The sequence below is a fragment of the Tamandua tetradactyla genome, chromosome 23, assembly GCF_023851605.1.
Source record: "Tamandua tetradactyla isolate mTamTet1 chromosome 23, mTamTet1.pri, whole genome shotgun sequence".
In the NCBI taxonomy this organism is placed as follows: Eukaryota; Metazoa; Chordata; class Mammalia; order Pilosa; family Myrmecophagidae; genus Tamandua; species Tamandua tetradactyla.
The window spans coordinates 19,339,731-19,411,819 of record NC_135349.1 but is presented as its reverse complement, the minus strand read 5'-3'; the positions used below and the strand labels follow the sequence as shown (position 1 = coordinate 19,411,819).

General features: G+C 36.3%; 1 protein-coding gene, 1 non-coding gene and 1 pseudogene across 2 annotated transcripts; all 3 read left to right on the top strand.

Moving 5' to 3' along the window:
- The first annotated feature begins 17,958 nt into the window (after window positions 1-17,958).
- Window positions 17,959-18,058, top strand: LOC143667840 (U6 spliceosomal RNA; annotated as a pseudogene).
- An 18,232-nt stretch (window positions 18,059-36,290) lies between these two features.
- Window positions 36,291-45,580, top strand: LOC143666688 (vomeronasal type-2 receptor 116-like). Its single transcript, XM_077140293.1, has 6 exons — window positions 36,291-36,364; window positions 36,450-36,741; window positions 37,241-38,047; window positions 38,855-39,082; window positions 39,429-39,552; window positions 44,667-45,580. The coding sequence occupies exons 1-6, from the start codon at window positions 36,291-36,293 to the stop codon at window positions 45,578-45,580; spliced, it is 2,439 nt and encodes an 812-aa protein (XP_076996408.1).
- A 17,923-nt stretch (window positions 45,581-63,503) lies between these two features.
- LOC143667888 (U6 spliceosomal RNA) lies at window positions 63,504-63,610 on the top strand. The gene has a single exon (XR_013168194.1). It is a non-coding gene; the product is annotated as a U6 spliceosomal RNA (small nuclear RNA).
- The last annotated feature ends 8,479 nt before the right edge of the window (window positions 63,611-72,089 follow it).

The window sequence follows — 72,089 nt, the reverse complement described above, 5'->3', positions numbered from 1 at the left end:
CTCTTACACCCTAGGACTCATTTATATTTCCTCTGTCTCAAGTAATTTTCATCCAATTTTTTTAAAAGCACATGTCAAAAGTTTATCTTAAGTGATCCTTTCTGCAGCCTTTTAAATGATATTCATGTCTATATATCATGTTGTTCTTTATTTTCTTTATATTTAACCATATTAAATCAAGAAAGTAGAAAGACAGCCTACACAATGGGAGATAATATTTGGAAATGACATATCAGATAAAGGTCTAGTATCCAGAATTTATAAAGAGATTGTTCAACTCAACAACAAAAAGACAGCCAACCCAATTACAAAATGGGAAAAAGACTTGAACAGACACCTACCAGAAGAGGAAATACGGATGGCCAAGAGGCACATGAAGAGATGCTCAATGTCCCTGGCCATTAGAGAAATACAAATCAAAACCACAATGAGATATCATCTCACACCCACCAGAATGGCCATTATCAACAAAACAGAAAATGACAAGTGCTGGAGAGGATGCGGAGAAAGAGGCACACTTATCCACTGTTGGTGGGAATGTCAAATGGTGCAACCACTGTGGAAAGCAGTTTGGCGGTTCCTCAAAAAGCTGAATATAGAATTGCCATATGACCCAGCAATACCATTGCTGGGTATCTACTCAAAGGACTTAAGGGCAAAGACACAAACAGACATTTGCACACCAATGTTTATAGCAGCATTATTTACAATTGCAAAGAGATGGAAGCAGCCAAAATGTCCATCAACATAAGAATGGCTAAACAAACTGTGGTATAAACATACGATGGAATATTATGCAGCTTTAAGACAAGATAAACTTATGAAGCATGTAATAACATGGATGGACCTAGAGAATATTATGCTGAGTGAGTCCAGCCAAAAACTAAAGGACAAATACTGTATGGTCCCACTGATGTGAACGGATATTCGAGAATAAACTTGAAATATGTCATTGGTAGCAGAGTCCAGCAGGAGTTAGAAACAGGGTAAGACAATGGGTAATTGAAGCTGAAGGGATACAGACTGTGCAACAGGACTATATACAAAAACTCAAAAATGGACAGCACAATAATACCTAATTGTAAAGTAATCATGTTAAAACACTGATTGAAGCTGCATCTGAGCTATAGGGTTTTTTTTGTTTTTTTTGTTTGTTCATTTGTTTGTTTTTTTTTCTTTTTTTTTACTACTTTTATTTCTTTTCTCTATATTAACATTTTATATCTTTTTCTGTTGTGCTGCTAGTTCCTCTAAACCGATGCAAATGTACTAAGAAACGATGATCATGCATCTATGTGATGATGTTAAGAATTACTGATTGCATATGTAGAATGGTATGATTTCTAAATGTTGTGTTAATTTCTTTTTTTTCTTTCTGTTAATAAAAAAAGAAAAAAAAATAAGAAAGTCAATATGCTGTCATTGCTTTCACCTTCCTTTCCAATATCCCCTAATTTTTTTTCAGAACTGTTTGGAATTATTTTCAGATATTTCCTAAAATGTATATCTTAGGAAAATATTGTATTTAATAACAGAGAAATCTTTTGTATAATCATAGTATTATTGCAAAAATCAGGATATTTATGTTGATAGCTCTTAGCTACATCTGACCATTTTCTCAATTATGTCACTTATTACGACCACTTCAAAACATAGATTTGTATATTTACAACAAAACTTATTAGAAGAAATATTCCAAGCCATCGCTTATTTTGTCAAATACTCAGGAGTAATTTTTGCCAAAGGGTAGAGATTGATAGTTTTTCTAGCATAGAGAACACATGTGAAGAAAAATAATAGTAAATACATTCGAGACTTCCATTTTTGACTGCAAGACATATGGGAATTTCTAAAGGTTTTAATAAAATGTAATTAGATCATGAATAAATTCCTATTATTGCATTTTTTGTGTCATACAAAATAAAAACAATCCCACAGACAAAAATAAAAAGAACAAAGAATAACACCCAAGTATCAGCACTGAACTGTTATTACTTTTTACAAAGGGAGTGTTTAACAGCACAGCAGAAGGATATCTGTGCTTCATGAGCTTAGTGAGTGTGAGCCAGGGGCATGGTCATAGTCTGGCAACAACCTTGGCTGATATTGCCTCTGTCTTAAAGCAGAATGCAACTTAAATCCTTTCTAGAGAAACATATTGAGCACAGATTAAAATCAAACTAGTATGAGCTCTCAATCTGCAAGTGATTTTGCCAAATCTATAAGGTAATACACAACAATAAATAAAACTCAGGTAAAAGTAAATATTTAGCTCCCCACATACTCACTATTATAATTACCAGACCCCCAAAATAAGCTATTTAATATTGTGTAAAACAAAATGGAATCAAAGTAATAAGCATGCAGGGGCCATAAAAATACTAAGATTTGATAAAAAAGTAAGTCCATTCGAAACAAAAATGTAAATGTTGCAATATAGATATGCATTTTATTAGAGATTACACAGAGTTGAAGAGAAAATTAATGAGAGTATAAATAAAATAGGATTTAGCACAGATAAGAAACTGTGCAATATACCTTTATAAAGAAATTTAAAAATGATCAATGAAAGCTTTAAATTAGAAGAAGATGATGCCAAATTAAAAAAAAATCTAAGCCAGATGCAAACCTGGTAATGAGAGGACATATTGGAGGGCAATATTCAAATAGATAATATCTGATTATTGTCTAAACCAGACAAGAGACTAGATATAAAAATGAAAATCATACCCAAGAAGATAAAGCAAAGTACATTGATTTCTTTAAGGTTTTCACGGAAACTATAGAACATGACAGACAAAAACATCCAGAAAATACTTGAGAAAAAAAGGAATATAGTCAGAGAAAAATGATATAAGGAAAAATGTCCAAATAAAATATATAAGCAAATGAGTAGGTACACCTAAATAAATATGCACAAAAGTGAAAAAGAACTATACACAAATGGGGCAGAACAACTTAGATAAGAGACTTGAAGTGATCAAAAGTTATTGCTCTGTTTTGCCATTGCGTTGCTTATACTAGGCAAGAGTTAGCTTTTATTTAGCCAGAGAGCATGTGATTATTTTTTTATTTCTAATGTAATTTATTTAGATATTTTCACACACCATACAATCCATCCAAAGTATAAAATCAATGGCTCACAGTGTCATCACATAGTAATGCATTTATCACTCCAATCCATTTAGGAACATTTTAATTACATGCACAAAAAAAGAAGAAACAGAACCCGAGAAAATCTCATTAATGTAATTCTATTACAGAATCTTCTGAAGAGACTGAGGTCCAGAAAATCTTTCCACAGATCAGTCCATGACAGGTTTATCTGGTAAAGTCTCAGCAGATTCCAGGGATCCCATCTCCCCAGTGCCATCATTATCAAGATATATATCACCATCCCACATTTCAGGATCCTATTCTTTTCCAATTAGTGCCCTTATTTTAATAGCAGACAACCTGCAAAATTGAGATTTTAGTTGACAATGCAAATATGTTACTCCACAATGAGGCTGTCTCTGGTTTTCAGATATCTGAAGTCTGTGATACAGGAAATAAGATTTTCTTTCATGGCACACATGGCAACTTTTACATCATTCTTATGGTGCTTAGGTGCAAACTTGAAGCCTACAGCTCTTTCCATTCCCACATTACTGTATCCAGTGTCTAGTAACAACCACCCAACATCATTATACCTTTAAATTTCACAAAACTCTATAAAGGTATCAAAAACAGTATCACCCACAGCCTTGCTCCATATGAGTATACAATTAGCAGAATCTAATGGTGATATTCTGAGTATCACTTGCTAACTCACTGCATAGATTGCCAGTGTCATCTTGATGATTGGAAACAAAGTAATTAGTGCCTCTGAGTCTAGTAAGAGTAGAAAACCAATTGTAGAAATTCATTTTTAAGATTCCTTTTCTGGAAAACCACTCTTTATACCAAACTATGTTAGTCAGGGTTCTCCAGAGAAATAGAACGGGAGGGATTTGTTAATACGAGATAGATAAATGTATCTCACAAAACTGTGGGAATGGGGGCATACAAAATCCACAGAATAGGCTGCAAACCTGGTGGCTCTGATGAAGGGTCTGGACAAACTCCACAAGAGAGGCTTGCTGGCTGAAGAAGCAATGAAAGAGTCTATCTTCTTCCTTAAAAGTCTTCTACTGATTGGATTATCTCACTTGGGAAGCACATCTCAGTGGATCATAGATGTAATTAGCAACAGATGCAGTCAAATGATTGATGATTTAATCAACCAGCCACAACAACCAAGTGAAGTTTACACCCAGAATTCAAGGGTGGCTCAACACAAGAAAATCAATCAATGTAATAGAGCACATTAACAAATCAGAAGGGAAAATTCACATGATCATTGCAAGTGATGCTGAAAAAAGATTTGACAATATTCAACATCCTTTTCTGATAAAAGTACTTCAAAACAAGAAATAAAAGAAATCACAAGAGGATACTACAAAACAACCATTAGCCAACAAACTAGGCAGGTTAGATGAAATCAACAAAATTCTGGAGACACACAAACAAGCTACACTGACTCAGGAAGAAATAGAAGATCTCAACAGGCCAATCACAAGAGATTCAATTAGTCATCAAAAATATTCCTACAAAGAAAAGTCCATGGCCAAATGGCTTCACAGGGGAATTTTATCAAGCATCCATATAGAACTAACACCAATACTCCTCAAGCTTTTCCAAAAAATTGAGGAAAAAGAACTCTATTTAACTCATTTTACAAAGCTAATATCATTTAAACACCTAAACTGGGTAAAAATACTATAAGAAAGGAAAACTATAGGCTAATCTCCCTAATGAACAGCGATGCAAGTCTTCTCAAGAAAATATTAGCAAATTGAATCCAGCAACACATTAAAAGAATTGTACTACCAAGACCAAGTGGAGTTTATACCATGAATGCAAGAATGGTTCAGTGCAAGATAATCAATTAATGTAATACAGCACATTAACAAATTAAAAGGAAAAAATGACATGACCATTTGATTGATGCTGAAAGAGTATTTGACAAAATTCAACATTCTTTTCTGATAAAAACACTAAAAAAGATTGGAATCAAAGATAACTACCTCAATATCATAAAGGAAAAATATAAAAAACCTATAGCCAGCATTGTACTCGATTGAGAGAGATGGAAAACTTTCCCCTAAGATCAGGGACAAGATAAAGATGCCCACTGTCACAACTATTATTCAACATTGTGCTAGAAGAGAAATCTACAGCAAAGTTACTTGAGCTAAAAAACAAACTCAGCAAGGTGGCAGGATATAAAATTAATGTGCAAAAATCAGTAACATTTCTATACACAGCAAAGGGTTCAGTTAAGGAAATAATTCCATTCAAAATTGCAACTTAAGGAATGAAGTACTTAGGAATGAACTGAACCAGGGATGTAAAAGACTTATGCACAGAAAACCACAAAACATTGCTAAAAGAAATCAAGTAGGTCTAAATAGGTGGAAAGACATTTCCTGCTCAAGAACAGGAAGGCTAAATGTAGGTAACACGCCAATTCTCCCCAAATTGATCTACAGATTCAAACAGTACCAATCAAAACTCCAACAAGCTACTTTGAAGATTTGGAAAAGCTAACTACCAAATCCATGTGTGTGCTGGTTTGAAATGATGTATGTACACTAGAAAAGCCATGTTTTAATCATAATCCCATTTTTGTAAAGACAGCCATTTCTTCTAATACTTACTCAACACTGTATGTTTGAAACTGTAATCAGATCATCTCCCTGGAGATGTGATTTAATCAAAATGGAAGTTAAACTGGATTAGGTGAATGCATGTCTCCACTTATTTGGTAGAGAATGGTGGTGGGTCTTGATTAGCTTCTGAAGTTTTGGAGAATGAGAGATTCTGAGAGATCAGAACGATATAGCTACAAGAAGCAGAGAGCCCACCAGCCAACGGCCTTTGGAAATGAAGAAGGAAAATGCCTCCCGGGGAGCTGCATGAAATCTGAAGCCAGGACAGAAAGTTAGCAGATGATGCCATAGTTACCATATGCCTTTCCAGATGAGAGGGAAACCCCGACTCTGTTTGCCATGTGCCTTCTCACTTGAGAGACCCTGAACTTCAGCGGTCTTCTTGAACCAAGGTGTCTTTCCATGGATGCCTTTGATTGAATATTTCTATAGACTTGCTCTAATTGGGACATTATCTCAGCCTTAAAAGTATAAACTAGCAACTTATTAAATTTCCCCTTTAAAAAGCTGTTCTGTTTCAGTATACTTCATTCTGGAAGCTAGCAAACTAGAACAATCTGGAAGGGAAAGAGACCCCAAATAGCTAAAAAAAAAACATCCTAAAAAAGAAGAACAAAGTGGAAGGATTAACACTCCCTAACTTTGAAACCTATTATAAAGTCACAGTGCTCAAAACAACATGGTATTGGCACAAAGACAGAAGTATTGACCAAAGAAATCAAACTCGAACAGATTTTGGTACCAGAGAGTGGGGTATTGCTGCTGCAGTTTGCAAATACCAAACATGTTGAAACAGCTTTTTAAATGGATAAGGGGAAGATTCGGAGGAATTGTATGGAGCTTGATAGAGAAAGCCTAGATTGCTTTGAAGAGACTGTTGGTCGAAATGTGAACGCTAAACATACCTCTAACCAGGCTTTAGACAGAGATGAGGCACATGTGGACTGGGAGGAAAGCGAGCCTTGTTTTGAAACTGCAGATAAACTGGCAAAATTGATTAGTGGCTTTGGCTGGAAGGCAGATTTTAAAAGCCATGAACTAATTTACAGTTCTAAGGCAGAGAAAATGTCCCAATTAAAACAAGTCTATAGAAATGTCCAATCTAAGAGATCCAGGGAAAGATACCTTGGTTGAAGAAGGCTGATGAAGTGCAGGGTTTCTCTTTCAAGTGGAAGGGCACATGGTGAACATAGTCAGTGTTCTGCTCTGATCTTGAAGGGCACATGTAAAACACAGCATCAACTGCTAGCTTCTTCTCCTGGTATCCTGTTTCATGAACCTGTCTGGGAGGTATTTTGCTTCTTCATTTCCAAAAGTTGCTGTCTGGTGGACTCTGTTTCTCATGGCTATTTCATTCTATTTTGCTCTCTCTGAATCGTTTTCATTCTTCAAAATGTTATCTCTTTTATAGGATTCCAGAAACTTATCAAGATCCACCCAAATGTGTGGAGACATGTCACCCAATCCAGCTTAACAACCACTCTTGACTAAATCACATTATCCAGGGAGATGATCTGATTACAGTTCCAAACTTGCAGTATGGAATAGGGTTTATTCTGCTTTTATGAAATGGGATTTAGATTAAAACATGCCTTTTCAAGGGGACATACATCCTTTCAAACCAACACATTCCACCCTCTGGACACTAAAAAAGACATGTTTCCCCATATATAAAATATACTAATTTCATAACAATATCACAAGTCCTTGAACCATTTCAGTACCAATACACATGAAATTCAAAGTTACAAATGTATGAACTCCTACCAAAGTTAGTTACAGCTATAATCTGTTCTAAAGCAAAATAATCCTCTGCCTCTGGACCTATAAAAACTCAAAGCAAGTTATTTGCTGTCAACATACAAAGAAGGAACATTCATGGTACACATATACCCATTTCCATAGGGAGGAAGGAACACAGGGGTCACAATATGCAAGCAGTTTTAAAACCTGCAGGGCAAAATGCATTAGTTTCCAAAGTCTGAGAGTCATTTGTCTTTGAGGTTTTGAAAGCAGCAGTCCCACCGTTTCCAAAGGCCTATGTAGAGGCCTGCCTTTCTCAATTGCAACCTTCAGGGACATTGGGGAGATCACCTTTTTCTCGGCTTCAACCTCTCCAAGCATTGGGGCTGCACCAGAGCTCTCTGCCACCTCCAGGGCACATGCTTAACCCCACCATTTGGTGACAACCAGGCTCTCCCCAAACCCCAAGGAATGTGTTTCACCCCCTCCAAGGCCTGAGGCAGCATGACTCATCCATTGCAAAGAAGTGGAAGGCCCACCCTCTGTCTTCGGGGCAAACTCACCCTCTTCATGGACTTGGGTGGGTCAGCTCTCCTGGTCTGAAACTTTTTGACTTCACATCTCAGTCTCCAGGGTTTTGCCTCTGAAGTTGTTTTTCCTTCAATGTGTCCCTTCTCTAAACCCCCCAGTCCAGACTGGTAGTGGCTCTGTTTATAAAGGTCCCACAGCACTCTCATTGGCTTTCTATTCAATAGCCTTGGATCATGCCCATCAGACATAAGGAGTTTCCACAGATCCTTCCTGGATAACTCCATGTCCAATCCTGCTTTCTCAGAAATGGCTAACTGTTTCCACATTTGGTTTAGTTCTCACACAGGGCACTATTCTCTGTGGTCTCCCTTTCTGGAGGCCCAGAATTTTCCAGAACATCAATTTCTGGTTTCTTTATACTCAAGAGTTCAGTTTTCAGCTTATCTCTCACTTGTTGCATTTCACTATAAGCTGTGAGGAGAAACCAGGCTGCACTTTCAACATTTAATTTAGAGACCTCTTCTACTAAATTTCCAAGTTCATGGCTTTTAAAATCTGCCTTCCAGCCAAAGCCACTAATCAATTTTGCCAGTTTATCTGCAGTTTCAAAACAAGGCTCGCTTTCCTCCCAGTCCAAATGTGCCTCATCTCTGTCTAAAGCCTGGTTAGAGGTATGTTTAGCGTTCACATTTCGACCAACAGTCTCTTCAAAGCAATCTAGGCTTTCTCTATCAAGCTCCTTACAACTCCTCTGAATCTTCCCCTTATCCGTTTAAAAAGCTGTTTCAACATGTTTGGTATTTGCAAACTGCAGCAGCAATACCCCACACTTTAGATGCTCTCTGTCACCATATTTATTCAGCATGGTACTAGAAGTCCTAGCAATCAGGCAAGGCAAAGAAATAAAATGCATCCAAATCAGAAAGGAAAAAGTAAAGCTTTCACTATTTTCAGATGACACAATACTATATTTGGAAAATTCTGAGAAATCTACAGCAAGGCTTCTTGAGATAATAAATAAAGCATAATGCCTGGATATAAGATCAATGTGCAAAAATCAATAATGTGTGTATACACAAGCAATATTCTCAATGAGGAGACAATTGAGGGAAAAAATTACACTCAAAATAGTGATGAAAAGAATTGATTATTGTTCTAATTTGCTAGCTGCCACAATGCAATATACAAGAAATGAAATGGTTTTTAAAAGGGGGAATTTAATAAGTGGCTAGTTTACAGTTCTGAGGCTGAGAGAATGTCCCAGTTAAGGAATGTCTATAGAAATGTCCCATCAAAGGCTTCCAGGGAAAGATACCTTGGTTCAAGAAGGCCGATGAAGTTCAGGATTTCCCTCTCAAGTGAGCAGGCACATGACAAACACAGTCAGGGTTTCTCTCTCAGCTGGAAGGGCACTCAATGAACATGGTGTCATCTGCTGGCTTTCTCTCCTGACTTCAGGTTTCATCAAGCTCCCCTGGAGGTATTTTCCTTCTAAATCTCCAGAGGTCACTGGCATGTGGACTCTCTCTTTCATATTGTTGCAGCATTCTCTGCTCTCTCCAAATCTCTCTCATTCTCCAAAATGTTCCCTATTTTATAGGACTCCAGAAACTAATCAAGACCCACCCAAATGGGTGGAGACATGTCATCACCTAATCCATCTTAACAACCCCTCTTGATTGAATCACATCTCCAGGGAGATGGTGGGACTACAGTTTTGAGCATGCAGTATTGAATAGGCATTATTCTACCTTTATGAAATAGAATTTTGATTAAAACATGGCTTTTCTAGGGTACATACAACCTTTCAAACCAGCACAATTATCTAGGAGTAAATTTGAGCAGGGATGTAAAGGACCTGTACACAGAAAACTACACAACATCGCTAAAAGAAATCAAAGAAAATCCAAATAGGTGGAAAGACATTCCTTGCTTGTGGATAAGAGTGTTAAATGTAGTTAAAATATGTCAAATCTACCCAAATTGATCTACAGATTCAATGCAATACCAATCCAAATTGCAATATCTTATTTTGAAGGCTTGGTAAAGCTAGTTGTCAATCTCATTTGGAAGCAAAAGAAACCCTGAATAGCTAAAAATATTCTTTTAAAGAAGAATGAAGTGGAAGGATTAACAATTCCTGATTTTAAAGCTTATTATAAAGCCACAGGTGTCAATACAGCATGATACTGGCATAAAGAGAGAAGTATTGGCCAATGGAATTGAAGTGAGTGTGTAGAAATAGACCACAAATCTATAGTCTACTGATTTTCAACAAGGCCCCCAAATCCACTGAACTGGGATAAAATAGCCTTTTCAATAAATGGCCATGGGAAAACTGGTTACCAATAACCAAAATAATGAGAGCAGACCCTTACCTTAACCCTATACAAAAATTAACTCAAAATGGATCAAAGACCTATATATAAGAGCCAGTAACATAAAACTCCTAGGTGAAAATAGAGGGAAACATCTTCAAGAGCTAATAATAGGATGTAGCTTCCTAAACTTTACACCCAAAACATAAACAATGAAAGAAAAAAAACCAATAAATGGGAACTTCTCAAAACAAAATGCTTTTGTACCTCTAAAGATTTTATCAAAAATTGAAGAGGAGCCAACACAGTAGAAAACATATCTGGAAATCATGTTTTGGATAAAGGTTTGACAACCTATATAAATAAAGAAATCATTCAACTCAACAACAAAAGAACAAAGAACCCATTTATAAAATGGGCTAAAGATATGAATGACATTTTTCCAAAAAGCAAATTGCAGATGACTAAAAAATCACATGAAGAGATGCTCATTTTTGTTAGCTATAAGGGATTTACAGATGAAGACTACAATGAGATATCACCTCACACCTGTAAGAATGGCTGCTATTAAACAAACAAGAAATTAAAAATGATGGAGATGTTGTGGAGAAATTGAAATAGTTATGTACTGTTGGTAGTAATGTATAATGGTACAGCCACCATGAAGGTCAGTTTGACAATTCCTTAGAAAAACTAAATATCAAGAAATACCACTACCCAATATATACCTGGAAGAGATGAAAGCAGTAACACAAACAGACATTTGCACACTGATATTGCATTATTCGCAATTGCCAAAAGATGGAAACAATTCAATTGCCCATCAACAGAGGAGTGGAAAAACAAAATATGGTGTATGCTCTGATGAAATATTATATCCCTAAATCCCACATTATCAACACCATTTTCAACATGAAAAAATTAGAATGGTCATAGCACAAATATCCCTAAAGATTGGGAGAAAGATCAAAGGAGAAGTGTAGTTATAACAGAGAAGATAGAATTTAACAAATAAGTATGACTGCTGAATCATTATATTGAGATATTTCTTTTAGTCTGCAGTGTTTTGGAAAAGCTAGAAGGAAAAACCTAAAATTATAGAAGTGGAACCCATACCAGACTCTGAAATCTGTTCCATAACAAATTGTTGCAATGTGCTTTGAAATGTATTGTTTTTTTGTATAATATTTCATCAGAGCATATACCATATCTTCTCTCAAACTACCCAGCTAGCTGTTTCTAAGTTTTTTCTTCATGCTTCTGAGCTGTTTTAAAGGGTTTTGGAGCTTCAGACTCTTGGAGTTAGAGCACTTTTGTCTCCAGGGATGTAATTCAGTTTTGAATATGAGTGATAAACACATCTTGAAATGAAGCGGTTAGGAGCTCTGATTTTAGCTCTTCTTTCCAAACGTTATTTCATCCTCATTTAAGAGGTAGAATTGTTCAGATTTCTTTTTTCTTGCTGTCAAACTTGGGAGTTAAACTTCTTCAGAGGTATGGTTTATGTTGAAACTGTCTTGAGATTTCTGAAGGCTTTTTATTTTACTATTTTATTGTGAAATATAACACTACAAAATTTTATAGGCTAACTTTATCCCAATAAAATATATAAAAAATTGTACTCTTTTGTAAGCTTTTCAGTTTCTGTAAGTTCATAGTAATGTCTTCTTTTTCATTTCTGAGTTTGGCCTTGTGTGTTCTCTCTGTCTCTGACTCTGTCTCTTTCTCTCTCAGTCAGTGTATTAATTTTCTATTGCTGATGAAGCAAAGTACCATGAACTTGTTGCTTAACACTGCACGAATTTATTCTCTCACATTTATGAAGGTCAGAAAATGAAAGTGAGTCATACAGGGCTAAAATCAAGGTGTTGGCAAGGCTGGCTCTTTCTAGAGGCTCAGGGAAGTACTTGGTTCTTGCCTCTTCCAACTCCTTGAGGCTGCTAGCACTCTTTGCTAAGGTAGCATCACTCCAATCTCTTGCTTTATTAGTCACATCAGCTTCTCTTCTTCCGTAGTCAAAACATCCCTTCTCCTCCCACTCCTTATCAGGACACTTGTGATTATAGTGTACCCACCCAAATAATCTAGAATAATCTCCCCTTATCAAGACCCTTTAACTTTACCACATTTGCAGTCTCTTTTATAGCAATTCAGGCTTCTTATCCCTCTCCCATGTAGAACTACTGTTGTGTTTGTTTGCATATTGACTTACTTGAACTGTAGCATCTGTCTGCTCACAATTTGCAGTTCTGATATATCAGAATTGAAGTGGCTTTTATATAGAATTTAATAAGATGCAAGTTTACAGTTCTAAGAAAGTGAAAGTGTTCAGATTAAGGTACCAACAAGAAGTTACCTTCACTCAAGAAAGGACAATTGGTCAAGAAGACCTCTGTCAGTCAGGTAGTCATGTGACTGGCATCTGCCAGTCCCTTGTTCCTCTGTTACTGAGAGGGTTCCCTACTTTACTTATTCAGGGATGGGTTTTATCTCTTGGCTTCCCTTGTCTCTCTCCAGGTTTTGACTTGCTTGACATTTCATGTCAATGTGTGCTGGGCTGCACGCATCTCCAAATATCTGAGTCTCTGTTCTCCCTGTGTCTGCATCTGTGTCAGCTCTGCAGTTTCTCTCATTTCTGCTGTATCTGTTTGCTCTGAGCTTTCTCCAAAATGTTTCCTCTTTTAAAGGACTTCAGTAAGCTAATCAAGACCCACCCAGAATGGGTGGAGTCACATCTCCATTTAATCAGAGGAGTACACCCACAATTGTGTGTGTCACATAGTCATGGAGATAATCTAATCAAAACTTTCCAACTTTTAGATGACCAGTGGGAAAAGGAAGAAATTACAAGAGAAATCAGTAAAAATCTCGAGGCAAATGTAAATGAAAACACAACATATCAAAGTCTGTGGGATGCTGCAAAGGCAGTGTTGAGAGGAAAAGATATTGTCTTAAATGTCTGTAACAAAAAAAGAAAGACCAAAAAACAAGGAATTTGATGTTCCTCTGGAAGAATGAAAAAAGAACAGTAAACTAACCCCAAAACAAATAAAGAACAGAAATAAAAATAGAAGCACAAAATAAATGAAATTCAGAATAAGAAAACAATTGAGAAAGTCAACCAAACTGAAAGTTGGTTCTTTGAAAAAATTAATAAAATCAATGGACCCTAAGCTAGTCTGACAGAGAGAGAGAGAGAGAGAGATGATGCACATCAATAAAATCAGAAATGGAAGAGGATACATAGTCACTGACCCCTCAGAAATAAAGGAGGTAATGAATGTATGCTATGAGCAACTATAGGCTAATAAACTAGACAACACAGATGAAATGGACATGGACTGGAATATTAAATATAGTTGAGATGTCAATTCTACCTAAATTTATTTATAGATTCAATGCAATATTAATTAAAACCCCAACAACTTACTTTGTAGAAACAGAAAAACCAATAATCAAATTTATTTCATAGGGCAGAGTGCCCTGAATAGTTAAAATATCCTGAGAAAAAAATAAAGTGCAAGGTATCACACTACTTGACTTTAAAGAATATTATGAAGTCACAGTGGTCAAAACAGCATGATACTGGTATAAAGATAGATATACTAAACAATTAAATTAATTTGAATGTCTCATCTATGGACAATTGATCTCTGATAAGCAACCAACATGGCAACCACTTGGGCAGTGCAGTCCCTCAATAAATGGCATTTAGAAAACTGGATATCCATATACAAAAGAATGAAAGAGGATCCATATTTCAGACCTTATTCAAAAATTTAAGCCAGAATGAATCAAAGATGTAAAAGCTGGATCTAAGGGTTAAAAAAAAGGTAGATTAAAATACTAATGGTCAGTGAGAAGGAGGTGTAAGGGATATGGGATGTATGAAATTTTTTCTTTTTCTTATCTCTTTTTCTGAAGTGATGCAAATGTTCTAAAACTTATCATGGTGCTGAATACACAACTCTGTGATGATAGTGTGATCCACTGATTGTACACCACGTGTGGACTGTATGTGTATGAAGAATTCTCAATAAAAATATTTTAAAAATGCAATTCCAAATTTAATTCCAATTACAAATCTCCATTTCAAAGGATACAGGTGGCCATGTTGGGATGGTCACTGAAGACCAAGGAGCAGAGGGAGCACAGGATGAGTAAGGGGAGTAGGATGTAACTCAGAAACTAGTTGTTTAGCTTGATTGTGGGGGTATCTTGGTATTTCATAAAGATCCCTAGGACCACAGCAGCAGGAGAGAGAATCACAGGACAGTGCAGGCCATAGCTGTCCCCCAAGGGTCTTCATAAGTCAGGAAGTTCATGGCCTTCTGGAGACAGTGATCTTGCTCACTATTTAGGTGGTGAGAGTCTGGACACTTGAATCACTGATCCCTATCTGTTGAGAAATGTGTGATGTCAGTGTCGCTAACTTGGTAATGTTCACTTCTTCATGAACACCCAAATTTTGCAATTTCATTAAAATTTGTCTCCTTACAACTAATTAGCTAAAATATATAGGCTTTTGGACAGAAAATAATTTCTAATTAAAATAATCAACTTTATTCTTTTCATGGACACAAGTAATATTTCTTCTGATTGTATGTTCTCTTTGCTGCATTTTTTTCACATCATAAAACCACTGTATCAGCTGTTTATATTATCATTCACTTCTCCCTGTCATATCTTGGTTGTATTATTTCAAGAGCCAAAATGTTTTTTCTAAGTATTTCTTTTGTTGTGAAATGTAACCTATATGCAGAAATTGATAAATTTCAAAATACAGCTTAATAAGTAGTTATACAGCACATTTCAAAGTATGATGTGGGTTACAGTTCCCCAATATCAGATTTGTCTTTCTAGCTTTAGTGACTAAAGACTAGTTACTAGAGATTAACAAGAAGCATCCATATAGTGACTCAAAAGTCACAAAAATTTGTTAAATCCTGTTACAACTCCTTACTCTTATTTGATCCTCCTCCCAATCCTCAGGGATATTTGGGCAATGACAATTCTAACTTTTCAGGGTGAATATGGGTGTTGACATCATGGGGCAGGGGGTATACAATTTGTTGCATACTTGGGGAGACTTACACCTCTAGGTTTCAAGGCTTAACTAGAATAGAAACAATCAGGAAATTTTAAGTTTCTGAACAATCAACTTAATGAGTGAAAATTTTATAAAGTGTCATATAAAACCAAGGATATCCTTTAGAGTTTTCAGGAATACTGTTGGTTGGTGATTGGCATACCATTGCAATTAATAATATGTAGCTTATACTTGCATCAGAGTAACCCCCAGAATTTCATCTCAACTCTATTTGAAATCTTAGTCACTGATACCTTATTTTGTTACATTTCTTTTCCCATTTCTGGTCTGGTAGGCATTGTTGCTCCCATGAGGCCAGGGCCAGGTTCATCCCTGGAAATCATGTCCCACATAGAGAGGAGGATAATAAGTTTACTTGCAAAGCTGGGCTTCAAGAGAGAGAGGTCACATCTAAGTAACAAAAGGGATTTTCTGGAAGTGACAATTGGGCATAATTATAATAGGCTTAGCCTCCACATTACAGAAATAAGTTTCATAAATGCAAGCCTCAAGATCAATGGCTCGATCAATGGCAATATAAGTTGGGAGTCCCTAATGTTTGAGTATCAGGAATTTCCCAGATGGGGAAGTTTGATAGTTGCATATTTTTTCTCCAGTCCTTCAAAGGAATTTGCCAATATTTTTAAATTATCTTCCCAACATGCTCATGAATGTATCAGTGTATTGCATTAAGCTATAAAGAATTAGAAGTATCACTCCTTATTCTAGGCTCCACGTGTTTAAGTTGTTTAAATGAGCTGGCCAGACAGGTTATGTTAGATTTTATGCTATAGACAATATATGTTTGGGATAATATAAACATCTCTTCTTTTGGTCTCACACTGTATGTGAAGTTCTAATATACAGAAAATATCATCCTTTAACCTGTAGTCTGATCTACCTTGGTCCCAACCAGATCAGCTTTGCCTTATCTCACAGTTGAAGCTTAATCTCTTTTAAAGAGTCTTTAACAGTTCCTATATGGAGCTATTCTGACATTAAGAGCTTCCAAACTCCAATTCTGAGTCTTAGGTGTTACACACATACCCAAAGTCCAAAGGAAATATCAAATTATACACAGAGATCACAGCATCTCAGAATTTAGAAATAAGACTTAAAGCTCAGGAATAACTGTAAGTGCTGTAAGAGCTTACAATCTAAGCCCTAATTTTATTATAAGTATTTTCTAAGAAACACCATACAATATTTTTCCCTTCGTTTCTGGGTTATTTTGCACAATGTAATGTCCTCAAGATTCATTCACTATGTTGCATGCCTCCCAGCATGGTTCTTTCCATGTCACAACACCACTGTACCACCCTGTTCCTATTATCATTTCCTTCTCTGTGTCATACCTTGGGATTGTTATTTCAACACCCAAAACCTTTTAAGAAACTGCAGGGTGATAAAAAACTTGCTCTGTTCTGGGGATATGGAAGTGGTCAAGTCTAGACACTTTCACTTGAAGAGCTTCAGAACAACTGTAATGATGGTGCCTAAAATATTCTTAAATTCATCTTCCCTTTATTTTCATTTGCTCTACATTTTTCGAATCTTAATCATTCACTCCTCTATTATAACAGTAACTTGAGTTTTTAATGTTTGTTCATCCAATCAACACCAGTTAGACAAGTTTCTTAAAATGAATTTTACCATTTTACTCCTTTGCCAAAATAGGCACAATTATTGTTCTTAATCTTTAGGATAATGTACAATTTATAACAGGCTGAAAAAGAACATTTGCAATCTCGGTTACACCTTCATCCCACCTCATCTTTTCATGCTCATGAATTTGATACAAACCTATTTGCAATTCTCAAGTCACTTTACAACCCTAGATGGGCATGCCTGTGTGCAGACTTCTCTTCTGCCTTTCCAAGTTCCTTGTGCTACTCTCTAGTCAGGATGAATTCACATCTGCAATTATATATTCTGTTTGTGCCAATTCACCTGGGAAACACACTGAGCCCAGTTAGTTTATCATCTCCATGATTTCAGAACACCATTCTCATAACCTTTATGAGCTATTCATAGCTTGCTGTGATTTTCTATTTATTGCCTATTTATACTATTAAGAAAGATTTCAATCAAGGGAATGATATGAATAGTTTTGAAAATACTCAAACTGCAGTTTATCTCCTTGTAGGCATGATCTGATGTGCTTCAATCAAGAATATAATAGAACAGATGATGTAATCCCTCTCCTTAGGAAATAATGTGGAGTGAATGAGAGTCCATGTAACTGGCCAGTAGAATCTTTCTTCTCTCAAAAAATGGTGGTTATAGGTAGTATGATATTTCCATACCTTCATCCATTACAGTGTATCACATTTAAGGTTTCCTTTTTTTTTCAATGAAAGAATGAGCAACTGCTTTGGTTTTCAAAATGCAAAAGAATAAGAAAGCCAAATTTTCACCTCTCCAAAACATATATTTCCAAGTTTCATGGCCACTTACATTTCTTTATTTTAGGCTATTGTTTAAGCTTCCTGGCTAGTAAACTGAGCACCACATATAAAACATGTAACTGTTTTCACTTTGGTAGCACATATTGGAGTGATGCAGAGATTAGCATGGCCCCTGTGTAACGATGGTACAAAATTTGTGAAGCACTCCATATTTTTAAATGATGCTGTTTTGGGGGACTGGAAGCTTTGAATTGTTACTAGGTCTTTTCTTCCATGGGGCTCTCACAATTCAAACATGACAGATTTAGCAAAATACTAGTTTGTTGAATACCACATGCCTCCACTCCCTCATCTATGTGTGAAATGAATGTTTATTTTTGTTTGTTTTTTTAAATGGTTATTAGTTGATGTTCATAGAGAGCAATGTTCTTAGAACTGAATGGTGAAGAAAGCATATTCTTTACCACAGTTATGTCACACAAATCTTTGGTACATTTGCTGGAAAAGTAGATTCAAGTCTCAAATAGTGCCTTTTAAATTGTATTCTCAGGGCAGGGCAAGATGGCAGCATAGTGATATGTGGAATTTTGCTTGTTCTCCAGAGCAACTAGTAAATATCCAGGAATGGTGCAGAGCACCTGCTGGAGGAACATCAGTGACCAAACACACAGCCTACACTGGCCTAAACCAGGTGGTACCACTGAGCTCCCACACAGAATTGCAAGTCCCCCAAGTGGGAGAGGTCAGCAGCCCTCCCACATAGGCACACCACCTGGTTCCCCAAGGGAAAAAGAAACAGTCGTTACTAGCAGCAAAGGCTTAGCTCAACTAAGCTCCAATTGCAGAATTAATTAACCAATTTTGACTACTGAAAATGGGCCCCCAGCACAGATAAACATGGAATAAGCATAAAAGGAACTAGGAGTTTTTGTCCAAGTATTGAAGAGGTGGAGTTGACAAGAAAAAACAGAGGTTTTTTGAGTTGGACATCACTAAATACTGGAAAAGGGCTGACCATAAGAAGAGGTGGCACATAGAGCCTAGAGATACATACAGCTATGTACCAACTTAAGCTCTTGATGGACAAACCTGAGGAGCAGAGGTTTGGCTCTGAAAAGGCTTATTTTGTTTTTTCTTTTTTCTTTTTTACTCCTAACAGTTCATTAGATAGAACTGGAAATACTCTTAGGCTCCAACACTCCCCAAAGTGAGGACAGAATTAAGCTTGTCTGAGAGACAAAGTAAGCCATCCAGTGAAAATTGTTAACTCCCTACAGGGAAATTAAAGGCACCACATCATTTTAAGCTGATAGGAAGCTGTGGACAAAAAAGCATCACATGCCAGGCAGGATAGGAAAATCACAGAGTGTAGAGGCTTCACAGGAAAGTCTGGCAACATGCTGGGTCCAGGGAAAACTGATGCTGGCTAATTGTTCCTCCAGCGTCGTGGGCCTCTTTGGACTGGAAAAATCTGACTGCAGTCTATAATATCTGGAGAGACCCTCCTCCAAAAATGGGCTTATTATAGGCAGGGAAAGAAATAGAAAAATAAGAAATGATGACATCTCATCAGTTATATATACTAAATATATACTAGAGGTCAAAGAACATCAAAGAATAGGTAGAGAACAAAACCAAACAGCAATGAAATACTTGGTAAAAGAGTGAAAGCAACCACTAAAATAAATTAATTAAGGACATCTTTGTCCTAGAAGCCAGCAGAAAATAAGGAGTCATGCTAAAAACATGGAAGATATGTACAGATCAAAGGAATAAACCAATACTTCAAATGAGATACAGGAGTTGAAACAACTGATTCAGAATATTCAAACAGATGTGGAAAATCCCATCAAAAATAAAACCACCGAGCAGAGAGAGGATATAAAGACATTGGATGAACAAAAATAACTTGAAAGATGGAAAAAACAAATCACAGAACTTATGAGAATGATAGGCACAATAGAAGAGATGAAAAACAATGGAAATCTACAACAATACATTTGAAGAGGAAGAAAAATAATTAATAAACTAGAGGACTGGGCATCTGTGTCTGAGAAAAAAAACATATAAGGGACAGAATGGGAAAATACAAGCTAGGTCTCACGGAATTGAATGACAACATGAAGCACACAACATGCTGTGAGTACCCCAGAAGAAGGGAAGGGAAAAGGACAAGAAAGACTAATGGAGGAAATAGGATGAAAGTCAAAGGTTGGGAAATATAGTTCATGCAGACAACTCTCAAAAAGAGCAGATGTAGCTATACAAATATCTTATATTTAGACTTCAAATGTAAAACAATTGAAAGAGACAAAGAAGGGCACTATGTATTAATAAAAGGAGCAAATCAACAAGAAGGCATAGTAATCATAAACATTTATGCACCAAACCAGAGTGCTCCAAAATGCATGAGGCAAACATTGACAACACTAAAAGGAGAAATAGACACCTCTGCCATAATATTTGGAGACTTCAATTCACTGCTGTCATCAATGGATAGAACACATAGACAGAGGATCAATAAAGAAAGAGAAAATTTGAATAATATGATAAATGAACTAGATTTAGCACACATTTACAGATCACTACATACCACAACAGAAGGATCATATTTTTCTGGAGTGCTCATGGATCATTCTCAAGAATAGACCATATGCTGGGACACAATCAAGTCTCAATAAATTTAAAAATATTGAAACTGTACAAAACACATTCTAAGATCATTATGGAATGAAGTTGGAAGTCAATAACAGACAGAGGGCCAGAAAATTCACTAAAACATGGAGGCTAAACAATACACTCTCAAACAACCGATGGGTCAAGAAAGAAATTACAAGAGAAAATCAATAAATATCTCGAGGTAAATGAAAATAAAAACATGATATATCAAAATTTATGAATACAGCAAAAGTAGTGTTAAGATGGAAATTCATTAACTTAACTGCCTTTATTTTAAAAGAGGAAAGAGGAAATTTTGAGGAATTAACTGTTCACTTGGAAGAACTATAGAAAGAACAGCAAACCAACCCCACAGCAAAAAAAAGGAGAGAAATAATAATGATAAGGGTAGACGTAAATGAAATTGAGAGCATGAAAACAAATTGAGAAAGTCAACAAAACCAGAAGCTTCTAAAAGAAGCTGTTCTTTCAGAAAATCAACATATTCAATGCAATTTAAGCTAGCCTGATGAGAGAGAGAGAGAGAGAGAGAGAGAAGGAGGAGGAGTAGTAAGAGGAGGGTGCAAACAAATAAAAAAAGAAATGGAAGAGAAGACATAACCACTTTTGTTTCCCGCAGAAACAAAAGGTAATGACAGGATACTATGAACAACCATATGCTAGTAAACTAGACAATGTAGATAAAATGGACAATGTAGAAAAGCAAGAACAGCCAATATTGACTCAAAATAAATCAGTGACCTCAACAAACCAATCACAAGAAAAGAGGTTGAATCAGTCATCAAAAATCTCTCAAAAAAGAAAAGTCCAGGACCAAATGGCTTCACATGTGAATTCTACCAAGAACTCAAGAAAGAATTAGTAGCTATTCTGCTCAAACTCTTCAAAAAAATTTGAAGAAGAGGGAAAGATACCTAACTCATTCCGTGAAACCAACATCACCCTAATACCAAAGCCATACAAAGATACTACAAGAAAAGAAAATAACAGACCAATGTCTCTAATGAAAATAAATGCAAAAAATTCTCAAAAAAATACTTTCAAGTTGGATCCAGCAGCACATTAAAAGAATTAAGCACCATGATATGTGGGATTTATATCAAGTGCACAAGGATGGTTCAACACAAGAAAATCAATCAATGTAATACACCATATCAACAAATAAAAGTGGAAAAAACCCACAGTCATCTCAAGTAATACAGAAAAGGCATTCCACAAAATTCACCATCCTTTCTTAATGAAAATACTTCAAAGAATAAGAATAGAAGGAATCTGCATTAACATGATAAAAGGAATGTATGAACAACCCACAGCTAACACCACTCTCAATGGCGAAAGAATGTAAGTTTTCCCTCTAATATCCTGAACAGAAGAATGCCCACATTGTCACCATTGTTACTCATCATTGTGCTGGAAGTTCCAGCTAGAGCAATTAGACAAGAAAAAGAAAAAAAGGTATCCAAATTGGAAAAGAAGAAGTAAACTGTCACTGTTTTGCAGATGACGTGATACTCTATGTAGAAAATCTTCTGCAAAGCTATTAGAACTAATAAATGAGTACAGCAAAGTGGCAGGTTACAAGATCAACATGCAAAAATCAATAAGCTGTTTCTATACAGTAGTGATGAGCAATCTGAGGAGGAAATAAAAAAATCCATTTTCAATAGCAGCCAAAAGAATAAAATATTCAAGAATAAATTTAACTAAGAATACAAAAGATCTATACACAGAAAATTACAAGAAGTTCAAAAAGAAATCGTAGAAGACCTAAATAAATAGAAGGGCATACCATGTTCATGGGTTGTAATACTAAATATATTGTCAATTATACTAATATTGATCTATAGCTTCAATGCAATACTAATTACAATTCCAACAATTAACTTTGCAGAAATAGAACAATAACCAAATTTATTTGGAGGGGTAGGATGCCCCGAATAGCTAAAAATACCTTGAGTAATAAAAATGAAGTGGAAGGTCTCACACTACCTGATTCTAAAGTGTATTATGAGACTACAGTGGTCAAAACAGCATGGAACTGGCATTAAGATAGACATACTGACCAAAAGAATAAAATTGAGTATTCAGAAATAGACCCATTCATCTAAGGACAATTGATCTTTATAAGGCCATCAAGCCAACACCCCTGGGACAAAGCAGCCTCTTCAATAAATGGTGCTTGGATAACTGGATATCCATATGTAAAAGAATGAAAGAGGATCCATATCTCACACTCCATACAAAAATATAACTTATAATAACTTTTTACTTGATATTTTGAGAAGGTACACAGTTCTGATAGTAAATCAAATGGTATTTAAGATACTGTTTTATATTTAGAGTACAAGTAACTCTGATATCTGTATTTATAGATGGTTTTCCTTCCTTGCTTTAATTTTAAATTGGTTTTTGAAACATGCTGCAGAGTCCTTAAGATGATTATCTAGATTTATTTTAATTTACCTATGGATAAGCTAATTAGACATCTATTCTAGGTGGTTACGATTTCCATATGTTAATTGTTAAAGTATTTGTATCTTCATATGTTCCTGAAATCAGATAAAATATTTTGTAACATAGGTCATTACTATAGTAATGCAGATATTTGTAATAACATTCTACTTGATCTTTTGAGAATATTCCCAGTTTGGCAGCTGATCAAATGGTATCTAAGTTACTGTTTAATACTTAGAACTAAAGCATTGCAATCTGAATATGTACATTTTTCCTTGTTGATGCATTTTTAAATTAGTTTATGAAATTTACTGTGAAACACAGGATTTACAGTGATTATATGGATACTTTATTTAACATGCCTATGGTTAAGCTAACTAAGATATCCATTTTTTATGGTCCTGAGTGTAATGTTTGCTTTCTTAAATTTAAAAAAATAGCAAAAAGAAATAAACTCAAAATGTATCTAAACATTACAGCTAAGACTGTACAACTTTTTAGGTAAAATGTAGAGAAATATCTTATAAATATTATAATAGGAGGTGGTTTCCTAGACCTTACACCCAAAGCACAATGCTTTGATGAAAGAATTACATAAATGGAAACTCCTCAAATTTAAACCCTTTTGTGCATCAAAGAATTTTCCAGAAAGTAAAATGCAGCCTACACAATTGGAGACAATACCTGGAAACCACATATTAGATGAGGGTTTAGTATCCATAATATATAAAGTGATTCTTCAACTCAACAATAAAAAACAAACAACCCATTTAAAAAATAGTCAAAGGACATGAACAGACACTTCTCAAAAGAAGAAATAAAAATAGCCAGAATGCACATGAAGAGATGACCAACTTCACTGGCAATTAGATAAATGCCAATCAAAACCGCAATGAGATATCATCTGACACCCACTAGAATGGTCATTAACAAAAACACAGAAAATGACAAGTGCTGGAGAGGATGTGGAGAATGAGACACACTTATCCACAGCTGGTGAGAATGTAAAATGGTACAACTGCTCTAGGAGGCAGTTTGGTGTTTCCTCGAGAAACAAAGTATAGAATTGCCATATAAACCAGCAATCCCATTATATTCAGAGGCACTGAAGGCAATGACATATATAGACATTTTTACACCTATGTTTACAGCAGTATTATGCATGATTGCCAAGAAATGGAAACATTCCATATGTCCATCAAAGGATGGGTGGCTAAACAAGTGCTGTTGTTTAGCACAAAAAAGTTGTGCTATATGCATACAATGGAATATTACACAGCTATGGGATGGAATAAAGTCATGAAGCATGTAACAGGGTGGATGAACCTTGAGAACATTATGCTGAGTGAAATTAGCTAGAAACAAAAGTATAAATACTATATGGTCTCAGCAATATGAACTAACATTAATGAGTGAACTTTGAGGGTTGAAGTTAAGAACACAGGTTATCAGGAGAAAGAAACGGGGTAGAGTTTGGGCATTTGGAGCTGAAGAAATACAGAATGTGGAATAGGACTGATTGAAAAACTTCAGAAATCAATCCCGATTGTAGCAGAATAATATAAGAAAACTGAATGAAGTTGAATGTAAGTATGATAGAGGAGAAGAGTTGGGGGAACTTATGAAACCAGAAGGAAAGACAGAGGGCAAAAGGCTGAGATGGCGTTTAACTTAGGAATGCCTAGAGTGGACGATGATGGTAGTTAAATGTACAAATAAAGAGCATTTTTGCACAAGGGAGAACAAACAAATGTCAACATTGCAAAGTGTTGAAAATAGATGGTATATGGGGAAAAGTAGAATCAATGCAAGCTAGGGTCTATAGTCAATAGTAACATTGCAGTATGCTTTCACTGAATGCAACAAAGGCATTATGTCAAAACTAAATGTCAACGGAGGAGCATGAGGGAGGGATATGTTTTCATTGTAAAGGAAAAGGAAACGTCTTCAGATAGATTATGGTGGGGAAATCACGTCTACTACTTGGGTTGGATAGTGTGATACATAAATAAAACTTTAAAAAATGAACAAAGAGAAACAGTGCTAGAAAAAAGGTGGAGAAAGAGATAGACATATTCACTCTCAGTAGGGAAACTGAGTGGTGCACACCCTCGAGGGACAGTGTGATGGTTCCACAGGAGGCTTGGGGTGGGGTTGTCATATGATCCTGAAACCCCATCACTCAATATTTATCTGGAGGAACTGAGTGTGGGGACATAAATGGACACTGGCACACTGGTGTTTATGGCAGCAATGTTCCTGATTCACAGTGGATGGAGTTGGCCTAAGGGTGCAATGTCTGAGGAATGGAAGTGGAAACTATAGTGTATACATACAAGACTACTGAACAGCCAAAAGAAGGAATGAAGTTGTGAGGCATGCAACTAGGTGAATGAATCTTGAGGACCACGTGTTGAATGAAATGCCAGAAAAAGAAAGACAAATATTATTATGCCTCATCATATGGACCAACTACAATATAAAAACTTGGTGAACCAGAGTCAAGAACATGGGTTATCAGGTTGGGGCTTATTGGAAAAGTTCCTAGATTGCAAGTTTTTACAGCATTCACATCCATTCAGGAGTTTTAACCACTGAGCTGTTTTTTTTTTTTTTTTTTTTTTTTAAAGGAAAGACAGAGAGAAGGAAGGAAGGATAGAAGGAAGGAAGGAAGGAAGAAAGGGAAACATTTTTAAACATTTTCTTGTTTTATTGTATTCTGTTTCTCCGTTTTTGTTACATGGGCTGGGGCCGGGAATCGAACCGAGGTCCTCCGGCATAGCAGGCAAGCACTTTGCCCGCTGAGCCACCGCGGCCCGCCCACCACTGAGCTGTTTGTATACAAACTTGTTGTAGATCAAATTCAACCCTGCTCCAAGGAACAGCTAGAGAAGGTACAGGAGGGTGACTGATCCACTATTCCATGGTGTAAGTGACCTGGCAGAGTCTTCTGTACCACATAGGGAGCCCTGGTTCCAAAACTGAGGAATTGAGAAGCAGAGAACCAGAGACAATCTGGCTGGTGCAAACAGCCTAATGCAGAAGCCTGGAGCCCTTAGGAGTGCACAAGATGGGGACTAGGAACTGAACCAAGCCACATTCCTTGAATGTGCTACTCCCACCAGCACAACCCTGTGACCCATGACTCACCCCACTCCCCATGCATCTGAACCCCACCACCCACTCCCACTTTATGAACTGTAAGCTGCTGCTCCACCAACCCCTTGCATGCATACCCACCTCACAATCCCACCCCGAGTGCCTGGTCTCACCCCACCTCTCCCAAGCTCTACCAAACAGTCCCTGCCCCCTCCAAGCAGTCGCCAGGACATAAAGTCTGTGGGCACTTACCTCCACACCAGGCTACACCTGCCCCCAGCCCTTACAATTGTGCATTTCCCTCCCCCTCCCCCTCCAAACTCTGTGCATGGGTACATCACTGCCCTCCCCCACTACATGGGACATGACTCCCAGGGGTGTAAACTGACTGGCATTGTGTGAACTGACTTCCAGGGATGATCTAGGACCTGGCCTCATGGGATTGAGAAAGCCTTCTTAACCAAAATAGGAAAATGAGACAAAATAAAATTTCAGTGGCTGAGGGATTTCAATCAGAGTTGAGAGGTAATCTTAAACGTTATTCTTATTCATTATATAAATATCCCTTTTTCGTTTATGATGCATTGGAGTGGCTGGAGAGAAGCACATGGAACTGTTGAGCTGTGTGTGTTCCAGTTACCTTGACTCTTGAAGATAATTGTATGACCATAAAACCTTTAAAATAGGACTGTATGATTGTGAAAGACTTGTGTCTGAGGCTCCTTTTATCCAGGGTATGGACAGATGATTAAAGAATATGAATAAATAATATGGGGGATAAAGGGTAATTTAAATTGGGTAGACTGAAATTCTAGGGGTCAATGAGAGAGAAAGGTAAGGGGTATTGGATGTATGAATTTTTCTTTTTTCTTTTTAATTCTATTTCTGGATTGATGCAAATGTTCCAAAAATGGTCAGGGTGATGAATACACAACTGTGTGATGATATTGTGAACCGTTAATTGTACACTATGTATGGACTGTATGTGTGTGAAGATTTGCTAATGAAAATGTTTTAAAATATATATATAGGGTACTTTGAATATACAGACTTGGAGCCAATGACACTTCTGTGAAGCGATGAGGACATTTAAATAGGAAGGAAGGATTGAGGAAATGTCAGAGAACCAGTTAGCATAAAACAAACACAGGCCTTCATCGTTCTGCTTTCTTCATGTCCTCTTGAATGGTAAAGGAAAATCTATAGCTACACCCTGGAGTAGTTATTCTAGTTATCAATTTATTGTCCCTCAGCTAAAAATTTGCCCTGTATTCTGTGAATATAGATCTGAGCCCTTTGAATGTTTTGCCTTTGACATTAGCATGGAAACTTTGCCTGTAGAGGTCACTCCAAAGACATTGCTAGAGGAAAACAGATTTGCTTTCATTTTCCTGAGTGATCACATGGAAGGTTCCTGCTGCTCTCCTTGCTTTTCCACTGCATGATTTGCGCCGTGTACCATTCTCAGCAGCCCCAAATGATATCCAGGGTCTTTCTTCACCAACTTCCTGTTTACTGGCTTTGTAGCAGACTTCTGATGCGACACATTTCCATGCAAACTTTTCCCAGCATCTTAGAGGGCAGAATACTGGCAAGTCCTACCACCACACCTCCTCAATGACTTCTCTGCAATACATGAAACCACTTCAGTGCACCCCACAATGAGGGGTGGATCTCAGTCACCCCTAGGTCACAAGGAGTCTTCCTTGGCTGCTCTATCTTAATCATAGGATTAGCTTCTCCTTATGTCTATTTTTACACGTTTTAGAGTCCTCTTTCCTTCTCAGTTACAAATCTCTATTCCTCCAGGTTCCTATTATAGTTAATAATTCTCCATATTGAGGTTTCTTTGTTCAAATTATAACACAGTTTAATTCTAAGAATGGGCCCTGACAGGAAAACTGGTCATTATTGCTACTTGCTCAAACCAAAGTATTTGAAACATCAATGACATTATGGAACAAGAACTAAGAGTTTCCCTTAGAATGTGATTTGTGCCTGATTCTGAAACCTGCCCTGTCCCACCTTGAACTCTGTAGAGTCTACTGCTGGAGGACTCAGTGCACCTTCCTTAGGGACAGGGCATTTGCTGACCCTGTCATGCATGCTGTTTTACTCTGTTGCAACCAAATTCAGCTCCTTATGTAATACTAGCAAATGGACATGGGTTAGAGAAGATAGTTGACTCAAGGGGTTTAGTCCCTAGGATTTTCTTATTTCTTTTTAAGGCCCAGTGGGATGGAGAAATTGATCACCAAACATGTTTTTCCACTTGTTTTTCACCTGGGCACAGAGCCTCAGATGAAGAGCCCCAGGTAAAAAGTGGTCCCAAAGCATCTTTGTCTCTAAGGTGTTGGACAGGGATTTGGCAAAAAGAACTCAAGATGATTCTATAACACATAATGAGAGATTTAAGGGCATTTCTAAATACTATGCCAATATAAATGCCCATATGTATTCACTTGTTTTGTATTCAGGATTACTCTAGTACTAGGCAAGGGCAGGAAACCATTCTATGGCACTCACCCAATAGGCAGAAACATACCAGTCAGTCACCTGTTTTTCTTTTTCCCAAGCATAGTTTGAGGCAGCTGGTTTCACACTAACCCAGCTTAATTCACACTTTATCACAGACTAAAGGCTTTGTCTGACATGTATGGAGCTGCTTCTATGATGCTCCCTCTGATTTCTATTCTCCTGCTTTTGCAGTTTCCATTCTGTGGGTGCACTTTAGATGATCCTGGTTGCTTTTTGAAAATGAAACCCAGTGTGCACAGGGATGGGGATTTGATGATTGGTGGGTTTTTCCCCCTTTATACATTTACTAACGAATATATGTGGTTTTTTCGCCATCCTGGGACAAGTGTGATTCTACAAACGTAAGTTTCTGTCTTCTCTTATATGTTTTCATTCTTCCTGGTGGTGATGGATCATGAATGTGGTCTGTGCCCTTTGCAGATGCTGAGACAATGAACTCTAAATCAGAGTCCTGCACCACCTTGCCATGTCTATAACTAATTTATTATGGATTGTCTTACTGATGTCTCTTTCCAAAGTGGAAGTGAGAAATACATTTTTCTTCCCTTTGTTTTCTCTGCCATGTTCTTTGCCCTTTCCTACACATGACCTTAAGTCTCTCCTATTCTTCTTTGCTTCTGACAGGGCTTCTGAGCCAGACTCCACAGACCCTGACCTCACTGTCCTGCTATGTATGTTCTAGGCAATGGAGGAGTCTCCAATGTAGGGGGCAAGTGAGAGCCCTCAGAGACACAGGGTTTTGGCATGACACCAAGCCAAAGAGGCTATGGCAACTCTTTTTCTCTACATTATTGGAATATATCAATATTCTTCATTTGATTGGAAAACTGCTAAAATTCCTGTAGAGAAGACCCTGAGATCATAAAACCAGTATGACAAAAACCTGCTGCATCGCAAAATATCTGTATGTCTTTATTTCTGCCTAGAAGGTTGTAATCCTCTTGCTCATAATAACTAGCCTGAGATATGATGTGCCTCCTTTATTAGGTTTAGTCCCTTCAATTTAATTCAGCTTCACTTACAGCTCTAGGGCCAAAGGAACTGGACGTTATTTGGGTTTTATCAAGAGGATTTTATTTCAGTGCACTTTTATTATTTAGTTTAAACTTATTTTAGCTCCTAGTTCTTAGGTGTGTTAATTGTTCAGTGTTGACCTGCATGACAGCTTCAAGATCTGAGTGAGTTTAAGACAGGAAATGTGTGCCCTTGTATCTTTCTTTCAGGAAAAGATTCATGTTTGAGTTATATGTTTGCATAAGGCATGTAAGATTGGAGAAAGAGTCATTTTCCAAGCCACAATGAGAAAGATTAAATTTCTTGTTGCAATCACTTTATATGTTGAAAAACATAGATGTCCCATAGGTCTTCACAGCAAGAGTTATTCTGAGATATATGTATGTCCTGCTTGTCTGCACTAACATGACCATGTTTACTATTGAGCTAGACTTTTAAATCTTCCAATATGCTATAAAAATGTGAATTTATTATAAAATGGGTTTACATTCTTTCTATTCTTTAATAGAAATAATAGCTATTCTTACCTATCATTATATTGATCATAGATTTCTATAATGAGAAGTAAATACCTACTTTTTTACTTATGTTATATTTAGAAACCTAGAATAATCTGCCATCCATTTTAAATGATTTCCAAGTTCTGGGTATCACCAACATGAACACAAGAAACATTCCTATGCAGATATCTTTGCACACTTCTCTAATTAGAATACATAAACTCTTAGAGGTAAAAGATCTAATGCAAGTCTGTCAAATGCTCATATTCATCTGCTGTGCTCCCCAAATGGTCTAATTTATACTCTCATTAACAAAGGGCATGAGAGCAACCATTTCTGTCACATTTTCTGCACTTCTGTTGTTAATATTTAGATTGGTCAGTTTATTTATGTGTTTTTTGGACTTAATTATTTTTTGCTGGCTTACTTTATATACTGTTTGCCAGCATTTCTAAGGGATGGTAGCCTTTTGCTTTTGTAAGAGCATTTTATATACTAAAAAAAATTGAACACCAAATGTGCTTTGGGAAGGGTTCACTTCCCAAACAAAGAAACAGAAAACCAAGCAAACAAAAATTCAACAAATGGTGCTGCAATAAGGGGATATGCACATGAGAAAAGAAGGAAATGTGACCCCTGCCATACAGCATACAAAAAAGTACAAATAAAAATTTATTCTCAATGGTATTTAGGGTGTAGATTTTAAATAGGATACATGGCTACATTTTATATCATTGTGCTGAAAATATTTAACCAGATTGTTGATGGCTATAAAAATCATTGCTTTAGTTGTTTTGAAGAAATGAAATAATCAATTCCCAGATTGAATCTTATCACTTTTTCATTTCTTTTATTCATTCTTCCTTTGTGTCAGGCCACCAACAAATCAAAAATTTAGAAATATAAACTTACTTAGGTTTACCACTTTGTCTTTTCTTTTTAAGCTCTTCCTGAACACTTTGAAACTCACCTGGATTTATATTTTATTAAATATTAAATAGATATATCACTGCATCATACATTCCCAATGTTAAGTTTCACAATTAAATGAAAAAAACTGACTTCTCCCTAGTGTTTCAAATCCTATCTTATGATCCACAGAGTTATTTTTGTATACACTGGTTTGTTTATACTTTTGTACCATTCCATGGATTTGTCTGTCTCTCCTTGTTGAAACTGAATTATTTTGAACTGTTGTTACTATTTTCAAATACATAATTTTGGCATTTGGAAATGCATTTTATTTCTTATTGTGTTTCAATAATTTTCTGAATATTTATTCTTCCAGAACACATTTAAAAATACTTTTCATTGTCCTTAAGTTCCATTTGATGACTATGTTTTTATTATGCTATTTTTTTAACTTTCTTTGCAGCGCAATGGCATGAACACATATTCATTTTAAGATTTTGTTTGGATCTCTCAGTAAAGTTTTCCACAGGGATCAGGGCAATATTTGTCAAATCCATTCTTATATAGTATATGTATGAATCTGTATATCTAAGTATATATACATTCAATCTCTTACCTGAATCCTTTAATATCAATTTTAGAATATTGGTTTGATTTATTCTTTGATTCAAGCAGTCATTTGGGAAAATTATTTTGAATTACAATTGTTTTATTTGTTCTCTACTTTTAAGCTTAATTATGAGTTTTTTGGTGACTGTTTACCTTGGAAGAAAGTATTAAAAATTTTTAGAGGTGTGTCTAAGAATTTCTCCATTAAGCAGTTCTCTAAGATGGTTCTCTTTTAAAGTCAATTTAGCCCATTACTTCTCAATGTTACAAGCTGTATTTGTTTAAATATATGTTCTCTCCTTACAGCTTTGAACATTTGAGAAAAATAAATAAGAGATAAATTTTTTACTTGAAATAGACAATATTATTTTTGTGACATCCTCTTTTGGTAAACACTGGTATGGAATAAGAGCAATAATCCTTTAATTATCTAAGGCTCCTTTATATTTGCTGACCTGAAACAATTTGCATTTAATGTTTCAAAAGTGCAAATCAGCAAGTTGGTGGTGCAAGAGGGGTTCAGTGGTAAAATTTTCACCTGTCCTGAGGGAGACCCAGGTTCGCTTCCTGGCCCATGCACTTCCCAAACAAACAAAAAAGCAAACAAACAAAATCCAAATGAACAAAATTCAACAAATGGTGCTGCAATAAGGGGATATGCATATGGAAAAGAATGAAACGTGACCCTTGCCATACAGCATACCAAAAAAGGCAAATAAAAATTAATTCTCAATGATATTAAGTGTGAAGATTTTAAATATGATACATGACTATATTTTATATCATTCTTTATTTTCTTTATATTAACTTTCAGTAATTAGGGACTCAATATGTTGCTATGGCTTTCCTACTTCTGTTCCAACATTTTTTAACTTTTTTCTAAACCATTTTGTAGTGTATTAGAGATTTTTCCCAAAAAGTATTTCACAGCAAAGTATTGAATTTATAAGGATAGAATTCTTTTATATAACCATAGTTTTATTATAAAAATCAGGAAATTTACCTTAACACAATGATATTTTCATATCTATGGCTCTTATTTAAATTTAGCCAACTACTCAATGTCATTTATTACAACAATTTTCAAAATAAATTCATATATTCTCGATGAATAAGCATTGGGTACAGTCAGGGCCTGAAATCCACCTTGGTTGATATTGCCTCTATATAAAGCAGAACGCAATATAAACCCTATGTAGAGAAACATACTAAACGCAGGCCCAGATTATGTATGGATTGAAATCAAGCAAGAATGAGCTCACAATTTGCTAATAGTTTCCCCAAACATATAATAGAATACAAAACAATAAATCAAACTCAAGATAAAAAGAAATATTTAGATTCCCCAAAACTTTAGCTACTGTAATTACCAGACCCCCAAATAAATTATCCTAAAATTGTAAAAGGACAAAATGGAATCAAAAGAAGGAGCATGCAAAAGAGCCCATCAAAAATTTCAAGAAGGGTGGGCCACGGTGGATCAGCAGGCAGAGTTCTCGCCTGCCAAGCCGGAAACCCAGGTTTGATTCCCGTTCCCTGCCCATCATGGAAACAAAAAAATTTCTGAGAATATTTGATGAAAAGGAAAAACATTAGAAATAAAAATATAAATATTTAGAGAGAGATATACATAATGCATTGTACCAGATGTTATATGAAGTTTAAAAGAAAATACATAAATTCGAGGAAAAATAAAAGAAATTAATCATAATTTAGCTCAAAGAGGAAACTACAAAATATAAATTTATGAAGAACTAAAAAAACAATTGACAATAGCTTTTAAGATAGAAAAAGACTATGCAAAATTAGTCTTTTTATGTGCTGTTTAGCCAATTGTATTTCCTCTTTGGAAAAATGTCTACTCATGTTTTTGGTCCATTTTTAAATTTTAATTTAAATTTTAAATTAAAAAGTTCTAAATCAGATGCAGATGTGGAGGCAAGAGAGGGCATGTATTCGTCAAAATGTTTCAATAGCTAATGTCTGGTCATCTTCCAAATCAGATGATAGTCTAGATACAGAAAATAAACATCATGTCCAAGAAGATAAAGCAAAATGAATTAATTGCTTAAAAGTTTTTATGAAATCCGCAAAATATGAAAGAGGAATGCATCCATGACTTCTAAAGTATATACTTGAGAAAAAAAGGAATATGTCCAGAGAAAAATGCTAAAAAGGAAAAATATCCAACAAAAGCATTGGCAAACAAGTAGGTACACATAAATAAATATAAACAAAACTAAAATATATTCATGTGTAAATAGTAGGGCAAAAGAACTTAGATAAGAGACTTAAAATAATCATGTTACTACTCTCTTTTACCATTAAGTGGCCCATACCAGGCAAGACCTACAGGCTTTTCTTTGGCCAGAGACACTAATATATATTTTTCTTTTAATGCAATTTTTAATTCAGGTAGCAATTCTACCATTGAATTACACTTGCACCCCCAACTTTCCTTTTAATGCAATTTTACTGACATATATCCACACACCGCACACTCTATCCAAAGTATGGAATTAGTGGCTACCCTATTATCACATAGTTGTACATTCCTCACCGTAATCCATTTAAGAGTATTTTCATTATTCAAAGAGAGAAAACCCAGAATATCCTATAATGCTTATACCACACACACCCTATCACTGATCCCTAGCATTGGTGTGGAACATTTGTTACTAGTGATGAAAGAATACTAAGATATTATTGTTAGATATAGTCCATATTTTCTCAACTGCCACTCTAATAATAGCTCCATGTGATACTTTCACACATTTGTTCTTGTTCATGGAAGAAAGTTTTTGCATTTGTACTGTTAATCACAGTCAGCATCCACCACAAGATTTACTGAGATAGACTGGCCCAACTTTTTTGGTTTTCCTTCTGGTGACATATATCACTCAACTTCCCCTATCAACCCCACTCATACACAATTCAACACTGTTACTTATGCTGGCAATAATGTGCTACCATCTTTGTTTGTTTTCACTCTTTGAAATTCAACCTAGTTTAAAATTATGACATTTTAAACAAAATGTTATATGTGAGATTTTGCAATAATTTTCCTTTTTTATCTGATTTATTTCACTCAACATAATGTCCTTAAGGTTTATCCATGTGGTCACATGCTTCAGCACTTCATTCGTTCTTGCTGCTGAGTAACATTCCATCGCATTCCACATTCCTTTTATCCATTCATTGGTTGATTGACACTTCCATTGTTTCCATCTTTTGGCAGTTGTGAATAGTCTTGCTATGAATAGTGGTGGAAAAATATCTGCTCCTGTCCTGCTTTCAGGACTCCTGTGTGTACACCGAGTACCTAGGGCAACTCTGTTCTCAGCTTTCAGAGGAACTGCAAAACGACTTCCACAGCAGCTGTCCATTTTACCTTCCCACCAGCATTGTATAAGTGTTCCTTTCTCACCACATTCTCTCCAACGTTTTCAGTTTCCTGTTTGTTTAATAGTAGCCATTCTAATAGATGTGAACAGATCTCTCATTGTGGTCATAATTTTCATTTCCCAAATAGCAGTGAAGATGAGCATCTTTTTATGGGCTTTTTAGCCATTTGTATTTCCTCTTTGGAAAAATGTCTATTCATGTTTTTGGCCCATTTTTAATTTGGATTGTTTGTCTTCTTTTGTAGAGTTGCAGGGTTTCTTTCTATAATCTGGATTTCAACCCCTTATCAGATATATGCTATCCAAAATTTTGTCCCATTGAGTGGACTGCCTCTTTGCCCTTTTTGACAAAATTCTTTGATGTGCAGAGGTGCTCAACTTTGAAGAAGTCCCATTTCTTTGTTTCCCTTTGTTCTTTGTGATTTGAGAGTAAGGTCTAAGAAATTACCACCTGTCACTGCATCTTGATGATGTTTCCCTACATTTTCTTCTAGAGTTTTATGTTACTGCCTCTTATTTTTAGGTCTTTGATCCATTTTGAGCTAATTTTTGTACAGGAAGTGAAAGAGGTGTCCTAATTTATTCTTTTGGTTATGGAAAGCCTGTTCTCCCAATTGTTTTTTTTTTTATTTTACTGGTGATAAAGTTTGAGAAACCACATCTCTCTAATTTCTTACACTCCTTTGAGGCATAGATCAGTATCACCACATACTTCTGTCTCTCTGTGCTTCTCTCACTGACTCATGTGCTTCACTCCCAAATTCTCCACCTGGAAACTGAAACCTTGTTCCTATATCCTGACTTTTAGATCTGCCAATCCCTGAGTGTCTGAGCCAGACAGAGGCTTAAGTATCTGAATGATGGCCTCTTGCTGGACCCTTCCATCTTTTTCATATTCTTATTTTTGAATACCCCAGCCACATCTCATACTATCTAGGTCTTGGGGCTTAAATGTCATGATTCCATTGACAGTCAGCAAAATGTCTCCCACTATTCCTCAACCCTTGTACCTGGTGTTAAAGCTACAGCCACTCTCTGAAATATTTTAAATGTAAGCATGAAAATACATCATGGGTATGAGGATGGAATCCATTTAGACCAATCTGAAATATTAACACTTACTGATCTACAACTTTATTAATCTCACCCTATTTTGTATACTGACATCCACCTTCAGAATGCTTGGCAGTAAGTTTAGGACACATATTTTTGGGATTGTATTACTTATATTAATATCATATGCTAAGGGTGACAGGAGTGACGGGTATTGACGAACATAGAAAAGGTTGCAAGCAAACCAATCTCCAGCCAAGGTAATCATTGAATCCTTGACTAGGGACAATGTCAAAGAACAAGATCTAAGATTTTTTCTTAAAAATCTTTATGATCTCCATGCAGGTTTCTCTCCAAGCACTACCAATATGTTCTGGCTTTCATCTTTGCTGTTGAGAATATCAACAACAACCCCCATCTTTTACCCAACATGTCCCTGGGATTTGATCTTTATAATGCTTTGCCCAGTGAAGCAAAGACATTGGAGAATTGCCTGATATGGCTGTCTGGCATTGGGAAGGCCATCCCTAATTATTCATGTGAAAGAAAAGGCAAGTCAGCAGCAGTTATTACAGGAATCACTTGGTCACTTCCTGCTCAAATGGGGACACTCCTGGAACTCTATAAATTTCCACAGGTGAGGATGGGTGTGGCATGAAAAGGAATGAGTACTTGACTTCCCTAGAGTCATTCTCAGGGCTGAGGAATGAAAGAGAAAAATATGTTTATTTAAATGAGGGAGTACAACTAATATATAGAAGTGTGTCTGTGTGTGTCTGTGTGTGTGTCTGTGTGTGTGTGTGTGTGTGTGTGTGTAACTTTTATTTCTCATGGACAAAAGAATAGGGAGAAACCTTAGGAAGGAAGAACAAATATATGCAGAACCTCATGGGAGATAGTTTATAGGAGTTTGTGGAAACTGTGCATCTCAACAAAAGTACCAGAATGAAATAAATTTTCCCAGAGAATGTTCAGAGATAAATGTTGCAGTGATACTGATATGAGCAAATATTCTCTTCTACACTTTATTAAATAAAAATTAAGGGTGGTCAAATTTCCTATTTGGAACTCACTGCTATATTCTTTCTCAGATTACTGCCACTGAACTCAATATGATGAACTCTTTCATCTTTTAGCTTACATATGGCCCGTTTGAGCCTCTTCTACATGAAAATAACCACTTTCCATCAGTGTATCACATGGCTCCCACAGATGCTTCTCTGCCCATTGGCATGGTGTTGTTATTGCTGCATTTCCACTGGACATGGGTCGGGCTGGTTGCATCGGAAGATATGAAAGGTACTCGAATTGTGTCAGAATTGAGAGGAGAGATGGATAGAAATGGTGTCTGTGTGGCATTTATGGAAATGATCGCTGTCACTAACAGATATGATTATCCAATGCACTTGAATTACATCCTCAGAATCCAAGATTCATCAGCAAGTGTTGTGATCATTTATGGTGACACAGATTCATTTCTAGGTCTGATCTTTGATAGATGGAATCGTGTTGTGACATGGAAAGTCTGGATCACCACATCACAATGGAATTTTCCCAGCAGTGAGAAAATGACCATGTTTGACACATTCCATGGGACACTATCATTTTCTCACCACCATAGAGAGATTCCTGGCTTCAAACACTTTCTCCAAACAGCAAATCCTTCCAAATACCCAGAAGACTTTTATCTTGGTAAATTATGGTTTATACATTTTGGCTGTAAAGTTTCTGAATCTGACTGTGACAAGCTGGAGGACTGTATACCAAATGCCTCCTTGGAGTCTCTGCCTTTGCATGAGTTTGACACAACCATGTCTGAATGGAGTTACTATGTCTATAATGCTGTGTATGCTCTGGCCCAATCACTGCATGAAATACTTCTTTTATCAGTGGACAGCCAATCTATAGGAATAGGAAATAATCTCAAGTTTCAACCATGGCAGGTAATATTTTACAACACTTTGGTTTCATGAACACAATACATATGCTTAGTCTCTTCACATGCATAGTCATAACTTAATTTGGAAGCCCACCAAGTCCCTAAGTTGAATTTTATACTTTGCATTATTTGTTAGAGACCAAGAAGTTCCTGTGATTTTTCACTATCTGAAAAGGGTCTTGAATCTCACCTGGTTTGAGTCAAACTGGTTATCTCTAGAAATGCTCACCAGGAAGATGGCACAGGGCATGCCAGAAATGGAATAGAGTCAGCAATGAATCTAAAACAATGCACTGCATAACAAATATCCCTCAACAACTTTCCAACCTGAATTATATCTGGATATAATGTGTGCTGTCGTTATGTGGAAACAGGGCTTGGACCAGGTCTTACAGTCTTCTCATTGTTAGTTGTTATGGTCATTTATTTATAAAATGTAACATTTAACTCTGCAATAGTTTAGGCAACAGACATTGTTACATCTATTTTGGAGATGAAACTAAAACTCTAATTCTTTCAAATATTTACAAGCAAGATTTGTCTGAATCTTTATGTCAAAAAATACTTTGATCTCCTGTCCTTAAGACAAACTTCAAGGATATATACTGATATGATATTAAGTTCAACATGTGCTTCATGTGCATAACTTTACTAATACTCCTTAGAATTTGGAAGAAGTTTTAATGAAGGATTAAAGAGATTAAGAGAGGTTTGCGGCATCATATATCTAACAAGTTTCAATGATATGATCTAATTCAGGTGTCCCCAAACCCAAGCTCTCTTTATTCACATAACTATGCATCTTTTGTAGCTCCACTCCATTCTGAAGAATGTCCATTTTAACAACAGTGCTGGTGAGCAGATATTTTTGCATGACAAAAGAATCTCTGAGTCCACGTATGATATTCTCAACTATGTGAGTTTTCCTCATGGAATTGGATTACAGGTGAAAGTAGGACAGTTTGTTCCACAAGCTCCACGTGGTCACGGTTTCTCCATAAATGAAGAGGTGATAGAGTGGGCCATCAGTTTCAGAGAGGTAGGTGGGAGACAGTTTTAAGGCTGAATTTACACTGCCCCACGTAAATAATTTTAAGAGTTCTGCCATAAGATTCCCCACCTCCTTAATGCCCCAGAGGATCACTTACATGTGTCTAGTTTACCTAGTAACTTGATTAATTTTGCTTACTAATTTTACAATAAATAAATGAAGAAAACTAGTCATCAAGCAAGAGAAAAACAAATTGGCTGTATTTAATATTATAAAGTATGTGAGTTCTTCAAAACAGCCAATTAAATGCAATTTTTAATGAATTTTGTTGATAGTCAACAGGATAACATTGTAGTTTGTATATGATTAATATTTGTCCTTTGATTTTCTATAGACACCCCATTCTGTTTGCAGCAATAGTTGCAACCCTGGATTCTGGAAAACTGCTCTAGAAGGAAAAGCTGTCTGTTGCTTTGTCTGCACCCCCTGCTCAGGAAATGAAATTTCTAATGAAACAGGTACAGGTCTACAGAGAACTTCTCCACATCTTTCTCTCAGTTACTTATTCAATTATACAAGACTTTCATATTGACATCAAAATTTACCCTTTCAAATGACATTCTGCTTCCATCTGGCTTATTCCTCTTCATGTTTTAGACACACCTCAGGTATTTTTTCAATGAAATATTTTTTGATATCTGTTTGCCTCCATCTTTGAATATTATTTTTTCATCTTCCCTAACTCATGTCTAAGGCACTTATTATCACTTACATTTCCTAAGTACTTTCAACCATTTCTGACCATAGTAAGTATTTAGAGACTGTCCCTTATAATTAACATATGAATGAATATGAAGTGATTTAATGAATAAGAAAATGTGGTACTACAACCTGTTTTAGATACTCAGCAAAATGCAGAATGTAATTACACTACCTTCAATAATTATTTCTTACCCTCTTCCTAATTACAGAAAATTGGGAACAGTAAATTTATAAGTGAATTCATCCTAAGGCTTTCCAATAATCACCACAGTAAAAATTCCGCTGCAGAGAACCTGAGGGGCAAAACATGATTCTTTTTCAATTTGTTTATAGAATTCAGGAAATTCTTCCAGAGACTAATGTATTTGAATTATATCCTGAAGGGTGAGCATGTCACATTAATGAGGGGGAAATTTTCTTTGAAGCGTTCATATAAATGACATTTCAATTTCTTTTGTAATATTAAAAGAATTCAAAGGGAATTTCCATATAGCTTGATCACCAGTGATCATGTAGGTGTTAGGAACCATTGTTGTAAAAGGACAGAAAACAATAATGAAGCAATAACCATCTGTAGCAGACTGAATAGTGGTGCACTAAAAACATCACATTCAACATCTGGAACACAAAAATATTAACTTATAAGGAAAAAATGACTCTGTAGATGTGACTCAGATAAGGACCTTGCAATGGAGAGAAATTCCTGGGTTCTCCAGGTGAGCTATAAATCCACAATTTCTATAAGAGAGGCAGAGGGAAATGTGATATATGCAGAAGAGCAAGAGTCAGTGTGAACCAGCCACAAGTGAGGAACTGCTGGCAGCCATTAGAAGGCAGAATAAAGAAAGAATGGGTTCTCCCTACCACCTCCAAAGGGAGCACAATCCTGTCCAGACCTTGATATTAGTGATACTGGTTGTGAACTTCTGGCCTCTAGAACTGTGAGAACATAATTTTTTATTGTTTTAAGCCACCAACTTTGTGGTAATTTTTTATAGCAGCCATGGACCAACTTTTTATCATGGACCACAGATATCATATTAAATGAGAAAACATGAAAAGGATACACCAAATAACATTTGGTAGCAAAACAAAAAGCTTCAGTACTCCTATTGTTATTATTTAATGTTGTACCAAATTTCTGAACTGTTCAAAAATTCAAGAACTATGAAATTTAAACAGCCATGAATATTTATCAAGAACATTCATAAAATGACAAAAACCGTAGTGAAACCCCTAAGAAACTAGTATGTTTTTGTGCACTTGATACCTAATTTCAACTAGAAGAACACTTAAGTCTGAAAAAAGAAAGTAAAATAATGTAAGAGTAATTGGATGGTGTTAGGAGTCGAATTGTGACTCCCCAAGACATGGTCGAGTCTTAAATCCTGATCAGGTGAATTTGACATTATTTGGAAAGATACTCTGAGGATAGTATTAGTTATGACATAGCCAGACTGGATTAGGGTAAGTCTTTATTCCAATATGACTGAGGTTCTTATAGGAAGAGGGAATTAGTGCAACAAAGTGAGAAGAGAGCCATATGATGAGAGGCCCTACAGGGGCCAGAGGAAGCAGGGCCCTTCCAACACCTTGGCTTTGAACTTCTGGTCTCCGGTACTGTGAGACAAGAAAGTTCTGTTTTAAGCTACCCAGTTTGAAGTATTTTCTTACTGCAGTCTAGGAATGAAGATGGATGAAATACTGTTTCTGATACCTCCTGATACATAGATTATTATGAAGACATTTCATTAAAGGTGGTTGTAATATTGTTCTAAAGCCTAGTAAAAGATAATGTTGATTCTACCATTATCATTTAACATTGGTTTGAAAGATGTGCTCAATACAGTAAGAGTTGAGAACATAAATGATGAGTAGAGAAAATAAGACAGATTAATATTATTGACAGGTAATATGACTGTGCATCAAGAAATCAAAATATGAAGTTATTTGATTTACTAATATAATTTAGGGATGTGGTGAGGAACCAAATACTTTCAGAAGAATTAGCAGATAGTATATGTTTTTAATAATCATTTATATAAAGGTAGAAAATGATTACATTTAGTGCCACAACAATAATTAATATTTCTAATATTTAATTCATAAGAAGTCTGCATGTCTGATTGGAAAAGAAATATTGAATATTATAGAGACGTTTGTAGTTGGCTCGAGAATTGCTTGGAAGTGACCTAACTAGAAATGTATCAAATATTGCTAAGTTATCTGTAAGAGAAATGCTTTTGTATGGTCATTAGAATAAACATTTAGTCTATAACTGGATTCTAAATTTACCTGAAAGATTAATCAGAAAATATATCCAAAGCATTTGACAAGCATGAAAAACAGGGGCTTGAAATTACAAATATTAAAGTGTGCTTTAAAAACACTGACAAATTAAGAAGTGAGATATTAACACAAAAGACACTCACAGAGTCATGAAATTTTACAGAGATCCTCAATTGTAATGCCAGGTTATAAATCAACAGGTAAGACAAGGAATAATAATAATAAATGCTTAGATAACACTTGATATGTGTCAGGCATTATTTCCATTGCTTTGCATATGTTAACACTTTCAACCCTCACAATTCCAGGAGGGACACACTATTATCATTCACATCCTCTAGATAAGGAAATTGAGATAACTTCTTCAGTATTACACTGATACTAAAAGAGTGAACTTCATCTACCATGCATACTAGGTATTCATTGCTATGAGGAAAACTTGATAGTTAATTGGGACAAAATTCATTTATATCCTCTCCTCTTTTAAGCAAGTGTTAGAAAGAAAACATAAGCTGGGTTTCTTGTTTTCATCTTTTTTATGCTAGGAATTTACAAAATGGATTATGCTTTCCTTTTAAAGAAAAATTTTGGAAAATACTAAATTACCATTAACTTTGAAAACACAAACACATTCAAAGGCAATTTACCCTAAAATGGAGAGTAATGCACCCAGGATAACTTTAAGCTGAACTTTTCCCAGCCTAAGTGAATATTTTAATCTATCATGACTGACTTTATTTATATTGAGCACTGCATTTACAAATATGAATACATTTGAAAATTCAAGTTTCCATATCAGAGCTAAGTACCAGGAAAATTTCTGTTCTAATAACAGAAATATTTTATTTCATGTGCATTTTTTCCTTTTGTATTTCATATGCATTTTCCCCATTTTAAAACATCAACAAACCAGGAAAGAAAGAAGAAAGTAGATATTAATCAAATATCTTGAGTGTTAATTCCCTAAGTATAAGTCAATGGTAAAAACACCAATGAAATTTACAAACAGACTCGACTACATAAAAACCAAATACTTTGCTCATCTAAAGGCACACAAGTGTGTTATTATGTTTCATAGATGGTGCTCAGAACACTAGCCAGCAAGCTTAAAGTATGAAAAGTTGAACTGGGGTGAGAGTGGAACTGAGACTGCAAAGGGTCTTTTTTAACCTGTTATGAGCTTGGACATTAGCTTAATAACAAAGTGCTGCTAATTTTTGATAACGAGATGCTCTTAGTCAAAAAATAAATATTAGTGCCAGCAAAATCTGAAAATCTGTACTTTGAGGAGGTGAAAATTGACTTCCTTATTCTGTTGCTTTTTGAAAATGCAGGTAGTAGTTCATTCTTGTATGGAAAAATAAAAGAAAACATTAAATGCCCTTCTCTATGACTCACAGTAGGTATGGAAAGGTCATGCTACCTATAACTGCCATTTGTTGAGAGATGAAAGATGCCTCAAGATGATGATATGTACTTTCTCTCCTTCACCCCACATTGCATCCTACAAGGGGAAGATTTCATCAACTCCATTTTATGATTGACTGAAATAAATCAGATCACATGCCTAAAAGGAAATATGCATCCTTTGAGGCTCCTTTTCACTAACTCCTTCATATCTTTTTTTTGAACTAAACAAGGCTGTAACTTCACATCCTTAATAATGTAAATAGGTAAATAAAGAGAAAATCACAACAAGGTATGAAAAGCTCATAGAGGTGTGAGAAGAGGGCTCTGAAAGCAGGGATATGATAACCATCAGGATCAGGCTAATTCCCAGGTGAGATTCCAGAAGCAGAATTTGTAATCACAGGTGTGAATTCATCTTGAGTAGAGGGAATGACAAGAATCTTGGAGAGGGAGAAGAGAAGTCTGCACATACGCATGCCAGTCTAGGGGTGTAAAGTAAATAGAGAATTGCATGTAGGTTTGCATCTAACTTATGAGTGTGAAAAGATGAACTAGAGTGAGGGTGGAACTGAGAAGGCAAAGGGTCTTTTTTAGCCTGCTCTGAGTTTAGACATTAGCCTAATAATGAAGGACAGCCATTGTGGTACTATAGGCAAAAGAATAAAATAAGACTTCATTTTAAGAAATATTAATGGTGTCTGACTAGTACTGATTGGTTGAGAGATAAAGATGCAAGTTACCATTCCAGGAGTGAGTGATTCACATGAGAAAAAAGGTAGAGCAAGTGAAAATAAAGAGAAGATGAATTTAATTATTTATCAGGCACCATAAAGATAATATTCTAAAGTCTTCAAGTGAAATGGTCTAGCCTTGATCACTTCTATATCATAGAACATAAAGTTGTCTGTCTCACTGCAGTTTCACAATAAATGCTTGGGGCATTAACATAATAAATCCAAGTTATGACACTAGAGGTAATTATAATACAAAAAGACTGATATGGTGTTCAATAACGTGAAAAAAAATGGAATAAAAGAAAAATGCAATCAAGAGAAACATTGTTTACATAAAAAAGAATAAACATAGTGGTTTTAATTAAAAAACATTTCCTGTTTAACAGTGCATATTTGTTAGCAAATAGGTGACATCAACATCTCAAATTTCTCAATAGATATGGATCACTGTTTCAAGTGTCCAGACACTCACTATCCAAATACTGAGCGAGATCATTGCATCCAGAAGGTTGTGACATTCCTGGCTTATGGAGACCCTCTGGGGACAGCTCTGGCCTGCACAGCTCTGTGCTTCTCTCTCTTCACTGCTGCAGTTCTCGGGATCTTTCTGCAACACCGAGATACTCCCATAGTCAAGGCCAACAACCGGACTCTGAGCTACATCCTGCTCATCTCCCTCCTCCTGTGCTTCCTCTGCTCCTTGCTCTTCATTGGCCGTCCCAACATGGCCACCTGCATCCTCAGACAATTGGCATTTGGAGTTGTATTCACAGTGGCTATTTCCACAGTTTTGGCTAAAACTCTCACTGTGATTCTGGCCTTCAATGCTACAACCCCAGGAAGAAGGATGAGGCAGTGGTTGGCCTCAGGGGCCCCTAAATCTGTCATTCCCACCTGTTCCCTGATCCAGATGACTCTCTGTGGACTCTGGCTGGGAACTTCTCCCCCTTTTGTTGACAGAGACACTCACTCTGAGCCTGGCAGCATAATCATTGAGTGTAATAAGGGCTCTGTCACTGCCTTCTACTGTGTCCTAGGGTTCCTGGGTGCTCTGGCCCTGGCAAGTTTCACCTTGGCTTTCCTGGCCAGGAACCTGCCTGATGCCTTCAATGAAGCCAAGCTCCTGACCTTCAGCATGCTGGTGTTCTGTAGTGTCTGGGTCACCTTCCTTCCTGTCTACCACAGCTCCAAAGGGAAGGTCATGGTGGCTGTGGAGGTCTTTTCCATCTTGGCCTCCAGTGCTGGGCTCCTGGGCTGCATCTTTGCTCCCAAGTGCTACATTATACTGCTAAGGCCCGAGAGGAACACCCTGATGGGGATAAGGGATAAAACGCGTTCTGCAGGGCGATGAGCAAACATTAATGTCTTGGATAGGTGGGATTCCAAATCGATTTAAATTATTCCTTTAGTAAGGTATGAGATAACAAGATGGGAATTATATGAATTTTACAGTTTTCAAGTGTCATTTGGCTCGCCTTTCTTTTTCATAGGGTAAAGTTAACAACTCACAGTCATGTAACCAAGAAGTTTGGATTTAACAAATTATTATAACTAATGAATCATTTATAAATATTCATATTTGACTTTCTGGTATGGTAGTATATAGTCAAAAGTCAATTTTATCTTGTGCCTTTGTGATTTTAAAATCTGGTACTCTTTTTATCCTTCTTTTTTTCACTTTAGAAACTTGTAAGGGCAAACCCCTAACGCTGATGGAGGAAATTGAATCAGCTCAAAACCAACCATTAACTGATTCTAGCACAGTTTCACTCTTTTACATCTGTAAATTGTTTCTCCATATACCTGCTTTCCAAATGATAATTCTCTCTCCCTTCCCTTCTGCCTATACTTGCTATGGAAATTGTAATGACCTTACCTCCCCTTGTTAGAATACTTAAATGCCTCAATGTACAAAGACTTAGGAGACAGAACTGTAGGCTGTTAGGTCATCAGATCTCCTGCTAACTCACGAATCCATGGTATAGTCCCTATATTTTCATTGTTTCTTCATTTATATCTCTCAAATTTAAGCATCTCCCAATTATACTAGCCAACTCCTACAAGAGTATTCATGAGTTATTGCTTCATTTTCTTGTCAGTTTGCAGTATTTCATTTGTTACACATAAACTTTATGTATATATATGTATGAATTTGATTCTGTATTCACTGATGTAACCTATCTTAACGTCAGGTAGGTTTAGATAGCTGGTAACACAAGTCTTCTCCCATTGCTTTTCTTTTCGAATTTGCCTTGTGTAACTTTTCTCTTTTACTTGAAAATCATCCAGAAATGTCATTAAAAATAGTGTTGGGATATTGATTTTTATAGTTGTCCTGAGTATTAAATATATTTGGGGGAGAATTTACCTATATGTACTTCATTACAACTTTTCATTCAGAAACTTGGTGCATCTCGCTATTTAAATATGCTTCATACTAATTGCATCAGCCACCTTTCCCCAAGTGATGTTCATTTTACAAGTCCATCAGTCAGTGTCCCCACTTCAGCACTCAGGCCCCCTCTTATAAATGCTGATGTTGTCACAGAGGTAGAGGAAAAATGGCAGCACCACACCATGACTTGCAAACCTTCTGTCTAAAGGAGGATGTACCTCTTGAGCTCACATTTCATTGGCCAATGTTAGCTTTCTTGTTGTAATTGTGGACCCAGAAAAGACATGTTCTCTTGATCCTGATCCAATATTATTAGGTGGGAACTTTAGATTAGGTTGTTTCTGTGGAGAGGTGACACACCCAATTGTGAGTGTGATCTCTTGACTAGATTACTCCCATGGAGACATGGCTCTTGTTTAGTTTACTGGAGTCCTTTAAAAGGAGATACTTGGAGTGCTAAAGGAGAAAGCTTAGCCAAGGACGTTGAAAAATGCAGATACCCATTTCCAGTGAGAGAGACAACAGAAGCTAGACAGGAACCAGAGCCCAGCAGACATTGCCAGGTGCCTTTCCATGAGATACTAAGCTAAGAGGTGAACTCCACAGTTTTGTCCTGGAGCAGCTAAGTCAGAAACCACAGACACATAGAGGGGAAGCCACTGGAATCAGAAGCTGGAAACAAGGGAACTAGGAACAAGGACCAGCAGATGCCAGCATGTGCCTTCCCAGCTCACAGAGGTGTTCCAGACAGAATCAACCTTTTCTGAGTGAAGGAAATCTCTTGTCAGTGCCTTAATTTGGACATTTTTATGGTGTGAGAACTGAAAACTTGCAACTGAATAAATCCCCTTTTAAAATGCATCCATTTCTGGTATACTGCATTCTGGCAGCATTAGCAAACTAAAACAGCAAGTCAAAAGACCAAATTTACTGTCATTCTCATGGGTGAATAAAAGTATCCCACACAGAGGAAAGAAACAGCTGATGCCAGTAATAAAAATTACTGCAGAATGCCCCATGGTCACAAATGTTTACTTCCCTCCCTTTCACATGAATCCATACCCTAAAGGAAAAAGAAAGAAATGGGAAGGAAAGGAAAGAAATGGGAAGTGCCCATCAATAATATCATCAGGTCTCATGATAATCTCTACATCATGCCTAGGTGTAGCCCTTTTAATCTAGAGATAGGTGAATTAAAAAGAAACTACCTCTTCATAGGAATTGCTCATATTCAAAAAGATTTGACTTGTGAAAAGGCAACTTCATATGATTCAAATAATACAAATTGCTATATCAGTTAGATTTTTCATCTTTTTGCATGTGTATGAAAAAAATTTCCAACTTTCAAGGGTTTGCAACAGCAGGATTTATTTATTTACTTCTTATATTATAAATCTTGAAGCATTATATTTATCTCTTTATTCTGCAGCCTAGGTTAAAAAGCAGCTCTGATCTAGGACACTGCTACCATTGGAAGGAGAATACAAAGAATGTTTGAGACTCTAAATATGGTTTCTGCAACTTCTGCTTGGATCTGCTCACATTTTATTGGACACAGAAAGTCACATAGTCAAGTATGAGTTCAATAGGATAGGAAAGGGAAATCCTCTTCTAAGGAAAGTCAAATATACTTGGAACTAAAATGCAAGCTAGTGCTCCCATCCAGTCATTTTGTTCAACTAATTCTTGGGAGTATCATATGCATTTTTATATTTTGAAGTCATATTTTTTGTTAATTTTTATTTATTATTTTTGATGTACAAAGAAGGGTTTGGTTTTTGTATATTGATTCCTACAGAACCAGCAAACTGGTCTGAAATACTTGGATATATTTCATAGTGAACACATACAAAGTTTTTATTTTTCACTAATTGCACATATTTATTGTCATATTTATTTCTAGGATTCATTACATTATCTAGCATCTTGTATCAGAGTTATGATGGTTTAGGCTACTTGATAGAGTTCTTGCTTTAGTTACAATGTTGCAAAGATTTTACCACTACTAATTATAACATATATTTTGTGAAATATATTTCTGTTCAAATTAATAATACTTTGGACATGTCTAGACTCTCAAGAATAGGATCAGAATTACTGTTGAATCTTGTGCTATGTTTTTTGTTATCTAGTGCAACATTTCTGTTGAGTGGAAATCACTGGGTCATATGCTAATCATATGCTCTACTTAAGGAATAAATACAGTAAGTAATTCACAAGCTCTTTCATCCTATCTCAATTTTCAACCCATTTCTAAGCTTTGAATATTTCACACAAGTAATATTTGCAGTGCATCAGCCCTGTCCTTCAGAGATGGTGGTCCTGTCAGTCATTCCGGGGAAGTGAAGAGAATGAGAATAGCATGCCCCGGGATGAAGAGCTATGTGGATGTGGTGTTTTAAGCTTCTAGTGAAGGTGGACATATGGTCCAGGATAAGAAAGACAGTCAGACCCCGGAGTACATAGAGGCTTGCAGCTGCTCACACCAGATTGCTGATCTCAAAGACAGGCAGGAAATACTCTAAGTTCCATAGACCTAAGGCATTCCCAGATTTGTCCATTCACTGTGGATCCCACCCTCCCTGCCTTCCTTCCAGAAACACCCTTCTCTGGTAATACCCTTGCTACTTCCCATGGATGGCTGTTCTGAAGACAAAATGAAACCATTTATGAGCAGGTAAGTGCTCCTTAAGCTGTCAGCAGCTTTTCTCCAGAGGAAGTTGTGGATGACTTCTACAAAACAATTATCATGTATTTTATTTAGCAAGTCAGAATAAAAATATACACTTAGAGAACTGGGATTTTGACCCTCCCATGGAACTATTTGTTGAATTGTCTGTCTTCCCTACTAAATTATAAGCATGGATTTACAATCACTGCCATTCAGAGAAATGCAAATCCAAACCACAGTAAGATACCATTTTACACCCATTAAAATGCTACTGTTAAAAACAATAATAATAAGTGTTGGAGGAGAGTGTGGAGAAAAAGGAACACATTCTTTCATTGCTAGTGGGAATATAAAATGGTGCAGCTGCTGTGAAAGGCATTTTGGCAGTTCCTTGGTATTCAAGTACCATATGACCTGGCAATTCTATGCCCTAGGTATATACCCAAAAGAATTGAAAGCAGAAATCGAACAGATATTTGCATGCCAGTATTGTTAGTGGCACTATTCACAATTGCCGAAAGATGGAAACAATCCAAGTGTCCATCAATTGATGAATAGATAAATAAAATGTAGTGTGTATATATTGTAGTGTGTAAATGTACTCTGTATGTATACACACAATGGAATATTATTCATCATTAAAAAGGAATGAAGTCCTGATACATATAAGAGCCTGGATGAACCTTGAAAATATCATGTCGAGTGAAATAAGCCAGACCCAAAAGAACAAATGCTGAATGATTTCACTGCTTTGGAACAATAAAACTAAGCAAACTCATACAGTCAGAATCTAGAATATAAGTCATCAGGGGAGAGGATGGGGAGAGGGAATGGAAAGAAAAGACTTAAATTGTATAGATCATTCCTATTTGGAATGATGGAAATGTTTTGTAGATGGTGTTGATGGTAGCACAACGTTTTGAACACAATTAACAGCACTGAAATGTATATCTGAATAAATTTAGAAGGGGAAATATTAGAATGTATATGGGCAACAGAATTTGTTTTTAACTCCCGGGACTACATTATACAAATTGTGAATCTTGTGTAAAACTATGGACTTTAATTAATAGTACAATTATTAAGAGAATAAGCTAGCATTTGCAAAATATATTCCACACAATTGCAAATGTTGGTGGTGGGGTGGTGTATAGGAATCTTGTATTTTATGCATAATTTTTCTGTAAACCCACGACTTCTCTAATAAAGGGAGAAAAAAAGAAATAATAACACTTGCAAAAGAGATCTTCAGTTTTTTTTTACAGATATTAAGGCAGTAATAAAATTAAAGACTTCTATTCATAGCAGAGCTGTTTCAATAAAACATGCTACAAGTATTTCCACATACCAGCAAAGGGGAAGAGAAAGCATATGTGGCACTGCGTTTTATTCTTTGTACACCTTATGAAAAAAATGAAATGGTGGAATTGTAGTGCTATCAAACTCTGAATCTGTTCTACAACTTGGTGTTGTGCTGTGCTTTGGAATTTATTGTTTTTGTATATATGTTATTTTTCACTGAAAAAGAAGAAAATGTCGATTGAGATGATAAAAATATTTATTCCTTCTAGCCTCCAACGGTCCTTTGTGAGATCACACACTATGCGATTAGGATCATCACCTTTTAATTGATAATATCTTTGATGACTTTTGGCTATTAAAGAAATGATTTTTTACAGATATGTATTTAAACATTTCTGTTGATTGTTTGGTTAAAAAATCCATTTTAAAGCACCATCTTGCCAAAATAGGCCTGTGGGAGATTGCACAGTAAGGAAAATAATAAGATCAAGAGGGTTTTCTAGATCTATTTGAACAAGCTGTCCTTCTTGAATGTGTTGTTCAATTAATTGTAATTCTTGTTCAGCTGCAGCTGTTAATTGTCTATTGCTTAATAAATCAGAATCTCCTTGTAAAATATCAAACAGGTTCTGTAACACATAATTAAGGATTCTTAAAGTGGTAAGTAGCAAAAATGAAAGCAGAGTGTCAATAGTGACACATACCCATAGTAAATGACCAGATTTTTAAAAATGAATTCATTGGATTGATTGAAAAGGAATACAGGAATGTGGATTCTTTATAATTGCCTGTGCATTTTTTGTGTGATTTTAAATTTATTGCATGCAGTTTTTATGATATTTCCCCACAATAGTGGCCTAATTCCAATTTGCTTACAGGACTGGGCCCAGTTGGGTCCTCTGGGAACTGACTAGGGACCAGTAAGAGCTTCCTGGGACCTAGATATCTTTATTAAACTATATCTCCTTCTGGGTGGATAGCCAGTCCTCGCAGCTAGAGTGCACATTTTAACTGTTTCTTACCAAGGTCATGAGATAGCAACATCAGCTACATGTAATGGCAACATCAGATGAACAGAACACCCTCCACAAGTATATTTTTTCCTTGCATTCAACCCTCTAAACTGCTTTGCTCCCAACATAAGCAATGGTTATTTGGGGATAAATTCAGTTTATACTTATGTAGTTTATATAAACACTGGACAAAGCATTTAAATATTTTGGCTGAAAGGAATTTAGGTATTTATATGATTTGAATATTATTTAGCAAGTAATAGATTCATTTACAGCAATATTACAAAGATTAATAGATTAAACCACCTGGTTCGGGGCAAGAAAAGAAAGGGATTTTTTTTTTTTTGCCAGTATAATGATACCCAGGAAACAATCAGTTTTTATACAGATAACAACATGATAAAAGTTAACCTAAATTATTTTGATAAATTACACTGATTATTTGGAATAATTTTTTATATCTTCTCATTAGAACAGGCTAACAGTCTGAGAAAACATTGTCATTTTAAACTCACTAAATTTTTCTTGATTTTGACCACAATTTTCATTTTTACAAACCCTCAGCAATTATTATATTAGTTCAGACTTTGTCCTATGTTTTTCTCATTTTCTAACAGTTATTCATTTCCTCTTAGGATAAAACTATTCTCTTTTTCCTATTAATAAAAATGCATCTTTTATATTTTTATACTTAAGTCATTATTCTAAACAAATATTTTACCACATATAATCACAATCAAAATTAAATTTGTAAGAATAATGCTAAATACTTAAAATACTTTAGTTAATGCATATTTGAAACATCAATATATAGCTTTTTAATAAGAGTTTTCAGTTTTAAAGTTCTTAAAATATGTTTCATTTTGAAATTTGAATAGGAGCTAAACTCATGGCCAGTTTCCAAATTGCTGTTTGTTGAGGATTTAAGTTAACAAAAGGAGATGGGGCTATCATTCCCATTCCTTGTCACAAGATTTTATGTGTAGCATTGGTATAAATTTCAGGAGAATAATTATTTAGATTAAACCAAGGTAACTTAACATAACACTTTGAGTCAGAACTATAATCTTGAATTGCATACCCCTTAGGGGACAAATCTGTTACAATTCCATAGGAGCCATTAATGAGTATTGACTTTGTTCAGCATGGCATTGTTCCTATTGAATATTTTCTGACTCAGTCATATGTGAATTTTTATATAAAGGCAGTTCATGAAGAACAAGCTCAGAAATTAATTTTTCTTTATCTTGCTCTGCTAAAGGTATGATAAAGAAACAATTTTTAAAATCAACTATAATAATAGAGCAGTTTTTAGGAATTAGCCAGATTGTAATGACTCCATGGGTTGAGTTACAGCATTAACTTTTATTGTAGTGGGAAGGCCTTTCCCTATTTCTAGTTCAGCTGTACTCTCTGTGGAAAATCCCCAAATCCCCCTCTCCTGACCTTCAGGAATGTGTAAAAGTGCAGGCAAGCGAGATAAGACACATTCCTGGGATAGAAACCCCCTCCCCTAGCCTTCAGGAACTGGTGAAGCTGCAAGTAGGCAAGATAAGATATTCTTGGGTGGGGACCCCTCCCTTAATGGTTCAGCTTTGAGCCATTCTCAACTTAAATCAGCCAATTGTTTACCTTGTCTTTAACATGTCAAAGAGTCTATAAAAGCTAAGATTGCCTTTTGTTCAGGGCTCAGACTTTCAGAGGCTACTCGCTAAGCCCTATGGCCATAGCAAATAAAACCTGCTTCCTGAAACTATGGATCCTTAATCTTAGCCTCTTCTCATTTCATGGAACGTTCCTGGAGGCCTGCAGCTTTGTTACTGGTTTTCACACTACATTATCAAATCAGTTAACATTCTCCATTTTCCTGATTTCTTTTTTATAATAAATACTGAAGAATTCCAGGGACTATGAGATTCTTCTATATGTCCCACTTCAAACTGTTCTTAAACTAACTGAGTTAGAACCTCTAACTTTTCTATAGATAAGGACTACTGCTCAACCCACAAAGGCTCATTAAGTTTTCCAAGTTAAAGGTATGGGTTGGAGTGTTATGTCAGCAGTGGGCTGAGGATATATTTGGATAGCTGAGAAAAAGTGCATACTGGAGTACATTTAAGATTAAGTGTCTCATATCTGTTTCTTAATTGTTTCCCTATTTTTGCTGAAGTTTGAGGATTAACTGTATTTTCTTCTGAAAACCATGGGGGATAATCCTGTACATGACAAAGCAAAGCTTCTAATTGAGACTGAGAGAATTTTGTGCCTCTGGTGGATGGCATAGATCTATAGAGTTTCCTTTCTGCTGAACCTGAATATCCATGTTTTATGCCTACCTGGAAATATCTCCAATTTGCTCCTTTCCCTTTTGTAGCTCTTATTAGCTCTTTGTAGTATTTGTAGTGGATGTCCCTGAAGCATCTCTTCACTTTATGCTTTAGGAGTTTCCATATCATATCCCTGTCTGGGCACCAGTTGACAAGTCCAGCTCAAGCAACTATCCAAACAGGGTCAGAAGGGGCAGTGGGAGATTGAGAAAAAACACAACACAGAGTTTAAAAGAAAGTGGGGGCTAGGTGGTTCATTGCCTGACTGAACAGAATGACCACATAGAAACAGAAATATCTCCCCCATTTTGTTATGCTCACCACAAAGCCTTCATAACTAGTTTCCATTGGTTAAGATTTAAAACATTATGGCCTTAAGGCTGAAACCAATAGCAATTCTTCTGTACTGAAGAAAAGAGCTCTAGTGACTCTGAAGTCTTCACTGAGACCCCTGTAATTTCTAACAATGTTTTAATGCACAAACACACTTCTCCAGCCATCTATTGTGATTATCCATTACCCTGATGCTACAAGGAAAATGCTTACTTACCAATATGACTCTGGTCCTCTTCTATCAGCTGGACAAACGCCCCTCTAATGGAGACTTTTCCTTGATTCTTCAATATTGTTTTGGAGTCTTCTTCTTCCTTGGGCCCCATGTTGGGCACCAGATGTTGCTTCTATGGGAAAAGAGTGCAAAGGATATTAAAGAATGATGAGAAAAAAGAGACAGATGGGATCAGGGGGTCTGAAGATCAGCCATAACAGACAAGAGATCTTTTTATTCTTAATGAGATCCTACTTCTATACTGCAGGGTGACAAAAGGCATGCATGCATTTCCTGAGGGAGCAGAGTGCTTGTCTTTCAGTGCTCTCTGCCTTCATACTTAACATAACCATTTGGGGTAAACATTCTCTTCCTCCCAGACTGCTCTACATAACAATCTCCACAGTTTACTGCCACCACCACCCTGATGCCAGCTGCTCCCAACAAATTCTGTGGGTCTTGTTTTAACCCTTGTTCCTACACTCCCCTTTGAGGGACTTGACATCTAGGGGTGAAAATTTCCCTGATGATGTGGGATATGAGCCTTGCCCTGGCATCATGGGATTGTCAATGCCTTCCAGATAAAAGTGGGAAAGAATAGTAACAAAAATATGGTGTCTGTGGCTGACAGAGTCCAAATAGAGTCAAGAGGCTATTCTGGAGGCTATTCTTATGCAATTTCTTCTAGATATCAATGTTTACTATGGTTTGCCAAACCCCAACCAAAACCATTTCTGCCAACCCTAAAGAATACCTAGGGCTTTCCCTGACATTCTTGAAGGTTCCATGCACTATGATTAATGTCCAGAGCCCTACAACTTCCAGACGATTACCTAAGACAGATAAGTCCTGAAACACAAAGGGGCCAGTCTCTCCAGAATAGCAACTAGTTCAATCCCTATATCCACATTAGGACACCGTTTTCAACATGAGAAAATTAGAATGGGCATAGCACAAATATCCCTAAAGATTGGAGAAAGAGCAAAGGGGAAAGTGGAGTCATAACAGAGAAAATAAGATTTAACACGTGAGTATGACTGCTAAATCATTACATTGATATTTCTTTTGGTCTCTAGTGTCTTGGAGAAGCTAGAAGGAAAAACCTAACATTGTAGAACTATAAGCCACACAAAATTCTGAAATCTTTTCTATCACTAATTGTTGCAGTGTGCTTTGAAATTTATTACTGTTTTGTATATATGATATATTTCACAATAAAAATAATAAAATAGAAATCACGAGACACTGTCAAACCTCTGCAGAAATTTAACTTCCAAGTTTGACAGCAAGAAATAGAAACCTGAACCATTCTAACTCTTAAATAAGGATGAAATAACCTTTGGAAAGAAGAGGTAAAATCAGAACTCTTAACCTTTTCATTTCAAGATGTGTTCATGTCTCTTATTCAAAGCTGAATTCCATCCTTGGAGACAAAAGTCTTCTAACCCCAAGAATCTGAAGCTCTGAAACCCTTTCAAACACCTCAGAAGCATGAAGAACATACTTTAGAAACAGCTAGTGGGTAGTTTGAGTGAAAATCCTGATTTTCATTACCATCAAAACTACTCTCTCAAGATGCTAAAATATGGAAGGAATAAGTGAGGGAACTGGATGAATGGGGGCAAAACCTTGGAAACCTTAATACAAATAGAATAAAGTACTAAATGAGAAAGTTCAGTCCAAGTTTCAGCTTGGAAAGCTTGCTTAAGAGGATGTATTTGCAAAATGTCCTTAGAAAGGGTATTATAACAAGTGCTAATATGGAATGGAATATAAATCATGAATCAGAAAGTGAAAATAACCTGTCTGGTTAGGCAAATGCTGCTTTGGAGAAACAATTTATGCAGCTAACTTAAAAGCTGCTTGAAAACCTCTAGAAGGATAATTATTTGTCCACAGGTGGCCAAAAATATTCCTTCCATTTGCTGAAAATACTTTTCCCATTGAATTGCTTGATAACTTAGCAAAAAGCAATTGACGATATATGTTTAGAGCTATTTATGAGTTCTCTTTTGAATGGAGGCTACCCTGTTTCATTAATCAATATGTCTATCCTTACAACATTACCAAATCGTCTTGACTACAGTGGGTTTATGTTAAATTTTGAAATTATTTAAGGCAGGGAACTAACTTCAGTTTTCTTTTTTCAAACTTAGTTTGTAATTCAAGGAACTTTGCCATGCTATGAAAACACTCAGTTCAGCTTATCAGTCTATACCCAAAAAAAATTTTGGGGGAATTGTGTTAAATCTATAAATAATTTTGGAAAGGATGGACATCTTAATATCACTGAGATTTCTGATTCATGAATAAACATTGTATCTCTCCAAAAAGAAGCAGGCAAAACTAATTCATCTCGAATGAAGACAGAATAATGGGTGAAGAGTGACTGGAAGGAGCACAACGGAGACTTGGGGTGCAGAATGTTCTTTCTCTTTGTTGGAGTGGGAGTACCATAGCTTCATTTATTTGTGAAACTTCATTGAGCTGATTACTTATACACTGTGTGTACACTTCTGTATTTTAAAGAATAAAAAACTCTCCACAGACACAAAAACATCTCTGAAGAGTTATTTAAATTTCAAGTTTTACTTTAAAAGTACCAATAACAAGTAACCTATTAAAATGCACTAAGTTAATGCACTTTTTATCACATTTAGGTGAAATGTTTCACTTTCATTGAGGAAGCAATAAAAAATCAAAGAAAATTATAAAAGATGTACACGATGATTTCAGGATGTGGTGTTCACTGCCTTATTTTATAACAGAAACAGTGGCAGTGGCATATTGAAGAAGCATTAGGTAAGAAATTGTATTTCCATAAGAAGTAATAAAATTCAACAATTAAAATTTATGTTTTTCAGGAGTTGCCTGAAATGGGAACATTATCACAACAGAGTAAGACTGGAAGGAAGCAATTGTAAATGTAATCCATTCATACAGGCAGAATATAATTAATTAAAACTACCATAATTAAATGGACCAAAAAGAAGTATACAAACATAGACACAATTTCTTCAAATGTTATTTCTGTACTAACATTTTCATTAGGAAAGTATTCTAAATCAAAGAAATTATTTAGGTTTAAAAGTTTTCATTTTATTAAAATGTACTTTTCATAGTTCTTAGAAGCTTCTAATATTTTAAAATACTAGATTTAAAAATAAACTGAGGGTGCGGCATGGGTGGTTCAGTGACAGAATTCTTACCTGTTGTGTTGGAGACACAGGTTCGATTCCCAGAGTCAGCCCATGACAAAAAAAAAGCCTGAAAAACAAGTTTGTTCATATCTTATCCAATAGAAATAATCATAGGTAGCTCACCAGTTGATATTTCCCAAAGTTTTAAAGTTTGTCTATTGTTGTGTTTTTCCTTTTGCTCCCCATTGTACCATTGCAAGAACTACATTTGCTCCCAAGGGAAGGAAATATGCCACTCTTATGAGATGAACAAAAGCTTGAAAAGGAATAAAATCTGAGATCTTGGTGGCAAAATATTGGGAAATGCCAACATTTCAGCTCTGTGTCATTTTGATACATGTTGAGGCAAGCATCATACCAGCCATCTGGCCAGAAATGTAAAGGAGATCCAGGGAATGAGGCATGGGCCTTGATAAGTTCCTACATATATGGAGAGCCTGAGAAGATGCACAGGTATCTCATATCGCACACAGCTCAAGACAGACTGGAAAGGGCCCTATAAGAAGACCTAACAGAAAATAAAGTCAATGCAGACATGTGTGGTGATTTGGAGCTATGTACCCCAGAAAAAGATATTCTTAAAGCTTTTCCATTTCTGTAGGTGTGAGCCCTTGTAAATAGGACCTTTTGATGAGGTGACTTCAGATAAGTGTGCCCCAGGATGGGTCTAATCCTATTACTGAAGGCCACTTAGAGAAGGTCACAGAGTAAAAAAGAAAGCTGCAGAAGGAACAGCCAGAAGTTGAAAGTAAATGGAACCCAGAAGAGAAGTGAAAAGACAGGAGAGACCATCATGTGCATTGCCATGTGACCTAGGAGCAGGAAGAAGGATCACTGACAGGCAGCCACAGAATTCCAGTCTTTCAGAAGAAAGCATGACCTTGTTAATGCCTTGATTTGGAATTTTCCTAGCCTCAGAACCATTAGCTAATGAATTCCCATTGTGTAAGCCAATTTCTTGCATGTTATTTGCTTTAACATTGAGGAAAATAACACAACATTTAAAAATTGCCTGGAACATTGAATTTTTATGCAGCCCATAGACATACCCAACAGTAAAGTGTGGATGACTCACAGCATCATGATATTAAAGGACCAATTGTTAGCTGACCACTAAGTTATGCTGCATCTTTAAGATGACAGACTCAGAAATTAATGTTAGAAATAAGAAGAAACTAAGGAGAGACAGCAGCAACTGCAAAATGTGAGCTTGCAGATGCTATAGCTCAGGTAAGTCAATATGCAAACAAACACAGCAATAGTACCAAGTGGGGGAGGGATAAGAATCCTAAATTGCTATAAAAGTGACTTCACAGATGTGGTAAAAGTAAAGGTCTTGAGAAGGGAAAATTATCCTAGATTATCTCATGGGCACTTTAATCACAAGTGTCCTGATAAGGAGTGGGGGGAGAAGGATATTTTGATGACAGAATAGAAACTGATGTGACTAATAAAGCAAGAGGTTTGAGTGAGGCAGTCTTCAGCAAAGAATGCTAGCAGCCTCAAGAAGTTGGAAGAGGCAAGAACCAAATTCTTCCCTGGGCCTCCAGAAAGAGTCAGCCTTGCCAACTCCTTGATTTCAGTCCTGTATGACTCACTTCCATTTTCTGACCTTCATACTGTAAGAGAATAAATTTGTGCAATGATAAGCAACAAGCTTGTGGAACTTTGCTACAGCAGCAATAGAAAATTAATACACTGATTGAGAGAGAAAGAGACAGTCAGAGATGGAGAAAACACATAAGGCCAAAATCAGAAATGAGAAAGAAGACATCACTGTGATCTTACAGAAATTGAGAAGCTTACAAGAGAATACAATTTTTATATATTCTTATTGGGATAAAATTAGCATATCATGAAATTCCTCATTTTAACCATTTTAAAGTGTACAATTAATTATACCACCATCACTCTACTTATTCCATGACATTTTCATCACCACCAAAGAAACTTTTGTAGCTAAGAAATCCATCCATCCACTCCCATCTCCTCACAATTACTAATCTATTTTTCATCTTTATTTATTAACCTTTTGAGAATATTTCATATGTACACTCTTGCATCTGGCTTTTTAAACTTAGCATTAAGTTTCACGGTTCATCCATGTGGTACAATGTATGAGTACCTCATTCCCCTTTATGGTGGAATAGTACTTCATTCTTTAACCATTCATCAGTTGATGGACATTTAGTTTATTTCCATTTGGGGGCTATTATTAATAATGTCTCTGTAATCATCATGGAAAAATTTTTGTGCAGACACATGTTCTCAATTCCCTTGGGTATATATTACAAGTGGAATTTCTGTTATATGGTAATTCTATGTTTAATTCTTTGAGAAACCACTGAACTGTTTTCTATAGTGGATGCACCAACTTACATCCCCACCAGCAATTTATGACAGTTCAAATTTCTCCACATATGCATCAACCAATTTTTTTTTATTATAGCCATCTGTGTTAGTTTGCAAACTGCCAGAATGGAATACACAGTTCTGATACACCAGAACTGGAGTGACACATACATAGAATTTAATAAGCTACAAGTTTATGGTTCTAAGGAAGTGAAAGTATCCAAATTGAGGCACCAACAAGAGGTTATCTTCACTCAAGAAAGAAAGATGGGAACACCTCTGTCACACAGGTAGTCATGTGACTGGCATCTGCCAGTCCCTTGTTCCTGGGCTCCATTGATTTCAGCCCCTTTTACTGTGGGGGTTCCCTGCTTTCCTTATCCAAGACTGGTTTTCGTCTCTCAGCTTCCCTTAGCTCTCTCGAGGTTCTGGCTTGCTTAATATCTCATGGCAATGTGTACTGGGCTCCAAGTATCTCCAAACACCTGAGTCACTGTTCTCCATCTCTCTGCATCTGTGTCAGCTCTGCTGTGAATTTTCTGTCAGCTCAGAGGTTTCTGTCATTTCTGTTGCTTCTGTTTGCTCTGTACTTTCTCCAAAACGGTTCCTCTTTTTAAAGACTTCAGTAAACTAATCAACACCCATGCAGAATGGGTGGAGCCACATCTCCATCTGATCACACCCACAATTGAGCATGCCACATTTCCATGAAGATAATTTAATCAAGAGTTTCCAGGCTTTTAAACAACCAGTAAGACTTCTTCCTTGGTCAAGGAAGAAGTTACAAGAGAAATCAGTAAAAATCTCGAGGCAAATGTAAGTGAAAGCACAGCATATCAAAATTTATGGGATGCATCAAAGGCAGTGCTGAGAGGGAAAGGTATTGTCTTAAATGACTATATTAAAAAAGAATAGCAAATATCAAGGAATTAGCTGTTCACTTGGAAGAACTAGAAAAAGAATAAACAAAACAACCCAAAACAAGCAAAAGAACAGAAATAATAAGATAAGAGAGAAATAAATGAGAATATGAAAACAATTGAGAAAGTCAACAAAATTAGAAACTGTCTCTTTGAGAATATTAATAAAATCAATGGGCCCTAAGATAGTCTGACAAAATAAAAAAAAAAGAGGGGAGATGCAAATAAATAAAATCAGAAATGAAAGAGAATACATAATCATTGACCCCACAGAAATAAAGGAGTTAATGAAAGTATACTATAAGCAACTATAAGCTAATAAACTAGACAACATAGATGAAATGGACATGGATTGGAATGCTAAATATAGTTAAGTTGTCAATTCTACCCAAATTAATTTAAAGATTCAATGCAATACTAATTAAAATCCCAACAACTTACTTTGCAGAAACATAAAAAAAGAACAACCAAATTTGTTGGTAGGGCAGGGTACCCTGAATAGCTAAAAATATCTTGAGAAAGAAAAATGAAGTGGGAGGTATCACACTACCTGACTTTGAAGTATATTATGAAGCTACAGTGGTCAAAACAACATGGTACTGGCCTAAAGATAGATATACTGACTAATGGAATCAATTTGAGTATCTCATCTATGGGCAATTGATCTTTGATAAGGAACCCACCTGGCAACCCACCTGGACAGAGCAGCCTCTCAATAAGTGGTGTTTGGAAAACTGAATATCAATACGTAAAAGTAGGAAAAAGGATCCACATCTCACACTGTGATTGTTAGATTCAATTGTCAATTCGACCAGGTGAAGGTACCTAGTTATATTGCTGTGGACATAAGCCAATGGCATGTGAACCTCATCTGTTGCTGATTACATCTGCAGTGGCTAGGAGGCATGCCTGCTGCAATGAATGATGTTTGACTTAACTGGGTGGTTCTTAAATGAGAGACTGAATGTAGCACAGCCCAAGCCACTCAGCATACCTCATCTCAGTACCAGCAGCTCAGAGCAGGCCTTTGGAGATGCAGAAAGAAATCACCCTGGGGAAAGTTGTACCCAAAGTTCCAAGGAAATAACAGGTTATGCACAAAGATCACAGCATCTCAGCCTTTAGAAATAAGACTTAAAGCTCAGAAAGATATGTAACTGCTGTAAAATCTTACAATCTAAACCCTAATTTTCTTATACGTATTTTCTAAGTAACACCATACAACACCTATCCCTTTGTTTCTATGTTATTTGGCTCAATGTAATATCCTCATGTTTCATTCACCTTGTTGCATACCTCCCAGCATGGTTTTTTCCACATCACAAAACCATTGTAACACCATGTTCCTTTCATCTTCCTTTCTCTGCATCATATCTTGGATTTAGTATTTCAACACCCAAAACCTTTTAAGAAGCTGTAGGGAGATAAAAACCTGGCTCTATTCTGGGGATAGAGAAGTGATCAAGTATAGACACTTTCACTTGAAGAACTTCAGAATAGCTGTAATGATGGTGCCTAAAATATTCTTAAATTCATCTTCCCTTTATTTTCACTTGCTCTGCACTTTTCAAATCTTAATCAGTTACTCCTATATTATAACAGTAACTTGAGTCTTTATCTTTCATCCAGTCAACACCAGTTAGACACAAGTAATATTTCTTAAAATTAATTTTACCATTTTAATTCTTTGCCAAAATTGGCACAATTATTTTTCTTAATCTTTAGGATAATGTACAACTAATAACAGGCTAAAAAAGATCCTTTGCAATCTCAGTTATACGCTCATCCCACATCATTTTTTCACACTCATAAATTTAATAAAAACCTACTTGCAATTCTCAAGTCATTTTACAGCCTTAGATGGGCATGCCTGTCTGCAGACTTCCCTTCTGCCTTTGAAGTGTCTTATTGTACCCTCTAATCAGGATGAATTCACATGTGCAATTGTATGTTCTGCTTGTGCCATCTCACCTGGGAAGCACAATGAGCCTTCTTGTTTTATCACCTCCATGCTTTCATAGCACCATTCTCACATCTGTATGAATTATTCATAGCTTGTTGTGATTTTCTATTTATTGTCTACTTATATTATTAAGAATGATTTCATTCAAGGAAACGATAGGAATAATTTGGAAAATATTCAAACTGCAGCTTATCTCCTCGTAGGCAGGATCTGATTTATTTCAATCAAGAGTGAAATAGAATAGATGATGTAATCCCTCTCCTTAGGAAGTAATGTGGAGTGAATGAGAATCCATGTAATTGGCCAGTAGAACCTTTCTTCTCTCAATAAATGGTGGTTATAGGTAGCATGGCATTTACATACCTTCATCCATCACAGTATATGATATTTAAGGTTTCTTTTTTATTTTTCAGTAAAAGAATTAACAACTGCCTTGATTTTCAAAATTCAAGAGAATTAGAAAGGCAAATTTTCATCTCCACAAAGCATATATTTCCAAATTTCATGGCCACTAACATTTATTTGTTTTAGCCTATTGTTAAAGATTCCTGGCCAGTACTCTGAGCACCACATTAAAAAGGTAAGTGCTCAGTTTGGAAGCACATATACTAAACTTGTAATAATGCAGTAAAGATTAGCATGGCCCCTGTGCAAGGATGGCAGGGAAATTCATGAAGTATTCCATTTGTGTTTTGGTTGGGACTAGAAGCTTTGAATTGTTACGTGGCCTATCCTTTCTTCCATGGGACTGTCACCATTCAAACATGACAGATTTAGCAGAATACTAGTTAGTTGAATCCTGCATGCCTCCATTCCCGCATCTTTGAGTGAATCAAATGTTTACTTCTGTTTGTTTTTGTAAATGGTTATTAGTTGATGTTCATGAAGAGCAATGCCCTTAGAACTGCGTCACTAATTAAAGAAAATCCTGTTGAAGAAAGCATATTCTTCACCACATTTGTGTCACAAAAACCTTTGGCCCACCTCCTGGAAAATAGATTCAAGTCTCAAATAATGCCTTTTAAATTGTTTTCTCAGGGCAAGGCAACATGGCAGTGTAGTGATGTGTGGAATTTGGTTTGTCCTCCAGAGTAACTCATAAATATCCAGGAATGGCACAGGGCAACTTCTGGGGGAACATCAGTGACCATACAAACAGCATACACCAGTCTAGACCAGATGGAACCACTGAGCTCTAACACAGAACTGCAAGCCCCCTAAGTGAAAGAGGCCAGAACCCCTCCCTCATAGGCACAGCAGCTGGTCCCCAAGGGGAAAGGAAAGAGACTTTACTAGCAGCAAGGGCTTAGATCAACCAAGCTCCAATTGCAGAATTAATTAACCAATTTTGACTACTGAAAACAGGCCCCCAGCACAGATAAACATGAAATAAGCACTAAAGGAATGGGAGTTTTTGCCCCAGCAAAGAAGAAGTGGGGCTGACAGGAGAAAAAGAGGCTTTTGAGTTGGACAGCCCAAAATCCCAGAAAAGGGCTTAACCCTAAGAAAAGGGGACACATAGAGCCTGGAAATACACAGAGATATGTACTGACTGAAACTCGTGACTGACAAAATTGAGGAGCAGAGGTTGGGCTCTGAAAAGACTTTTTATGTTTATGTTTCTCTTTTGTTTTACTCCTTAACAGTTCATTAGTTAGAACTGGAGACACTCTAAGCCTCCAGCCCTACCCCAATCAAGGACAGAATTAAGCTTGTCTGAGAGACAAAGTAAGCAGTTAGGTAAAAGGACTTAATTCCCTAAAGGGAAATCAAAGGCACCACATCATTTTAAGCTAATGGGAAGCTGTGGGCAGACAAGTATGTGTTCGGCAGGATGGGAAAATAACAGAGACTAGAAGCTTCATAGCAAAATCTGGCAACACACCAGGTCCAGGGAAAACTGATCCTGGCTAATTGTTCCTCCAGAGTTGTGGGTCTGTTTGGTCTGGGAAAATTTGACAGGGGTCTATAATATTTGAGGAGACCCTCCTCAAAGAAATGTGGTTTTGATACAGGCAGGGAAAGAAACAGAACAATAAGAGCTGATAACATCTGATCAGTTGCATATACTAAGTATATGCTAGGGGCAAAGAATATCAAAGAATGGATAGAGAACAAATCCATATGGCAATAAAATCCTAGGTAAAAGACTAAAAACAGTTTCTAAAATAAACTAATTAAGGACATCTTTGGCAAGAAGCCAGCAGAAAGTATGGAGTCATACTAAGAAAATGGACGATATGGCCCAGTCAAAGGAATAAACCAATACTTCAAATGAGACCCAGGAGTTGAAACATCTGATTCAGAATGTTCAAATAAACATGGAAAATCTCATCAAAAATCAAACCACTGAGTTGAGGGAGGATATAAAAACATTGGATATACAAAAATAACTTGAAAGATGGAAAAAACAAATCACAGAATTTATGAGAATGCTAAGCACAATAGAAGAGATGAAAAACAATAGAAACCTACAACAATACATTTGAAGAGTCAAAAGAAGGATTAATAAACAAGATGACTGAAAAATTTGAATTCTGACACAAAAAAATAGAGAGGAAAGAATGGAAATTTATGAGCAGGGTCTCAGGGAATTGAATGACAACATGAAGTATGCAAATATACATGCTGTGGGTACCCCAGAAGGAGAAGGGAAAGGAAAAGGAGAAGAAAGACTAATGGAGGATATAGGATGAAAGTCAAAGTTTGGGAAAAGATATTTCACACAGACCACTATCAGAAAAGGGCAGATGTAGTTAAACTGATATCTTACATTTTAAACTTCATATGTAAAACAATTGAAAGAGATAAAGAAGGACACTTTGTATAAATCAAAGGAGCAATTCAACAGTAAAACATAGTAATCATAAATATTATGCACCAAACCAGAGTGCTCCAAAATGCATGAGGCAAACACTGACAACACTAAAAGGAGAAATAGACACCTCAACCATAATATTTGGAGACTTCAATTCACTGCTCTCATCAATGAATGGAACACATAAAGGCTCAGTAAAGAAAGAGATAATTTGAAAACAACAATAAATGTTTAACAGATATTTACAGAACATTACACACCACAACAACAGGATAGTGTTTTTCTTGAGTGATCATGGATCATTCTCAAGGACAGACTGTATGCCGAGCGAAAATCAAGTCTCAATAAATTTTAAAATATTGATATCATACAAAACACATTCACAGATCATAATGGAATGAAGTTGGAAGTCAATAACAGGCATAGGGCCAAAAAATTCAGGAGCATATGGATGATAAACAACACAATCTTAAGCAACCATTGAGTGAGTCAAGGAAGAAATTACAGGAGAAATCAGTAAATACCTCGAGGTAAATGAAAATGAAAGCAAAACCTATCAAAATTTATGGATGCAGCAAAAGCAGTGTTATGAGGAAAATTTCTTAATGTAAATGCCTATATTAAAAAAGAAGAAAGAGCAAAAATTGAGGAATTAAGTGTTCACTTAGAAGAATTATAGACAGAACTGCAAACCAATCCAAAGCAAACAAAAAGAAAGAAATAAGGAAAATTAGAGTAGATATAAAATGAAATTGAGAACATGAAAACAGTTGAGTAAATTAACAAAATCAGAAACTGTTCTTTTATAAAATCAAAACAATTGATAAACCATGAGCGAGCTTGACAAAAATTAATGAAATTGAGAACATGAAAACAATTGAGAAAATTAACAAAACCAGAAGCTGTTCTTTTAGAAAATCAATGTAATCAATAGACCCCAAGCTAGAATGACAAAAATTAAAAGAGAGAGAGGGGATGCAGATAAAGAAAATCAGAAATGGAAGAGGAAACATAACCACTGATGCCACAGAAATAAAGGAGGTAATGAGAGGATGCTATGAACAACTTTTTGCAAGTAAGCAAAACAATGTACATGAAATGGACAATGTAGAAAAGCAAGAACAACAAACTTTGACTCAAAAAGAAATCAATGACCTCAACAAACCAATCACAAGAAAAGAGATTGAATCAGTCATCAAAAATCTCTCAAAACAGAAAAGTCCAGGACAAAATGGCTTCACATGTGAATTGTACCAAGCACTCAAGAAAGAATTAGTACTTATTCTGCTCAAAATCTTCAAAAAAATAAAGAGGATGGAAAACTACCTAATTCATTCTATGAATCCAACATCACCCTAACATCAAAGCCAGACAAATATACTACAATAAAAGAAAATTACAGATCAATCTCTTTCACGGAAATAAAAACAAAAATACTCAACAAAATGCTTGAAATCGAATACAGCAGCACATTAAAAGAATTAAACACCATGACCCAGTGGGATTTATAACAACTATGCAAGGATGGTTCAATACAAGAAAATCAGTTAATATAATACACCACATCAACAAATCAAAGTGGGAAAAAAAGCACATGATCATCTCAGCTGGTGCAGAAAAGGCATTTCACAAAATTCACAATCCTTTCTTATTGAAAACTCTTCAAAGGATAGGAATAGAAGGAATCTTCATCAATGTGATAAAGGGAATGTATGAACAACCCACAGTTAACATTGTCCGCAATGGGAAAAGAATGAAAGCTTTCCCTCTAAGATCAGGGCCAATGCCAGGATGCCCACTTAGTCACCATTATTACTCAACATTATGCTGGAAGTTCTAGATAGAGCAGTTAGACAAGAAAAAGAAATAAAAGGCATCCAAATCGGAAAAGAAGAAGTAAATTGTCACTTTTTTGCAGATGACATGATTCTCTACATGCAAAATCTACAGCAAAGCTACTAGAACTAATACATGAGTATAGCAACGTGGCAGGTTACAAGATCAACACCCAAAAATCGATAGTTTCTGTACGCTAGTGGTGAGCAGTCTGAGGAGGAAATCAAGAAGAAAAATCCATTTTCAATAGCAGCCAAAAGAATCAGATATTTAGAAATACATTTTACTAAGGATACAAAAGACCCATACACAGAAAACCACAAGAAATTGTTAAAAGAAATCATGAAAGACCTCAATAAATGGAAGGGCATACCATGTTCATGTATATTGGAATATTAAACATTGTTGCTAATTCTACCCATATTGATTTATACATTCAAAGCAATAACAGCTAAAATTCCAGCAACTTACTTTGAGGAAATAGAACAAGCAATAACAAATTTATTTGGAAGGGTAGCATGCCCCAAATAGTAAAAATATCTTGAGAAATAAAAATAAAGTGGAAGGTCTCACACTACCTGATTTTAAAACATATTATGAAGCTACAGTGGTCAAAATGGCATGGCACTGGCATAAAGATGGATATACTGAACAATGAAATAAAACTCAGTGTTCAGAAATAGACCTTCTCATCTACTGGCTATTGATCTTTGATAAGCACATGAAAACAAACCCCCTGGGACAGAAAAGCCTTTTCAATAGATGGTGCTTGGATAACTGGATATCTATCTGCAAAAGAATGAGAGAGGATCCATAACTCACATGCTATAAAAAATAAGTTGTAATCATTTTTACTTGATATTTTGAGAATGGGCACAATTTTGATAGTAAATCAAATGGTATTTGAGATACTATTTAATATTTAAAATGCAAGTAACCGTGATATCTGTATTTATAGTTTTTTTCCTTCCCTACTTTAACTTTAAATTGGTTTATGAAACATATTGTACAAAAAGCCTTTAAGATGATTACCTAAATTTTTTTATTATGCTTATGGGTAAGCTAACTAAGACAGCCATTTTAGGTAGTTAAGATTTCCATACGTTAATTGTTAAAGTATTTAAATCTTCATACCTGAAATCAGGAAAATATTTAGTAACATAGGTCATTACTAAATAATGCAGATATTTGTAAGAACTTTCTCCTTGATATTTTGAGAACACAGTTTTAACAGCTGATCAAATGGTATCTAAGTTAGTGTTTAATACTTAGAATTTAAGAACTTTGCTATCTGAATATATCAGTTTTGTTCTTGTTGCCTCATTTTTTAATTGGTTTGGAAATTTACTTCACAAACACAGGATTTACAATGATTATATGCATATTTTATTTAAATATGGCTATGGCTAAACTAACTAAGATATTCATTTTTGGTGGTTCTAAGTGTAATGTTTGTTTTCTTAAATAAAAAACAATTGACAAAATGAAATAACTGAACTCAAAATATATCAAAGATCTAAACATTAGAGCTAAGACCTTACAACTTTTAGAAAAAAATGAAGGGAAATATCTTATAAATTTTGTAATGAGAGGCTGTTTCTTAGACCTCACACCCAAAGCACGAGCTTTGATAAAAGAAATACATAAATGGAAACTCCTCAAATTTAAACACTTACGTGCATTGAAGAATTTTCTCAGGGAAGTAAAATGGCAGCCTACAAAATTGGAAACAATACTTGGAGACCAGATATCAGATAAGTGTTTAGTATCCAGGATATATAAAGCGATTCTTCAAATCAACAACAAAAAACAAACAACCCATTTAAAACATAGGCAAAGGACATGAACAGACACTTCTCAGAAGAGGAAATAAAAATAATCAAAAGGCACATGAAAAGATGATCAATTTTACTGGCTATTAGACAAATGCCAATCAAAACCACAATGAGATATCATCTGACACTCACTAGAATGACCATTATCAAACACCCAGAAAATGTCAAGTGCTGGAGAGGACGTCGAAAATGAGACACACATATTCACTGCTGGTAGGAATCTAAAATGATACAACTGCTCTAGAAGGCAGTTTAGTGGTTCCTCAGTAAGCTAAATATAGAATTGACATATAATCCAGCAATCCCATTATATTCAGAGGAACAGAAGACAACCACATAAATGAATATTTTTACATCAATATTTACAATACAGCAGTGTTATGTATGATTGCCAAGAGACAGACACATTCTTAATGCCCATCAAAGGATGGGTGGCTAAACAAGTTGTGTTATATGCATACAATGGAATATAATGCAGCTATGAGATGGAATAAAGTCATGAAACATGCAACAATGCAAATGCACCTTGAGAACATTATGTTGAATGAAATTGACCAGAAACAAAGGGATAAATACTGTAGGGTCTCAGTAATATGAACTAACACTGAGTGAAATTTGAGAGTTGAAGTTAAGAACATAGGTTATCAAGAGAAAGAAATAGGGTGCTGAAGAAATACAGAATATGCACTAGGACTGATTGAAATAATTCAGAAATGGATAGCACAAACCTGATTGTAGAACAATAAAAAGTACACCGAATGAAAGTGAATGTAAGTATGATAAAGAGAGAAGGTTTGGGGGCATGTAGAAATCAGAAGGAAAGATAAGGGGCAAAGACTGAGATGGTATAACTTAGGAATGCCTAGAGTGGACACTGATGGTAATTAAACGTACAAATAAAAAACGCTTTTGCACGAGGGAGAACAAATGAATGTCAACATTGCAAAATGTTGAAAATAGATGACATATGGGAAAAACTACAATCAATGCAATTCAGGGTCCATAGTCAAGAATAACATTGTACTATGCTTCCAATGAATGTAACAAAGACATTATGCCAAAACTAAATGTCAACCAGGGGGAGCATGGAAGAGGGATATGGATTCCATATAGAAGGAAAGGAAATGTCTTCAGATAGATTATGGTGGTGAAGTCATGTCTACCTACTTAGGTTGGATTGTATGATATGTGAATAAAACTGTTTAAAACTGAACAGAGAGAAACAAGTGCTAGAGAAAATATGAAGAATGAGATGTACCTATTCATTGTCAGTAGGGAAACTGAGTGGTGCAGCCCCTCGAAGGGCAATGTTATGGTTCCACAGGAGACTAGGGGTGGGGTTGTCATATGATCCTGAAACCCCATCGCTCAATATTTATCTGGAGGAACTGAGCTTGGGAACATAAATGGACATTGGCACACTGGTATTTATGGCAGCAATGTTCCTGATTCACAGTGGATGGAGGTGGTCTAAGGGTACAATTTCTGAGGAATGGAAGGAGGAACAATGGTGTATACATGCAAGACTACTGAGCAGCCACAAGAAGGAGTGAAGTTGTGAAGCATACAATTGGGTGAATGATTCTTAAGGACTGTATGTTCAGTGAAAGGTCAAACACAAAAAGGCAAATATTATTATGCTTCATACATATGGACAAACTGCAATATAAAAACTTGGTGAACTGAAGTTGAGAACATGGGTTATCAGGTTGGGGTCTGTTGTAAAAGGTCTTAGATTGTAAGTTTTTATAGCAGTCACATCTTCTCAGGATTTCTAACCACTGAACTTTTTATATATAACCTGGCTATAGATCAAGTTCAACCCTGCTCCAAGGAACAGTTAGAGAAGTTACAGGAAGGTGACTGATCCTCTATTCCAGGGTATAAGTGACCTGGGAGGGTCTTCTTCACCACATAGGAAGCCCTGGTAGCTAAAGCTGAAGAACTGAGAAGCAGAGAATCAGAGACCATCTGGATGGTGCAAACAGCCTAACACAGAAGCCTGGAGCCCTCAGGAGTGCACCGATGGGGAATAAGAAGTGAGCCAAAGCAATGTTCCCTGAATGCACTACCCTCACCAGCACAGCACTGGGACCCACGACTCACCCCACTCCCCATGCATCTGAACCCCATCACCTGCCCCCACTCCCCGAGCTCCAAGTCCCCCGCCTGCCAAACCTTGCTTGTGTAACCACTTCACAAACCCACCCCAAGAGAGCGCAGTCTTCCCCACCCCTCCCAAACCCTACCAACAATTTCCTGCCCCCTGCAAGCAGTCACCAGGACATAAAGTCTGTGGGCACTTACCTCCATACCAGGCTACACCTGCCCCCAGCTCATGCAGTCGCACAGTCCCACCCCACCACCCCTGAACTCTGTGCACAGGTACATCAGATTACTGCATTCCCTGATCTGTGCATGCATAATGTCCCCAGTCATACCTCCCAGCTCTGGGAAAGTTGTGACCTGCCTAGTCAGGTCAGATCTGCTGCCAGCCCACACAGCCCTAATGTGGGCCCCTGCCCTACCTCTGCACATGAACCTGAAGGGCCCCACATGCTAGATATGTGCACACCACGGCACCCCCCCCACACAACTGTGAACCTGCAGAGCCACATCCTCCCCACTGCTGGGTGTTCACACTCACAAGTGTCAGCATAGGATACCCAACCTGCACCTAT

What these genes read in the sequence shown, in the direction of transcription:
- LOC143666688 (XM_077140293.1), top strand. Translation starts at nt 36,291, where the DNA reads ATGCTAAGGGTGACAGGAGTGACGGGTATTGACGAACATAGAAAAGGT. An exon ending in AACTCTATAAATTTCCACAG is followed by an intron (nt 36,742 to 37,240) that starts GTGAGGATGGGT and finishes TTCATCTTTTAG; the next exon opens with CTTACATATGGCCCGTTTGA. An exon ending in GGGCCATCAGTTTCAGAGAG is followed by an intron (nt 39,083 to 39,428) that starts GTAGGTGGGAGA and finishes GATTTTCTATAG; the next exon opens with ACACCCCATTCTGTTTGCAG.